The following is a 72,089-nucleotide window of genomic DNA, read 5'->3' as shown; positions in this document are numbered from 1 at the left end:
TAAGAGGAGTGACATATGTTATTTTAGAAACGAGGAATAGAAACTAAAGAAACACACTTACTGATTTGCGCACAGACTGTCAGTTCCTTAAAGAGAATCTCGGCACTTGAACAGAAAAAAAATAACAGTTCTTCTTTGCAGCTTGTGACCAAGTGCTTGCTTGACATCCGGAAACACAACTGCAGTTAGACTTTGACTGTCTGCACTTTTGACAACTGAAAATCTCACGGTTTCCCTTTGTTTTCATCAATGTCACCATCTCTTGGCTGCTAAGAAATCCTTATCATCCCTGAGCTGAGAGCTCTTCATGTTTTGTGCCTTTTTTGTCTTTTAACAGCAACAAAAAGAAAAAAAAAAGGAGAGGAGAAAGTGGAGAGGAGCTGATCTCGTCTGATTTTATTAGTGGATGCTTAGAAGCTTCTTGGGAGTGAGAGAAAAAACATACACCTCAACTCAAAACCAAAATATTTTAGGGAAGGCTGATGTTATCTGCTCTCCTTTGTGTAAACATCTTCTTTGTGTGTATTTATGTTGTGTATATATACACCTGCAGTGGTTATTTTCTTTTTTCTTTATGTTTTTTTCTTTTGCATATTTTCCTACCGTTGATTCCACGTTTTGGATTCTCTTTTCATTCCCTGTTGAGTCCTACAGTGTTTACAGCAGCAAGGACTCATCATTAAATCAGTAATCAATACATTTCAGCACCTAAACTGAAAAGCAGCATCTCAGCTACAGGCAGCAGATGAAGCACTTTTTCTGTCTGTTCCAGGACTGAGACCCCGGGGCGCGCTTCAGTGTTCCCTCCACTAGAGGGTGCCAGATGCAGCGGTTCTTCTCAGTGAGAGAAGGAGGGAGGGGGACTTCTTGCTGCACTGCCTTTCTGACTACCTGCCTGAGTGACTTACTCACTGCTTCAGCCTGACCTAATAAATCACATTACTGGGGCCAGCGGTGTAATTACTGACCAGCTGTCGCGCCTCTTTTTTAACTCTGGGCCGGACTGTGTGGACTGGACTGGACTGCAGGAGACTCAGCAGAGTGGAATGGACAGAAATCCAATGCAGTGGACTGAACATGGACTCTGGTGAGTTACACTGAAGAGAGATGTGAAGTGCCATGATCCAGAGCGGCACCATCACAGGTGCATTTCTGAGGTGAACACAGACCTCCAGCACCTTGTGTCACCTGTTACAGAGAACTAATCTTTTATAGCACTTATCATTTAATTTGATATACCATCTAAAGATTAAGATATTCTTGTTTAAGACAGCTGATGACAACTTCAAAGGTCTAGTTAAGATAAATTTGACTGTGAAACACAGTATCTGTGGGGCTTTGGCAGCTTGTTAGAGACTCCCTTTAAATTCAGGGGTTTTTTTTTTCCCGCTGGATCTTGTTAATTTAACTGTAGCTTAAAATGACTCAGCTCCCTCATATACCTACAGAGGACACTCCGGGGCCGGAAAGAGACAGAAGGCAGTAAAGTGGAGATGTAGGTGTGAGGTAAGGTCGTTCACTGGTAGGATTTATTTATGGAGATCTGACATCAGATCTCGTGTTATTCTGTATTTTATAAACCAACAACCAAAACAACAACCATCCACATCCATATACTTCCCGACTTCCCTGCCCTGTTTGTGGCACTCAGACCAAAGCTCTTTTGTTAAACTGAAGACATTCCTCTTTGAATATGTAGCTGCATCTTCTGGGCACTTCAGGTTTTAGCAGAAATTACTCAAACAGGAGGAAACGATGCATTTGTCGGAGTATTTTCAGCATCCCCAATTCATTTTTGCTCAGGTGAGTATTTTAAAACAAATATACGACAGTGTGTGTGTTCATGTTGATGAAAGAACATGCCACCCAGAGAAACAGTGTGGCTCACTTATGTTTTTTAATAGACAGTACTTGTTGTTTGTCATTATCAAACTGCCACCAGTCCATGTGTCGAGCAGGCAAACTAGTAGAGGTTAATTTCCTTGCTACATGAATAAAGGTATTTATTAAAACACCTTGAAGCTTATTTCCACTTCAAAAAAAATGAGAGTGTAGGAGGAACAGCAGGAGCTGAACCCAGAATCATGTGCCGTTCAAAGAACAACCTGTGAAGACCTTACCTTATGGACCCTGTGACTCACAGTGTTTACATAATATCACAACCCCCTGAGCTCCGTGAACTATTCAAACCAGCTGTAAAGACATACAATAAAACAGGATTCATTAGCTTCCAACTTACTCAGACACATTTCAGTGGGAAAAAGCTTCAAACAGAATATCAGCAACAACAAAGACACATGCACAACACTTTTTGAGTTTTGACATAATGGTACAGTAAAGACCAACGCTGCATTCATCCAATCACAGCAAAGAGTTTTTGGTGATGCCTCAGTTTAAGCACAGACAGCTCTCTATCATCTGTTGCTTGAAATGACATCCATTGCGAACAGATGCCCACCGGGCCTTGCAATCCCGATGAGTGAAGCATACTGGCATTGCAAGGCCTTTGTTATGGGGAGCTACTGTCATTTTGCAGCAGTTCAAACGGTTCAGACAGAAAAGTCAAACTGAGATCAGGACTCGAAGAGAGAAGGACAATAAACTTCCTTTAATCTAATTTCATGGTGTGGTAATAAAGTCTGAGCTGGCTGCCTAATATTGGCATCTGCAGGAGGGCAAGAGGGAGGGTTGGTGTGTGTGTGTGTGTGTTTGCATTTCTGTTTACTCTTTGGGATCTTGTTGGGACTAGTGGTTCTCATGGGGACCAGAACCTGGTCCTAATGAGGCAAAACACAATTTTCCTGGTTCCATATTGAATAGAAGTCAGTGCAATGTCCTAACAAGGATAGGTGCACACACTTGTGTGTTTGTGCATGTGTGCGTGTGTGTAGGTGAAGCCTTGGCTGATGACAACCAGCAGGAGATTCAGCACCCCCTCTGAGCCCGACTCCATCAGAGAGAAGAGGAGACGAACAGCAATGAGGATGACGGAGGGGGGTGAGAATGTGATTCTGTAATTGTGTGTGTGTGTATGTGTGTGTGTGTGTGTGTGTGTGTGTGTGTGTGTGTGTGTGTGTGTGTGTGTGTGTGTGTGTGTGTGTCTTGTAAGAGGAGAACAAGAAGTCCTCGAAATTAAATGTCAGAATAAATTGATATGTGCCCTCCATCATGACACATTCCATATCATATTGCATTTTCTGATCTGACCCTCAGGCTAATGTATGTTCAGGTTTAAGATCTTCGTCATGATTAAAAGAAAACCAACGTCGTCAGTACGGACGGAGGAGCAGGACGGACTCTGCCTCTTCCCTGTGTGGACTCATGACAGACGAGATCATTCCACAGCTGTTAGAGGCATTTGCCATTTGAATCTATGCACATGTCTTTTTGTGTATTTCCTGAAACATCGCCACTGTTTTGACATCTTTCCTCAAAATGTAAAAAAAGAGTGTTGAGGAAAAGAAGGAAGGAAGGAAGAAAGGAGGCACAAAAGAAAGAAATTCCGAGGTACTTCGTGTGGGAGACAATCTTTTGATCTGTTTGTCCTTGAAAATAAATGCAATCCAATGTGAGTGGGCACGGAGAGAAATACTACCACAGCAGGAATAACAACGACACGCACATACTCACAACTGGTCAAGGTGAACTGAGGCTTTATACTTTTATACGTATTGACTTCTGGGAAACAAATTCCCTTGAATTTCTTTACACTAAAGATTCCGCTGCACATTTTACTGAAATATTTCAAAATGCGAGGAAGTTAAAGCAGCGTTTAATCAACAGCAGTTTGCTACAAAGCTTTACTGCACAAAACTGCATGAGAAGACAGTGGAGAGTTTCTGCTGTGAACATGGTGGCTGGGACAAATAATTGCAATATCTTTATTCTCTTCAGTAAACACAGAGATGCCAGTTCTTAGCAACAGCAGCAGCAGCCATACCGCTGTGTGACAGAGACGACTCCTCGGCTAGCTGTCCAAAAAAAGCCCTGTGTAGCAGATTTATCTATTAAATTAATTTTATTCTGAAAATTAATAATCTCAAAGGGCAATGCTGCCTTTTAGGTGTGTGACACTGCCATACATCACTGCAGCAATTAAAACATGTTAATTAATGTACAGGTTAACAAGCTCTGAATTTCATAACAGGGTCGTTAACCAGCCTCAGTGTGGCCGGTGTGTGTGTGTGTGTGTGTGTGTGTGTGTGTGAGAAAGGCTGTAAAGGTCATTAGGGTGATAAGATGGCCACCTTGTAAACACTGCATCGCACATGATCACCCTCGCCTGGAGCAGCAGATGGTGGGAGCCGGTAGTGACACCTGACAGAAGGTAAAGTGCCGTCGGCTCTCGACACCAGGAGCCACAGTCAGACGGTGAAATGACTGCTTTGCTTTGCTTCACTCTGTTCTGTTCTGTTCAGTCAGCTGCATATTGTGAAATTTGATTGTGATTTTGTTGTTGGTATGGATGAGGTGTTTTTGTCGTCCCTTCATTGGTTTAATAGTTTTTTTATTTAATGTCAAAACAATCAGACAGAGATATCAAGAGAAATCAGCGTGGAAACATCCTGAGGCAAGTTTATAGACTCGGGAAATGAATTAAGGAGATGACATAAAATTGATGTTGCACAACAGCCAGGGGTTAGAAACACCTTTCAACGCCACTTCAAACTACAACCTCAAAATAGAGAGGGTCCTTTTAGAACCTGCTCTGGAGCTTTTGATCGTATCACATGATCTTCACAAGACGACGCACATCTGTCATGGAAGGACATTTTCATTTAAGAAGATTAAAGAATACAAAAACACGTGACTTGTCCTGTTTTTGAAGTCATTTTTAAGTAAATAATATGGGATATTAAATGATATTTATGCCTAATCATGACCAAAAATAATGTGTCACTCTTTGATCTCTGTGGTGAAACTGTCTTTTTACTTGCTTTTGTTGTAGTAAGGTCAGAGGCATGACACTAAATTACACCCGTGATTAATGATGGGCTTCTGCTGCAGCTGACAGATGTGCTTTGTCTTTCTGTGAGACAGGACACTGTACACGGTGCATGATGAACACATCAGTAGGAAAATGGTTTGCTGCCAGCTGGTGGTGACACCCTGCCACTACACCTTTATCTTCTTACAGTCTCTCAATTCGTGAGTTCTCGCGAATCTTGAATGGCAATGATCTTTTCTGATTGTATGGCTGACACAAACACACACATACACACACACACACACACACACACACACTGCCAGTCATTCAGAAAAGCAATGACATGATGTTAAAACAGAGGAAAATCCTCTTCTCTGTTAAAAAAAACATGCAAACATTTACATAAGTCACACTAGTTCACATAAGTTCATATTTTCAACACACACACACACACTCTCTCTCTCACACACACACACACACACACACACTCACACACAGACTTGAGGTCCAGCCTCCAGTCCAGCAGTCTGTCACAGATGTGCCTGAGCTGAGTGGCCGAAGGCTAAAAAACATTCAGCCACTCAGACATTCAGTCTCTCATCTGGCTGAGCAGGAGGCCCTAAATGGGTCAGAGGCATCATAAACCTGAACACACACACACACACACACACACACACACACACACACACACACACACACACACACACCAGCAAAGCAGATATATTTTAGTATTCACAGATCGCATTTAAGAATTTTTCTCTAGGAGACGTCTTTGGAGAACATCATATACAACTTATTTATCTTTAGAAAGGTTTAAATAAAAGATGTTATGAGATGTTATCGTAGCTGTTAGCATCAGATCTGACATGGAGCTCCCAGTCGGTACACACTCACTGACACTGGACTGGTGATCAAACGGGACATTTTGTGCCGCAGCCAAGGGAGGTTCTATTATTCCAGTGCCTTTCCACTGGGTCACCATTACCTGTCTACCTGTCTTACCTGTTATTTTACATTGATATTATGAAAGAGGAGGAAATTAAACAAAAAGCTGTATTTCTGTTTTGTTTTTACAAAATGGTGGTCAACACTTGGTCTGCACAGTCCGAGAGTCAGTTGTTGGAAAGGCGGGAATGTGTGTGCATTCAAGTGCATGTTCATCCACGGGAATGTGGGTAAATATTGTCAGTGTGGAGCGAAGGAGTCAGTTCAGAGCTCCAGGCCTTGGCAGCGTCTGCCAACTCAACGTGGCTCCCGGCGTTTCTCTCCCAGGAAGCGGCGAGGAAGAGGAAGCTGCTGTTTATCAGACTTCTCTTTTCATGGAAATCAAAACGCTTCCACTCATGTAAATAAAAACAAGGACATCTGTGTTTTGCTTTCATGGGACATGGGGTTCATTTATCCTTTGACCGTCACGGTGACTGACATATTTGTCCATTTGATGATAAATCTGTAGATAAAGATGCTGCTTCAGGAGTTGGCTTTGTGTTGATTAATGTCCATTGCTAATGTTAGGAACATAACCTCACAGGAAATCCCTTTTTCATTTGTTGGATGAATATAAATGCCACTTTTTCATAGTTATATCTATCTGTCCTCTCTGTCCTCTGCCCCTCCCTGCAGGTGCCTGATGAATCATCGGGGAGACTGAAACTCACCTGGTCTGGCAGCCAGAGCAAAGGTGAGATCTCAGTTTCCTTAATTGCATCCACATTTCCCTCACTACTTTCCTCTTAGTCCCTCCATAAAAACTCAAGAAGGGAAAAGATGTGGGGGCAGAAGAATCAAGGGAATATGTTTTGACCTGATGTGTTGTTACCCCGGCTGTTAGCAGGCTGTGATTGGGACCGTTACTGTTGCTGCTAATACTCCCAAGTCATTGAAAACACTTGAGGACAGGGGGCAGTGTCACGTCTTATGTAACTACGACCACATCAGTGCGCTTCATCTCAGCCCCCAGTCTGATCACTGCCATATTTCACTTCAAGTGTTCGTGAGCTCTTGGACGGAGGCAGCCTGAGGCATGTGCTGCTGTCTCTTGACAACATTTCTGCACATAAAAAGACATCGCTCCAAAGTTCAGATCAGTCATTGGTGTCTTACGTGCTTCATGCTTTGACTGGGCACGTTTGACTTCTTCATTTGCGGAATCTCACCCTTTTGGTCCCATTAACACTTCTCCTATTAATCGCTGTTCTTGCTGCCTAATCAGCGAGGCTCCAGAGTTCCATGATAAGAGCCACCGACACCATAGTGGGAATAAATTAAGAGGCTCCTCATTGTTGCTCCTGCACAGACTTTCCCTGCTGAGATACAGTACAGGGAAGTTGGAAGGATTAAGAGAAAGAGAAAAGCCTGAGCCAAGACATAATGCGTCTTTGAAATCCTCCACGCCCCCTGCAGACGTCTAATTTCGCTCTCTACTTAAATCCACTCTCCCTCTGCCTCTTCCTCCCTCTCTATCTTCCTCTTCCTCAATCTCCCTATCTCTCTTTCTCCCACGGCGGGTCCCTCTCTTTGCCTCCCTGTCTCCTTGCATCTTTCTGTGCTGCTCTTAATGTCAATGCTAAATCGTGTTGACATCATGTGTATGATGTTTGTGTTCCTGTGACTAAGCCGATCTCGCCGGCTGATTTCCTTCGTTTAAACTCCACGGAAAATTCTGCTCAGTGAATAGACGAGGAATTTGTCCCGTGACACTGGTGCACATAATGTCAGCGAAGACATCATCACGTGTCAGCACGTTTCATACAATCCTCCCTTAAACACGCTTTTTGCTTTGTGAAAAAAAACATCGTCCTGTAGTTGTTTGACACAATTAATTTAAAATCAAGAGTTTCACATCATAAATACATTCACAGGCCGACCCGCCAACGTGAGGAACTGATTTTCGGAAGGTTGAGCCTCCACCTCATCTCCGCCTTCTCTTTCCCTCTCTCTTGGCAGCCGGGCGGTCATTCTTATTGTTCTCTCTGTCCTTCACCACCTCCCTTTTCTCTCTCTCTATCTGCTCGTTCACCTTTCCCTCCTCCCTCCTCTCCTGTTGTTTCCTTTGCACAATCATAATTGGTGCAGAGACAACAGTACAGTATTGACGGCTCACACACAATAATGCACGTGCTGACGCACATTTTTCAAGGACGGCAGGGGCTCACACGCAGTGACGGTACACGGGTTACGTATGGCTGTATCCATACAGGGTCATACAGGGTCAGACCCTGTCTCCCGCCACTTCTCTCTTTCCCCCTGGCTCATGCATTTATGAGGAACTTTACAGACCTGCAATTCTCCACCTGTCCACCAGAGGCCCTTGGATTTTCTCGTTAATCCTGGTCACCTGACTTCCACACCCACCTGCTCACTCGTTCACATTCCCAAATCATCCCCACCTGCCTCTCATCAGCTCATCAGCCTTGCAGTATATATAACCAGTCGACCAGTCCGTTTTTTTTCGAGCTGTTCACATGAAAACTAATCCAGTGAATTGGTTCCTCAGTCGTACTGCCTCATATACACTCACGCCAAACAGAGCATCGATGTTTTCTGAAATCAAACATTACTGGAAAACCATGACCGCCAAACATTTGCATTTGTATTTTGACCTTCACGTCAAAGGTGTGACCCAGCTAGCATGGTTTAGCTAACAACTGTGTCTCTCTGACAAAGCTCATGGGTTCTTGCAGCACGTTCCACATTTTGTAAGACACAGTTTTAATAAAAGCATTTCAGACTAATTGTAGAGTATTCATTTGGTTCACAGGATCAAACGTCATGTACCAAATATCTCAAGATGAGTATGCACACATGAGTATGGTGTTTACAGGGATTTTGCTTATATTCTTGTACAATGCTCCTAATCACGTTACGATATGTTTGTGCACATGTCAGCATGGTCAGTCATAATCTGCATACATCCCACCGCAGCTCTCTCCTGTACCTCTGTTCTTCCCATCACCCATCTTCTCTCTATCCTCCTCCCTGTTTTTTTTTTCATTTCGTTTTTCCTGACTGTCCTTTTGAAGATGCTGACCTTCCTGTTTGAGATTGTTGAAGCAGCAAAATCATTCATCCTCCTTCAGTCAGTCTGCCTCCGTCGTCCCTCCCTCCCTTCATCGTCTTTCGCTGTCCTGCAGCTTAGCCCAGTTTGCTTTATAAAGCACAGTGGAAGAGCATATATGTTTTAGAAAGGAGGATGATGTGAAGCTTGTTTCTTACATCATTTTTGATTCATACCTGCATGTGTTTCGCGTTCAAGCTATAGTGTGCTTCAGATGATGAATCGTTGAAGCTGCACAGACCTTCACAACCATCTTCCCTCAGTTTTTTACATGGTGTTGGACTCAGTTGTACATGAGAACGGTACCAGAAGAGGAGAGACTGACAAAACCTGCCTACTTTCACACCTTCTCACACCTGGCCGGTTTTTCAGGTTCAGAAAATTACAGAAGTTATCAGACTTTGGTTTGTAACTACAAAGCAGTTTGTAAGTTATATAAATCAAAATGTTCTCAACTCCCCTTTGTTTCCTGATATAAAGACATTGTTGTCTCCTCGTCCAAATTTTTTCGGTCTGTCCTTACTGAAGAATAGTGCTTAAATTAGGTCTTCACTGGTCTGAAATCTGGCTTGATAGAAATCTGTCTCACTGTGTATCCTCCTGTTTTAGTACAAGTACATTGTTTAATGAATTAGTCCTTTGCACCCTCAGTTTAATAATTCATGAACCCAAATACTGCCTGGGTGTGCCATGCTCTCAGTTCAAGCGCTGTTCAAGGAGATAAATATATTGTAGTAATTTTTCTTCCATTAGAAGAAGAAGCTTCTAAAACCCTTTAGCTCTCTATAACAATTACAGGCTGTCATTAGTTATTTTTGATTGGTTGCGAGTCTCAAGATGGCTGATCTTTCCTAATATGAGCCCACCACAGGTCAGACGCCAGAGAAGTGACAGCAGAGGAAGAGGAGAGGAGAGGCTCTTCCCTCCTCTTCCACATTCTCTTCTTGTTTAGCATATATGTATGGCCTGGTAGTAAATGGTGCAGCCGTGAGGTTTAGCGGTAATTAATCCAATTGACAAGCCAACAAATCATTTTACTTCTGCTTTCCTCTGGTAGAACAGAAACCACCTTGTTTTGCTGTGAGAGCGACTCAGCAGATTTCCCTCTAAATTAGACCTGGTGGCAGAGAGGCTGCAGTTCATTGTGATTATTACTATGACTGGTTTAAAAAAAACTGTAGATGTTAAAGAATCTTAGCTAGAAGCTATGAAGTATGTTTTATTTTCAATAGATGTCGTCATCATCAAAAAAGACTGTTCTCTTTTTCCATTGTACATTTTTCTATCACTCACTCCCTTCTTTTCTCCCTCTCTCTCTCCGTCTCTGTCAAACATCCTGAGTCATGTCCAATAACCATAATGAATTCATCTGTTTGTATTCGACTCATGTTTTCATCTCGGTGTTTTGTTGAACATTTTTCCTTTCCCTTCCCGCTGCTCCTCTCTCCGCTCCAACTGCTCCTCATCTGCCTCCTCTTGTCCTCACATCACCCCTACTTTCTTTCATTGTTCATCTCTTCCTGATTTTGTTCCCTCTCTCCTCCTCCCCTCCCTCTTTCCTCTCCCCTCCCTCCGTTCATATTTGTCTTCCCCTCTCTCCTACCTCCTCCGGCTTGATTCCTGATTCCAGTGTTTACCCCTTGTCTTCCTTTCCACACATCACTATCCCTCCTCCTCTGCATCCCGCCATCTGCTTTCCTCCTTCTCTTTTTAATATCCTCCTACCTTCTGTCCCACCCTCCTTCCTCTCTTATTTATCTTTGTTTTTCTTCCTTCATTCCCTCGTCTCCAACCACTCCTTTTCTACATCTCTTTCTCCCCTCCTATGTTCCTCCCTCTCTTCTCCTCCCTTCCCTGATCAGATCAGCCCCTCGTTCGCTCACTGTCAGACCTCTCCTCTGATTTAAACACTTTTATAATCTCTCCCTTACTGATTCCTTCCCTTCATCCTTCACTGCTTCTACCCCGTCTTATTTTCCTGGTGGAATTTCTCTCTCTGAAATCACTGTTGTCACAGCAACCAGATAATGACATCGAAAATATTCAAAACAAGCTTTCACAGAAGCAAAAGGTGGAGGTTTCCAACCAGGTTTACCACTGTTGTACAATCCACACATATCACACATGCAGCGTCAGACACAAGTGCTAATTTTATATTTTCAATTAAATAGAAACAAGCAGCTCCAGAACAATTTAACGTATAACACGTTCCTGATAATATGTGTTATAAGCAACACCTTTTAATATACAGACAGAATATTTAAAACAGAAAAACCGTGTCCTCCCCTGTAAAAGGGAGCTTTAAAGTTTTAGAACAGCCATCGTGTATCGACAGTGTAATGGAGTTTTACCATCATTATAATGTCCTCAGGTTACGTGATGTGCTCTGCACGACTGGAACACACGATTTAAAATGTTTTTCTTTTTGTATCTCTGTGTCCGTGAAGTGTGCCCACAGAACTGGCCTGTACGCACCTGCAGCAGCCTCATCCTGCACTCCCTGCTCTCAGCAGACTTATCTTACACTCCTCCCTTTTTCACACAGACTCTGTCCGGTGTTCTGACCCATCTGCAGTCTAGATTTCAGATTTCCATTACAACAGTAAAGAATCACATGGGGAGAAATCCACGAGCCAGGGTGGGTTTCGTGTGGGGGTTTTGGCTATAGATTTCTCACGGTACTCTCTGCATTATCACATAAAACCAGCTGAACGCTGTTTTTCTGTTTCCCAGCATTCTGGGAAATGTCTGACATCTAACTGAGGTAAAACTATTCAGGGCCGTCTGGTTTAACATAAGGATACGGTGCATTTTTTCCACTTGAATACAGTCAGATCACCCAGGGTGCATGTTAGTCACGTGCAGGCAGTCAAGGCAGTCAGAGACATGCACACACAAACGTGAAAGTACACACATGCACAAACAAAAATATCATATACATGGAGAGCAGCATGTACACATATTATATTGTTGTGGAATTATTCTGCTGCCACATCTTAGTTTTGGATGTTTGTGTACATAGGACTGTGCACATAGTATTGTGGGACATTTGGGACCTGAGGCCCCAAAGTGTCAACGACGCCACGTTAAATTGTTTATAAATCCAACATGCCTTTTTGTTGTTGTGGTTTTCTCTGTGCTTTTGATCCTATGTTCCAGCCAGTTAATAATAATAATAAAAAAAAACTCATTTTATTTTGAGTTTTTGTCTTTGTTTGATCAGTGACAAGCGGTCCACTTTTCTTTGAACTTTGACAACAAAGGTTTCTGAACCAGATTAAATCAGCTCACATTTCCCAAATAAAGCTACACTGCTCTATTTACACCGATGTACTGATGCACCACGCCAATAAACTGCCGACCAAGGATCTAACTATCCCTCATTAAAACACCATCAGTGTCTGCGGCCCATTGATGTACAGATCCCTCGTTTCACTGCTATTGCTCACATGTGTAGATCAATGTACAGCCGGCTATATATAGCCTGGCTCGTGTATTGGATTTCCCCGGCAGGAAGCTAAAAATAGAGTGAGGGGCGAGGGAAGAGGGGGCGAGAGGGACCCCAAAGGAATAAGACAAACACAGAAGGATGAAAGGAGGAGGATGAGAAGGAGAAAGAGAATGTATACAAACTCTGCTTGCTGTTCTTACCATGCAGATTTTACTTGACCTCTTTCCTTTTGATTTTTACTGTTGTTCATTTCTGTTTTCAAGTTATATTGAAAGAATCTCACCATTACATTTTTTCTTTAACTCTCCGTAATTGAGGTTTTTGGGTGTAAACAAAAAAATCTTGGCAGTGCTGTATGACAGGGTTGTTAAACCCTTAAGAAAATAAAAGGACAGAGTTACATTTGAGTTTCTGTGCCCACTTATCCCTTTTGCACCTTGGTGCCAAGGGAGTTTGGCTCTTAAAAGATGCCTCAGGCAGAAGTAGTAGGTCCCTGTGTCCACTGGGAGTCTTTTTTTTTTGTGCTGTGCTAAACAGAAGCTTGTGTTCAGAGCTGCTTCTGCTGCACACAGGCTCCGAGTCTGTCAGCCGAGGCGTCACAGCCATTCAGCCTCACGTTACACATCTGAACATCAGCTTGATTGGAATTCAGCAGAGGTGCTAGTCACCCTTATATCATTTCTTTGAGATGAAGTGTTTTACTGGCGCTAACACAGTGGAAACAGATGCTGAGACTGGGGAAACTTCTACTAATTCTTTTTACTTTTTTTTTTTGCACTGAGTCTATAAAATGTCAGAAAACTGTGAAATAGTGACAAACGCCCAGCACAGTTTTCTAGAATTTTCAAGACAGCAAGAGCAAACAGACACAGAGAAGCATGCTACAGGGCCATCACACACATGTTGTGATCCACAGTTCACTGTGTAAATTGACTGTCTTGTAAATTTTGTCTCTAAAAGCAAATAAGTGCTCAGAGCAGAGACAGGTAACCCACCTCCAGCAGCTGAGCCTCAGGAAGAAAGAAAATGTTTTAGACATAACACTAACGCTGCTTCACGATGACACCAAAACGGGCTGGGTACTATATTTATATACCTTTTAAAAGCAAATTTTTTAGTATTAAGGTTTATTAAGATACTCTGGATTTAGAGCAGCTGTGAAACAGTAAAAGTGCGGCAAAGTCTGACGGCTGCATCAGTAGTTATTTTTTCCCTGATCTGTGCAGCAGCAGAAGGCAATCTGACTGAGGACCAGTTGGCCTGACTCGGGAATAACCAGTTAAATAGGCCATGTGCTCCCTCGCTATTACTATGTTTGTGATTATGAGTCACACATTACTCCATAAATGGCAGGAGGTTCCTTAACCCTCTGCTCTTCTGGGCCTCATTAGAAGTGCTTTTACTAGGCAGCCGAGTTTCACATGACATTTAAATGTGTTTGAGCTTTCCACTGCAGTGAAGCGGAAATTACCACTATGTAAAAACTGTACAGGGGGTGATTGATAAGTTTGTGGCCTAAGATAGAAGGAGTCAGTTTTGGAAAACCGCACACTTACCAGCATGGAGCATACGGATCCTTTCTTTGTAAAATTCTGTGTCGACGTGATCATCACTGTCAAAATGGCAACCACTTCTTTATCTTAGGGAAGAGGTACTAGACCAAGGGGGCAAATCAGGTCAGATCAGGCCAAAGACCTCCTTGGGTGATAAGCCCTTGAGACAGAGGTAGCGGGTGAGTGCATGTAGGCCGATTTTGTACATTTCCTTCCACAGAGCTGACTTGCAGTTTTCAGTGACTCGAAACAGAAATACCACAAAAAGTTGTTAACTTCAAACTTTCTGCAGAGTCAGTCAAAGAACTGGATGAACTGGATGTTCATGTAAAAAGAGCTGTATAACTCATCTCTTCCTACCATAGCCCACGAACCTACCAATTACCCCTTGTAATTGGTGTAGGACTGACACTGCTTCTTAATTAAGTCGGGTAAATTTTGTTTACAGAGCATTTAAAACTACAGATTTTGACCAATGTGTTGTAGAGACATGTGAAAACAGACAAAAAGGACAGCTAAACTTAAACACGTGCTAAAGAATAAAAAAATCAGTCAAATTCCCTTTGGTAGAAGACAGCTGAAGAGAAAAAAAAATTACCAGGAGGGAAAATTTTCAGACTGGTCAAAGAAAATACACTTTTACGATAAAATACACAGACTTTCCATCCAACCTGAGCTGTGCAGATGATGAAACCATCTTCCCAATAGCTCACACACTTTATTTCAGGCCTGGATTAGAAGTTTAGAGTTTTCCCCTGGGAACGGGACTTAAGGAAGCGGATTGCTCGTCCTATGTTGCTGAGGGATGAGAGCCCACCTGAAGTGGGGACGACCCATTTTGAGGCTGAAGGCAGATCCTACTGAAACGTGTGTGAGAATGTAGGCTAGAGGCTGTGAGGCGTCGACATGTACTGAGGAATGTGATTACCATCAACTCTGTACCCTATAGAGACCACATGGCACCCGTCAGATCACATCAGGCTCTCGTTGCACTTGAAAGGATGGCGATATATAGAGCCAGGCATGTACAGTGTGTTCATTTAAGATGCTATAGAGGTTGCCTCATGGTTTTTGCAGCGGGGTGTCATTGCAGAGTCCTCAAACTGCATCCGTGCTGGATTAGTCCTGCAGGAAATGTTCTTCTTAGGGCTTAAATATCAGTGTAGAGGGAGTGCACCATAATGGATGATGATAGATAGCTACATCAGTGTTTCATTTGTCTCACCCTTGCATATATCTTATTGTAGCCCAGTGGACTAATATGTATACATATTTGTTCCTAATAAATAGATAAATACATAGAGGTTAAAAACTGTTTAAAAGTGTGGTTAAAATACAATTTCTATGCCGCTTAATCCATCAGGGTCGCGGGGGAGCTGGTCGCCAGCCAATCGCAGGGCTGACACACAAAGACAGACAACCACATACTCACACTCCTATGGGCAATTTGGAGTAGCCATTTAACCTAATGTGCATGTTTTTTGTGATTGAGGAAGCCGGAGTACCCGCAGAGAACCCACGCAGGAACAGGAAGAACGTGCAAACTCCGCACAGAACAGCCCCGACCGGGGTTCGAACCTGGAACCCTCTTGCTGTGAGGCGGCAGTGCTAACTGCCGTAAAGTTAAATGCTTAAAAACTGTATAAAAATAATTATTAAAAATGCAGCAATGTCTTTCATTTTGTGTATGACGTTAAAAAGCTGTAAACTCTGGTAAGGGATATGTTTGGAGACATGTTTAGGATCACGTGGGAAGTTGACGCGTATGGAGGGGGTCACGTGATGTGCCAGGAGGCGGAAGGGGAGAACTTGACGGAGGCTTGGGCAGAGCGCTTTCCGTGTCCGCGAGGATACAAACAAAAGTGTACACAAGTTTGTGTTTCTAACGTGTTTCCGGGGATTGTTCGCAGGGTGATCCGTGTGGGGACGTGTATTGTGACTAGCTCAACGTTAGCTCAACGTTTTGACTTGTCGTGGACTGAGATAGCTGCTCGTTAGCTAAGCGAGGAGCGAGGCTAACACGACGGGCTTTGCGCTGCATCGAGCTAACACAGCTAAGGCTCGTAGCTTCGTCCGGAGCGTTTGGCCTCTGTATGGACTGTTTTCGACCGGAAAACGGGAGCCGGCAGCCGGACGTCTCCCCGAGCTTACCGGGGACACTAGCTAGCAACAGTGGACATCCTCAGGACCATCGTCGTTCTTCCTGTACGGTGCCGTTTTGTTTCCAACACCAGGGTGAGGGACCGGCAACCCGCTCTGTGGACCACGCATGTCTGAAAGGTAAGTAAACGGCTAGGTTTTTGGTTTCAACGCACGCGAGCAACGGTACCTGTAACCAGGTGTGTTATATCAGAGTATTGTGTTCTGCCGGCTTAGTGTTGTTGTTGTTGTTTTAGCAGTGTTTCTGTGAGTGGGAAAACCCGCTGCAGGACTGAGTTTGTACAGAAACTCGCTGGTGAATTTTATTTTCCTGTGAGGGAGTAACAAGGGCTAAAAGTGATAAGTGTATTTATTTATTTTGTTCATTTGTTCGTTAATATAAGCAAGTATTTCAGTTTAAGATACCGTCTATGTGTGTTTATTGCATTGTATTGGTATTACCTAGTGCTAAAAGACATTACACCTAAGTCACTGTACTCAGGTCAGACAAATTAAAGTATTTTACAAAGGTACTGTGGCTTTATGTTCCCAAAACTGATTATAATATTGACATAATCTGAATTACTCTACCAAAATTAAGACCAACTGTATTTAAAGGTAATTAAAGCTTATTTTTGCAAGTATTGGTCCAATCTCTTTATTGATGGCTCTGCTTGTGTGTGTCTTTCCAGAAAGTAGTATGACCTTCATCTAGCAAGGCACAAAGTAAGGGTATGCAGGTTGGAGTGGTGTGTGCACATGTAGCATGTTTGATTAACTGCAGTTAGCTTGTTTGTTGCCACAAACCTTATCTAACCTTAAGCATTCTGCAGTTTCCATCCACAGATACTGTAGAAATTGGGAACTTGACTCATCAACACAGGTGCAAGGTCAGAAGCTACTGACTGTGAAGAAACCAGCGATTCCACCCGGTGTCATTCACTTGTGTTTGTTTTATTAAAAATGCTTCATTTGGCTGAATTGTATTTATCGGGTGTCAGTTATTTGGTGAAAGTTTGGTCGTTGTTGGGTGTGTGTGTGCGTGTGTGTGTGTGTGTGTGTGTTTGGTAAGTGTTGGCAGGTGGGATGAATTCCTTTGTTGGCCACACATCTACCCGTGCATTTACACACACACACACACACACACACACAGAGTGAGTCACAGGGCAGCACAGCCCACTGTATCAGTCTGTGGGTCGCCAGGGGCTGATGGGGCCACTCAACCGTGAAAGAGGGTATGGAGGCATAACAGGCGCACACACAAATACACACATACACACAATATCACATGCAAAAGAACAGGGAGACACGCACGCGTTTTTTAACAAGCAAATAAGTAACATCCTGTTCTCTCTCTCTCTGTGTTTTTTGGCTGGACCTCGACAGCAGGACCAGACCCATGAACGTGGATGTCTGTCGCTGACTGACTGATGGAGTTCGGCCGGACGAGTGTTGGAGTTCCTGAGTTGACCTTTGCTCTTGAAAAATGAATCCAGACCCTTTAGCAACTTTTTTTTTTTTTCTCAAAACCTCAGAACCTATGTGTATTCACATTGTGACCAGTGTCACCTCTGTGAACACACCTGGCCCCAAACCGAACCATGTGGGTCACTGCTGTCAGTCATTTTCCCGAGTTGTTATGCAGAGGGGATGAACGCACACTCACTCCTCGGATCCGTGTTTGGATGTTTTGTTCATTAATGAATTACACGATGCTAATTGTTGCTGTATGTTTGAATCAGTCATGCTGTCTGCCTGCGTGATGTGTCCTCAATTCCTACCAGCACGCTCCTGTGCCATGCTGACTCTGTGCGCGTGTGCGTGTCTTCTTCTCCCTCTAGCCTACATCACTGTACCCCCCCCACCCCCCCCCCCCCCACACACACACACACCCACCCCTCCCCATCTCTCCACACATACACACACCAGTCCCACCTCCCTCTACCCAAACTACAGCGAAGCCCATTCAACCGATTCTCCGCAGTGCTGAAAGAGCAGAGTGAAGTAAAGAAGAAGGAAGGAAGGAGTGAGAGAGGGGGAGAAAAGAGAGGAGAAGAAGGGAGATACGGGGAAGCAGTAAGAGAGTGTGTGTGTGTGTGTGTGTGAGTGTGCGGGGAGAAGGGGGAGGGAGAGAGAGAGAGAGAGAGAGAGGAGGAAAACTGCAAATTTGGTGTCCAGGCTTCCCAGTACGCACAGCTCTGTCTTTCCCCTGCACCGTCCGACCAGCTCCGCGCTGCAGGGTGAGTAAAGCTTCTGCTGCCTTATTTTTAACTGCGCCTCACCAGAGCCTTCATCCCACCCGTGTTTCCCCTCATCTTTCCACCTCACTCCAACCTCCCTGCTCCCACATCTGTTTTAAAGCCACTCACACTATCCGGGCTCGCTGGGCTCCGCTCCTCTGGTGGCGCACGTCAGGACTTCTCTTTCGGCTGCATGGAAGAGAGATGATGCTCATGCATGTGACTGTGTGTTGACACGAAATTTTTGCCTCCACCCCCCCTAAAAAAAAAAAGCTAGGGTATGTTGCATTGGAGAGGAACCTCAAGTGTGTCTGCTCACCGCGGGCTGAGGCGAGAGGAGATGTGCGCTGTTTTGTTGACAGCCGCTGATGAGTGTGTGTGTCTGCGCGGCCGCTTCCTCGCCTGTTAGCAGAGGAATGTAGTGTACAGTGATTAGCGTGGCGCACTGGAGGGAAGGAGCGGCGTGTAACACGGTACAGTCAGGGCACGGTCCGGAGGACGGCACAGTAAAGCCGCTTCGCTCCCAGCGGCGCGTGGAGGGGAGGGAGGGAGGGTGAAGAGGGGGTGAGGCAACGTGTGTGAGGATGGAGTGATTGTGTCATTATAGAGAAGGAGTGTGTGTGTGTGTCAGAGCGAAAGAGGAAGGGAAAGGGAGGAGAGACCATGAGGCAAACGTGTGCACGTGTGTGTGTGTGTGTGTGTGCGTGCGTGCGTGTGTGCTGTAAAAACTCTTGGCTCCTTCTCGGGGAACCCATCCTGTGATACCGTTCCAGCAGACTGCAGCACTTCTTATTGGGTCCATCTCAATCTCTCTCTCTCTCTCTCTCTCTCTTTCCTTACATACATATGCATACTGTGTGTGTGTGTGTGATAACGAAGGAAAGAAAGGAGGAAGAGAAGCAGTAGTGAGAGAAAAAGGGGAGCATCTTGTTTTTCCAGCTATTTCCTCTCTGCATGCTGCTGCTAATTAAAGTAAATATACTACTGTGTTAGGGACAGAGAATCTGCAGAAGTGTTCCTCCTGAAAGAAAGAAAGAACAGTGCGGCACACAAGGATAGGAACATTTCATCGACTGCAATAACTAGATTATATCAGAATTTTTTTAAAGTTGGAGCAGATCTCAGACTGACACGTTTGTAAAAGTATTCAAGTCTCTGGTACATGAACTGTTTATCACAATGGAGTGATTTAACCTTTAGCTTGTCAGTGGAAGCTTTTGCATTTTCTGTTCTAACGCTGAATTCGTGTCATGTTGGATGGAAAATTTCCACTTTAATAAACTGCAAGAGTTCGAGCCGTCAGACATTCAAGACGGGAATTGTCGGTGTAACCAGTAATAAGTGTTTGCTGCGGTGCATTAACCAGATTCAGATGCCTTGAGTGCTGGACTGAAGCTGATTGAGGAATCCATGCTTGTTTGATTTTTAAACATGTTTGTAATCACACTCACAGGTTGACGTGTGCAGTCATTAAGGTATGCACAGGTATGATAACTTCCTTTCCTTTCAGGAAATCTTCCGGTGCACAGTGGTTTGAATAACCCTTCTCACCAGCAGTCAACCTTTTTGTTGACAAAACCATTGTTGTCCCACTCTCCATCATTACTGCTGTGACTTTCTCCTGCTGCACAGTGAGGGAATTCACATTGCACACAAGTATGTTTTGTGAAATGTAGTATACCATAAACTGAGGCCTGGGCGGATTCAGGGAAAGTGAGTTTACCTTTAAATCCCATGCTTACACTGTAGCAGAAAATACCTGGAATTAAGTGGAAGCTCCTCTTGAACATATGAGTGGGATGTTTGGGATTCATTTCCAAAATAGACTGTACAGTGAGTAAGAAGGTCGGGTGTAGTGTACAGCCATTTCACTACAGTGGAGTTTACAGACTTGTACAATGGTTGTATGAAATGTGAAGTATCATCATCATTAGCTGGCAGACTGCTCCCTGAGGTCGGGGAAAATGAATCACACGCTAACTTAAGATGTTTAAATGGTTGATTGATGGTGTGAGTCACTGACACTGGCAGGGTTAGTGCTTCATTTTCCACTGTGGTCACTCAAGGTAATGCAGAGTGCCTCTGAGACATTTGTCCAACAGAGTGATTTCAGATTTGGTGATACTCATGTTAATTCCAGCTGCAAGAGCCAGTAAACCCCTGAGTCGACATCAGCTGCTTTCACAATGAATAGATGTAATTCTGTTGAAGCAATCAGTGTCAACCAGATAACACAGAGGCGAACGTGGCTCATAATTTGTGTTTAGATAACAGTTTTAAGGAGAAGGCAACAAGAGGGGACTTGTAAAGACTAGAGGAATTCCTTGGAGTCATACAGCATGCAGAGATGGTCGATTGATCGCGTTTTACTCAAGGACATGATGCTGGAAGCAACTGCTCTGTGAGCTTTGTCGTTTGGGTCCAAGAGTCATAAATCATCCAGAACACAATGCTAATTAATGAGACAGTAAAACATAGAATAGAATAGAACTGGGCTTTCTTCAAACACTTAAAGCAACCTATGGTATTTTTACATGTTTCTGTCTGCCTGACCTTTTATGGAGTGCTTTGGGAGGGATGGTCAGATATATGAAGTGTCCGACCCAGACACCAGAGACCTTTGTTCATGTCCTTCCTCCTGCTGTCAACATCGGTTTCCTTTGATTATGATTGTTATCCTTCCCTAATCGTGATCAGGTGAGAAGTGGTAGATTATGAATGAAGGATTTTTCTCTGAAGGTTGAAGGACTTGCTGGAATTAGGGTTTCAGTATCATGAACTAGTTCATGTCATCCAACCGCGTCTAAAAACTACAGTGTTTTTTGCTGTGCATGGCCACACTTGAAAGCTGGGCAGAAAGCCTGCTCTCATTGCCTCCTTTTGCCTGCACCACACTGCCTTTCCAGTCTCTCTCCAAGTGCAGTGCCTTTTGCGTCTTTGTTGTCTCAACACAATTAATCCTACAAATGAGGATGAGGGAGGGAAGACACTTTCATACAGTCTGTCCTCCACGGGATTCACGGTGGTACAAAAACTGACAGAGGTATTTCTGTGATTTGTGGTGACGACAAAGTGCAACGACAAAACTAATGACAACAAAGAGCCTGAGAGAGGAGATCGAATCTGGCATATTTTCTCTCCTCCGCACACGTGGTCGGCCACCGCATCAGCTCTGATGTCTTCATGTAATCCTGCTGAAGACCGTCAGATTTCATAGTGGTTGACCATTTGTTAGATGGAGGCAGCAGTCAAGATGTGTCTTTGTGCAGCCCGGCCCAGATTGTGCCACTGGGTTGGATCGTAGCCGTCGACCCATCAGCAGTGATACAGCTTCAGTCACAGTTAAGGTCGATTCCCCTTCAGGATGGTCAAAGCTGAATGTGACCTCGTATTCAAATTATACAACATTCAAACCGAGTGAAGGTGAATGGAGACGTGTGTGTGTGTGTGTGTGTGTGTGTGTGTGTGTGTGTGTGTGTGTGTGACTGTGACTGTTGGGTGGTGGAATTTTTTTTTTTGTGAATGCTGCTCTGCACATGCACAGGCATGTAGGATGTGTCACACTTAACACTGCCTGCCTGCCAACCCTGGTGCATATGTGTGTGTATGTGTGACATAAAGTGTGTGTGTGTGTGTGTGTGTGTGTGTGTGTGTGTGTGTGTGTGTGTGTGTGTGTGTGTGTGGTACAAGGACTTTCCTCAGTTTTTGGGCCAAGGTCTTTCTCTGTAAGCTGCCTTTCCTTTTCTTCTCCCTCCCCTGTTATTTTCTCACTGTATCTCTGCTTATCGCTCCCTCTCCTTTATCTACCTCTCCTCAGCACATTAACAGAATATTTCTCACAGGCCTTTTCTCCTGTGTGTGTGTCTGTGTGTGTGCGTTTTCTTACCCGCTGCATAAGCTAATTATCTTTATCAGTCCAGCAGTCATTCTACAGACTACAACACGAGGGTTTGTTTCCCAAAGCTTTCATCGTCTTAAGTACCGCTTTGAGAAACGAGAGTCTTGCGGTTCGCAGAGACTTGAACGTGGCTCAGCGTCGTTCCTGGAAATGTCTCGTCCAGAGAATTCTGATGCTATTTTTAAAAGAGAAGTTGTTTTGGGCATTTTGAGGAGCAAACGTCTTTTCTTGAACAGCACTTCCTTCCTCTTCTTTCTCCAGCATCCTTTCATGTTCTTCCTTTCTTTCTCCATTTCTTACAGACTTAACTGCTTTCTGCATTAAATCCATACTTTCCATAATCCCTTTGACCATTTCTTATGTCTCAGAGCATTCACCGTTCTACCCTGTCTTTCCTTCCTTATTTCCTTTTATAGATTAATCTGGATTTTTTTTAACCCACAGATGGATCTGACCTTCTGTCCACCCCACATTTCTTCTTCTTCTTTATTTTTTCCCCTCTCTCTCTCCTTCATTCATCCCCCTCGTCTTCTTTCTCCATCTTGTCTTCCATTCTCATCTTTAAATATCCATCTCTTTTCCTGCCAGTTGGCACCAGCCTCTCACTGCTGACAGAGGGACATATTGCCTTCTCAACAGAAAACAACCCCACCCCCACCCCCCCACCCCGACGATAGCAAGCTAACCTGGGAACGCCATCTGTGGAGCCCCGCCCGGCACCATGGGACGTGTAGTTGCGTGGTGCTCAGCAGTTGCTTTGCCCTGCTCCATATTGACCCGTCGCTGCTGTAGAGTCTTTCATCTCTGTTTCATCTGATCCCCCCTTTTTTTTTATTTCTTCACCACTTTTTAATTTTGGGGGACTGCAGTCCTCTCAGGACGTCTGATAGCTGGAAGTTTCCTAGATGTCATAGAAGGTGTATGATTTATACGTCCCAGAACTGGGGAAATACGCTGTTCGTTTTAAAACACTTGTTTGTAGTAATTATAGAAGTGAGAACATAAGCAATTCTACTTAATTCATGATTCCAAATGCCCACCTAAGAAAATTTTGACTATCCACCAAAAGAAAACAAAAAACCTGTAAGTTTATCATTTAAAAATCACGTTATCAGCTGTTTTTGTTGAGCTTTTTGTGCACTGCCAGCTCTGTAACTCTGATGGAGAACACTGAATGTGATTTGATTTGGCTGTTGGTCTGCCATGGTCAAAGTTTAATAAATGTAGTCGATAATATTCAAGAAGCAGCTTTTAAAAACATATTTGTGAATTCTAATTCTTTATATCTGATAGCAAACCCTCATTACTGCTGCATTTTCATCTGATTACCAGTTTAATTCGGTCCATCCTGTCTCTGTGCCTCAGACAGCGCTGGAACTGTGACTTTGTTCATTAAGTGAGATGCACAATTACCAACACAAACACAACACAATAATCACCAATAAAGAGGCTTGTTGACAGTAGATAAAAACCATCTCTCAGACTTTACAGCGCAGTGAGCTCTTTATTAAGTAAACGGCCTATTTCCGGAAATTAATTCATATGTACAAAGCTCCTGATTAAGGGACCTTATTATCACTCCTACACTGACAACCCAGCTTTAATGCCTTAATTAGCAACGCACACTGATTCATTAAGTTGGACTTCATTGAGGATGCTTCTAAGCCTCCAATAAAATTAAACAGAATTAATAATGAATCCATGTGCTGAGGAGTGTGGTGTGGAGCCTGTTGCTCTGTGAAGAAGAAGCAAGGCTGTGGATTCAATTTCACCCTCGGCAATGTTGGTTTTCACTTTTAGAAACTGCACTGAAGGGCCACAGCTGACTGGCTGACGGTGCCTCAGGCCTGTGATTATAAAATGCTAACTGAATGACTCTACGTGGTGCAGCAGTGAAAACAGACAGATCATCAGATGCTGCTGATACAATGTGATGACAGGCAACAGCAGAAACACAGATAAATCAGACGGAATCAGAGACGCTCAGCGTTTGCCCTGTTGAAGTGTCCTTGAGCAAAAAAAAAAATCATCACTGTCTTTTCCACTACATGCTGCACTGCAGCTGACCTCTGACCTCTGTACTCTCTGAAGCCTCCCCCCTGAAGGGAAACTGTCTTTCTGGAGAAGAGCTTATCGTAGAAGTAAGTGTGTAAATAATAGATGTTTACTTCTATAAATATGTGTTGTGGACTGAAAACTGTAGCGGACAGTGGATCTATGTATGAAACACTGACAGTTGGCAGGAGACAGGATGCTAACATGCTTTCCCAGTGCAATAACAGCATCATGTTACTGTCTCCTTTTCTTATCAGAGACAACAGTCAGTATTCACATGGATACAAGAGGCGAAGACGATGTCTGGCCCTGGTGGAGAGAAAGAGAAAGGAAAACAGTGAGTGGAGAGAGAGAGTGAGATTTCAGCACCACAGTGGTGGACAGCTCCTCGGTCTGCCGAGGAAAATGCTCCTTCATTCAGTTTCAGTGAGTTTGCACATAAGAAACAAAACAACAAACAAAACAACAAAAAAGTTGGATAAACGATCAGCAGGTTCTTTACCTCTGCTCCACTGGAAAAAGACATGTAAACAGAAGAGGATCCATTGAAGTAAAGAGATGCAGAATTAGACAGCAGGCGAGAGTTGATCACACACTCTCGTAATCAAAAGATTTGCACTACAGTTACCGATGGCAACACATTTCTTCTTCAATTACTGAGAAGAAAATTCCATCTTAATGTCTGTCAGCACCTAAATAAAATATCTCATCCTCCCATTTTCTCCTCTCTCCCTGTTCCTCTCCTCCCTCCTTTGATTTTTTTCACCGTCACCCACATTATACTCTTCTCCTCCCAGTGCCACCTTCTTCTCCTTTCCTTCCATCCCTGCCTCATCTTTTCCTTCATACTTTTTTCCTACCTCCTTATTTCACTTGTTCTACTTCCATCACTTCCTTCTTTCTTTTCTGTTTCTCCTTTATTCCTCCCTCATTCACTGTCTGACTTACTTTCAATCTCTTGTCTGTCCTCCTTCACCTTCTCCTTCCCTCCTACATCCTTCCTTTCAAACATCCACCCTTTCTCCCCCTTTACTTTCTTCCTTCACCTCCCCTCACTCCTTCTTCCCCACATCATTACCTCTGACTGTTTGTTCCTAAGCACCACTGCTCCATTCATCTGTAATTCATTACATCGCCGCTGCTCCTGGCTTCTCCCTGCACACGCACAGAGTTAGTTAGCGGCTGGTGCGACCTGGGAATTGTGGTTATATTCTCAGGGCTTAGACTACAAAGAGAACCTCATCCCAGCCCATTTGTTGTCAGCTATCTCAGCAAACACAGGCCTGGCTTCATTTGTGTGTGTGTGTGTGTGTGTGTGTGTGTACAAGAACTATCTAAAATACTTGGTGCACTGACCCATCACAACAGTTCTTGTCCTCCAAACCCACATTTTCTCCAGGCTTTCTTCTCTCTGTGGTTTTAAAGCCACAGTTAAAGACTACATATACAGTATATGTAGTAGATTGTATAAATAATTTATTATTTGATTTTAATATCATTTTTTAAAGTTATATTTCTTAAACAAGCTTGTTAAAATGAGCGAGGAAGCCGAAAGAACAGATTTCGATTTTTGTTTTTGTTGCGTTCCCTGAAATGATCCGAAGGCCAACGGTTCTATCTGCATTTTTCAGGTGTTATGTGTTTTGTGGCGCTGATTTGTTTGGGTTTTAACAAAAGGCTTTAAAAGGCATAAAATGAAGACTTTACAACCTGTGTGTTCCACAGTTTACCAGCCAGCTTTAAACCCTTTTCTTCACAGTGTCTCTGCTTCTGCTTCTGTTGGATGTAGGACAGTGCAGTTTGTGCATTTCAAAGATTTACAGCAGTTGCACGAACAAACTCTCAGATCTCACAAATCACCAAACCAAACAACCACCTTCATCCATATCGGCCTCCCTGAAAGTCTGAAAGTCTTTATGTTGTGTATGTTTTCATCAGCAGAATGTGAAACAGCATGAACGAAGCAGTCTGAAGGCCCGTGGGGTGAGACAGTTGTCTGCGTCCTGCAGGTACTCAGCTGGTCTGTGTGCTTTGACTCCGCTGCAGCGCTGACCGCCCGTGTCGGGCCTGACATTCCCATCACTGAGACCGATGCGTATTTACGCGAGCCAAGCACAAATCACCTTTGTTTTAGTCAGAGGAAGTGACTTTCTGAGGCGCTGACGTCTGCTGAAGTGTTGGACAGCTTTCAGGGACGTCTTCGTGTTTGACTCTGCAGACGGGAGACAGAGAGTCACAGCACTTTCTCCCCCTTAGTAAACTTTTACACCGGCTAAGTTTTAGCGCTCCCGCCGTATTTCCTGCTGTAGTTTTGATCGACTTTGGGGATGTGTATTGAACCCTGCTTTAAAATTCATGTGTTGCCCGAACAAAAAAAAATAACAGCTGCACTGTCTGACAAACACAAACAAACAAACACATCCGTCTTACGTTTTAAAAATTTACGACTACAAGGTGAAGTATTTGAGAATTTATTTGTGGCCCTTGGCCAAAGTGGAACCTGGAAGCTCAGCGATCAAACCTCTTCTCCTCTCTCAGACCTCTGCTTTCGTACTTGTACATGTATGTGTCCTCCTTTTCATATGTGTTTTGTTTATCTTATACATTCATATGTCGCACGCGAGCACTTGCTCATACATCAGCACGCACCTTTGTGCCAGCCGCCGTCTCTGCAGGGGATTTCTGATTGGTTCACCCGAGGCGAGCGGTGTTTTACCATATCAAATATTTGTAGCGGTGACTCAGGTCTGCGTGAGCGGATCCTCTCCGCAGCGTCTCGGCTGAGTGATGAGGTCACTGCTCGCCTTTCTTTTCGCTTCTTATCCGTTCGCTTCTGATCTTGTCTGCTGAGTTCATTTTGTTCTCCGCTGCTCTCTTATCTGCTTCTCTCTTTCTCAGACTCGTAAACAGCATTTTTAGAGGCACTGAGCCGCCTTCAGCCCGTTTTGCATGTGGTTTACTGTTAGTGATACATGAAAAATAGTCAGTTTAACTGTAAACATCCTTTTCAAAGAGGTCAGTGTAAAACAAACCAAAACAAAACAAAACAAAACAATGCTTTACATATTTATTGAAAAGCAAATTTCTGAGCAAAGGGAGAAATGAAGCACCTGAAGCACTTTGGGCTTCTCCAAACTCTGTTGCTTATCTTTTTAAAAGCTTGAATGGAGCCTGGACAAATTCTAGACACAAATTTTAAGTACTTAAGTAACGGGATGTTGGACAACACACATGACCGTGGCATGTACAGAAAAACAAGGATTCATTTAATGTGTCAAACTAAAAAAAAAAATTCTTTATAAGTGTCGACAGACTCGGAGACAGCGAAGCCACATAAAACCTTTCCTGAAACCACAAAGAAATAATATTAATAATTAATATGGATCAGCTACAGCTTGAATTGCTGGTTTGCACTGAGACTGTTAATGCAGTTGTACACAGGTTCATGGAGACAGGCAGGATGTTTGACTGGGGCTTGAACTAATTTCTGTCCATATAAAAGTAGCTTACTTGGAGCCAGATGTCAGACAGTAATGTACAGAAGTGAAGGTCTGAACGGAGGGTTTGTGGATTTGAAGTGTCCCGTGTCTGTTAATGCTCAGAGTCCTCGTCTTCGTCTGCTCCTGTGTCTGAGCGGAGCACAGAAACGTTTCTGGGTCTGTGTTTAACATCGTTGGTTAACACTGGTGGAGTCCATGATGCTTCACTGGCAGAGACCACAGCATGGTGACTGTGACCTCCATTTTGACTGGATGGATGAGTCGCTGTGTGTGTGTGTGTGTGTGTGTGTGTGTGTGTGTGTGAGAATGGGTGCATGAGAGAGATGATGTTCTCAGTATGTCAACTGCTGAAATGAATCATGGCAGAGGCAACGTTTCTGCCACCTAGTGAGTGTCACACTGCACTGCATGTTACCTGCATGTTACCTGCATGTTACCTGGAGTCAACACGAGCTGGAGATGGTGAGATGATCACCAGAGACGATGTGATGGCGGCCAAAGTCTTGTTACATGTTGTAAATTTACGACACATGGAGGAAGAACACTCCTAAAGATTTAAAATATTTTATGATCATACCAGAATTAATTCATAATTTAGCCTTTTTAATTCAAAAATCTGTTTACATTATTAATGCTGGGCAATTGCTAAAGAATACCAGAGGTTTTTTCACCCGTCTGACAAAAGTTTTGTCTGTCTCACACTGGATTAACTGTAAACAAAACACCTTTGCTGTTTTCAAAGATTCAGAGGAACGAGGATTGGTTACTGATTAATGCCTGCGCCCAGATTTAGCTCTGCTCAGGCTGCAGGCATTTTTCCATATAGCAGTACATCTACCTGTGGCTGCCAGAAGGAAAATATTTGACTCATATTCCGCCATGCTTGAGCGAGCAAGACTCCAATTCAGTTGAACTTTATGGTAAATACTCATTTTTGCAGAGTTCACCGTTGCTGTCAGTATCCAAATCCTCCTCCTGCTCTTTCTCCTTCTTCCATCACGGTGTGAAAAAACTCCCGAATATTTCGTGGGCTGAATTTTTCTCCGGTCGCCCTCCTCACTGATGATAATGTGTTTGATCAGCTCGTGAAGGTCTCTCTCCTCTTGTGTCGGTGCGTCCTTTTATTGGCTTGTGGCCTCTGTCTCTGTCCTCATTACTTGATGGTTTTATTTGAGGACTTCGACGTCTTGCAGAATTTTTGACCTCGCAGATTTGAAGCTTGTGCTTGACTCAAGGCCAGTTTTTCTTCTTAAATGATTTCTCGAATTCCTTGAATTTCTTGAAAGCTTTTCAGACCATGGTCCCCTGATATGTTAACAAGATAAAACACCTTGAAACCTTGGTATGAAAAGCTGTTCAGTGCTCATACTTAAAAAATATGATGATGAGATGGTTTGTTGTGTTGATACTAAGCAGAGTTTTGACTCTTTCAGCATGAAAACAGTTCATCCAAGGTTCTTCTCCTCTTCTCTCTCTTCTCTTCTTCCATCTTCTCTCCTGTCCAATATCACATACATATTTAACAGCTGGAGTCAATGAAAGTCGGGACAGATTAGAATCAGAGACTCCCCACCCTCGTTTTTGTGTCTCCCCACTCTGCTTGTGCATATTTAAAAATTTAAAAATCAAAAAATTGAATCTTTTTCTGTCCTCTTGTCACCTCTTCTTTTTCACGTTCTTTTGTTCTTTAATTTCTCCACCTCTCTAATCTTTATATAAATAAACTGAGTGCTGTACTCTGTTCTGCCGTCCATCTCTCCCCCGTCTTTGGTTTATTTACTAAATCCAAGAAATGATCTAAATCTGCTCCCTGCTGAAATATTATTTTCTTCTTCTCCACAGATGAGTTCGTTCAGTACGAGGGCTCTGACGCTGCTCTCGTCAGTTTTCGGGGCCTGTGGTTTGCTGTTGGTGGGCGTCGCCGTGTCCACAGATTACTGGCTGCTGATGGAGGAGGGAATCGTCCTACAGCAGAACCAGACCACCGAGGTGAAGATGGCCCTGCACTCCGGCCTGTGGAGGGTGTGCTTTGTGGCAGGTCGGTTACACTTTCACGTCACCAGCTGCTCATGGTTGTTGGAAACCATGGAAAAGATGCTGCACTTTCCCAGAGTCTTTGTTCAGGGACAGTCGGCTCAGACAGAGTTTATTATATCAGAATATTTTGACGACGTGCTCTTGGAGTTGGCCTGTCAGTATAAAGGCACTGTTCATGTCAGCAGCTTTTCATTTCAGGTTGAAGCAGCAGCGACTTTCAACAGTAGATGCTGTAGAACTGTCAGAGTCACTCACATGGCAGTGACATGACACCGCCAGCAGATCTAATGTTGGCTGATTATGTTTTAAACGTGACTTTTTTACATGTTTTCATGTGTTTGTTCATGCTCTGGAACATGCACAGTGGGGCAGACGCCACAGATACAAATAACTGTCCTTGTTGCAGAAGCTGTCTCTGTGTGTCGGGTCATGATGGTGTTGCTCTGGGGAGGCAGCCATGTTTGAGTTTCCCTGTTGTCTGACGCCTGGTACAAAAGGTCAGAGGAGGAAACGCTGGTGGCATTTGGAAAGACCGTGTGTGTGTGTGCGTGCGTGTGCGTGCGTGTGTGTGTGTGTGTGTGTGTGTGTGTGTGTGTGTGTGTGTGTGTGTGTGTGTGCACCTATCCATCAGTGGACCTCACAGTCACCCCAGCGTTGCAGAGACAGAGTGCAGCAACATTAGTATATATAGTAAAATTATACTTTATACACACACACACACGTCTCTGAGAGCTGTCCTTCATGTTGCAGCCACTGTGCTTCTCTCTGTGCTTCTCAGTCTTGTGTCAAACTAACGGCCTTAAACTTTGCAAACAGCTCTCAAACTCTGTGAACTGCTTGGTTTGACATTTGACCTTTATTTCCTGGAACCTCTGAATGTTTGCTGTGTGTGCTGGATTTTCAGATTCATTGCAGATCCTGAGAATGCAACACCTGATTCTGGTTCTTAGAGATTTTGACTCTTTCATTGTATTTGAAATCTCAGTGCAGCACACAGGGATCAAGCCTTTACTCTATTTCTCATTCTCCTTGAGTCTGTCCCCTGGGCACGGGTCTTCAGAGTTCCCAGAGGATTAAACCCACAACCTCAGAGCTTCTGAATGGTCCTGTTCCTCCAGTGCCTTTCCACTTGACCACCGTGACCTGCCAGAGGTGGTTTCAACTTTCCCTTTGGACAGCACCCAAAGGAAAGAGCCCAAGGCTCAAAGAAGAAGAGGGAAACAGAAGGACAGCGTGTGAGAACTGGCCAACTGTCAAATTCATACTCCAAACAAACAGGGGGCAACATATCTAATATTATTCTTACTTATTGTTATATTATATATTGTTAATTTTTGAATGTTTTAAATTAAAACATTACATGTTGCCCCTCTAGCTAAATGTCTCAGTGAGGACTGTTTGGAACTTAATGAATTTTGATGTCCGACTTCCAAAGGACGGACACAGAAGGTCAAAGAAACACTCCTGAAACGGTCGTGACCCAGCTGTCTCCAGGAGTCTCAGTCTGTCTGTGCTTGTAGGCGTCCTTCTGCTGAGATACGTTTGTGTACATATAGATGTCTGTTTTGTGCATCGAATGTGTGTGGCTTCTCAGTTTGAGGTTAATCGCTGTGTCTGTATTCAGCTCCTCTCTCTCTCGGCTCAGACCTTGTTTTCTCCTGAACCTCCTGACCTCCATCTGTCTCTGCCTCTAAATGGCTTTTTTCTCTCACTTCCATTCTCTGCTCCCCTGTTTTTCTTTTTCATCATGTCTTTTGGGGTCTCTCTACTCTCTTTCCATTCGTTCTCTCTGAATCTCTTTGTTTGTCTCCCCTGTCTCTCAGTCTTCTCCCAGCTGTCTGCCGCCTCTCTCTGCGTTTCTTAACCTTTTTGTTTACTCTTGTTTTATTTCCACATGTAAACATTTCCTTATTGTTTTTGACCCAGAGACGACCCAGATAACTTCCACACAGTCTCACAATCATTCTTTTTCTTCCTCTGTTCATTGTTTTTCTCTCAGGACCTGAGAAGGGCAGATGTGTGGCATCAGAATATTTCACCGAGCCAGAGATAGAGATCACGACAGAAAATACAGCCAACATACTCAGTAAGTCGCATGCATCCCAAGATAAAACACACAAATACACGTCTACACGTCTGCGTTCAGTTATATTCAGCTGAAATAGTTTCCATTATTACCAGCTTTCACCTCCAACCTCCAACCTGTTTGGAAAAATTGGATTTCAGCACTGATAAAAGAGGATGATTTACTCCTCAGCGATATTTTATTTATTTCACTGAAATAAATATTGATGCTGTGCAGACGTTCCAATCAAAGACAGTGCTTTCTGATCTGGAGCCAACTACACAGACGAGATAGATAGATAGATAGATAGATAGATAGATAGATAGATAGATAGATAGATAGATAGATAGATAGATAGATAGATAGATACACTGCTTCTATTATGCTGTTTGTAGCAATTTTTATATATTACATGACATAAATATTGTGTAATATGTTTATTTGCCAGTGAAGAACCGTATTTATTTCTAAAGAACTCTGTGTATACTGATATTTATTCTGATATTTTTCAAACAGTGAATTAATGTTGAGAACATGCTCAACTTCCCCCGTGGACTTATTTTGTCTTTGAGCTGCTTTAATGATTTAAGATGTTGACACTATGAACTGGCTTCAAAGTGCTCTCCTCTCCACAGTTTGTTGTGTCTCTTTGAAGTAATCCAGACTGTTGTTGGAGACACCAGGGGGAAGACTTTTAGTCCACTTAATGCTAGACAAATGTCCTCAGGTAGACACACAAATCACAACCCTGTAGTGGCACAGTGGGAGAGATTATTGAGTAAATCAAACACCAAGGCGCTCAACATAACCCTGATGAGCTCATGCAGACGTCTGGTTTGAAGTATGCACCTGGATGATTGTATTTCTCACCACATTTTTATTTTTATTTTAATCTATATTTACTTATTCTTCAAACAATGCTGTTTTCACAGGGATGCTAAAAACACATTTGTTGTTTTGGGGAATTAAACAAGCAAAACGGTTTTAATTGTGATTTTTGTGTAAGTGCACGGCTAAGATAACACAACAACGTCAGGCTCATGTCGTCACACAAGCACACGACAAGGCTAACGCTGGGAACCGACATGCAGCTCCTCCAACATGTTTCTTTCTTCATGTTTTTTTGTGTAATACTGTGAAGCACAACAACAAATCAAACATGTCTGTAGCTGATGTGAGTCTGACTTTAAAGCTTCACTAATCAGTGTTTCCGTAGTAACAACTGGTCAAATGAAACGTGTAATTTGACTCACAGAAAACTCAGACAGCGTTTTAGTGTCTTGGATGATTTAGGTGCCAGTTTACAGCTTACAATATTCTGTCACTACTACATCATTTATTTACTCATAAACAACTTTTCCTGCTGATCTGTGCATGACTGTGTTTTTAATTATGTCTCTTATCTCCCACCGTCCTCCCTGTCCTTCAGAAATGGTCCGAACTGCCACCCCCTTCCCCATGGTGTCTCTGCTCTTCGTCTTCACCGCTTTCGTCATCAGCAACATCGGACACATCCGGCCGCAGCGCACCATACTCGCCTTCGTTTCTGGAATATTCTTCATACTGTCAGGTGACGCGTAGATGCAAGAACGTACACACTGCAAACTCATTTGTCAAAGACCGTGAGTTTGAGTCTAAAGTTTTTCATTAAAGGCAACGTCCTCAGCCCCTGCACGATAAGTCTTATTCACGAGGTTTAGTGCTTCAGCCCTTCTTGTTGTGTGTGGAAATAAGGTTTGCAAACAAATCAAAAACTTGCAGAACACTAATTTTATACTCTTGTGGAACAACCGGAGACTCCAGGCTTTTCTTGACATGGTTTGTTTCCGTTTTTTCCAATTATTCTCCTGTGTCTCGTTGTCATTGCAAAGCAGCCTGGGAGACGAACCTCAGCGCATAGCTGTCAGAAAATCTGTGGAAGGAGGGTCTGCGGAGAATAAAAACATTTCCTAACAATGCTAAATGTGATTTGAGCTGTGTGTTCATGCCAAAAGTAAAGTCCAGTGAGCTCCATCCAGGTAACAGCACAGATGCAGCTGCTCTGAGGAATATTTCTCTGCCTTTTGGTGGGACGCTCTGCAGCAGTCCTCAAAGGTTTATGATCATGTGATTAAACCTGAACATGAACTCTCCTATAGGCTGCTCTCAGGTCTGTCAGTCAGTTTGATGTGATGATGGTGAGGACTTAAAACCTGTTCAGATAAAAAGCTTTGGTGAGGCATCACATCAGAGATTTCAGATTTGAGCTCAGGCTACAGTTTCTGCGGTTACATTTTCACCCGATGCTCCTGAAACTGTTGGGATTTTGGAAGTTGGTCATGCACAGTTGTTCAGTCCTGTCTGTCTGAGTGATTGATTCTTTGTTGCCCAAACAGCTTTGATTGTGAGGACCCTGAGAAAGCCGCAGACCCTGAATTCAGCAGGAGTATAGAAAAAGTCAATAAGACGGAGGTCTAGTACGAGACTGACGTGAACGCGTCAAACTCACCTGTGGACTGAAGTAAGATATTAAAAAGCACCAGAGCAGAAGAAGAGAAGCGAATTTGTTAAAAGTCAACATTCTTCAAGGTTAATGATAAAAACGGCAGCTCGGTGGACGGGAGACTTTGCAGCTCTTCTTTCCTGTTCCCAGCTGACAGCTTGTCAGACTTTACCTTGTTCTTGCTGGTGGCTGAACAGTGAACAGGATTTAATTCCAAATAATTGCTCTCTGCTGAGGAGGCTGCAGGGCAGCCGTGATTTGATATTTCACCGCAGGCTGTTGGTAAAAAGTTTCAGCTTAAACAGACTGGAAAGCGACTTTGTTGTAGTTTGACATTTCAATCAGAGAGTCTTTAATGAGGAGGCGGGTTTACTTCAGGATGACACCTTTTTTGGTCTGAGCCCAAAATCTCCCATTACTTCACTGCAGTAAGTGAACTGGACACAAACCGTCAGTGCAGTCAGATTTTATTCCAGTGCCACGTGGAACGTTACTGGATGAAATGTTTGATCACACATATTCTTTTATAAACCCACATGGTAGTGTATTTAAAAAAAAAAAAGGAGAGACTTGCAGACTGAATTTTGTCCATACAAACATAATACTGCTTGATGGGAGGGGAATTCAGTCAGACATAAGATATCTGAAGGAAAACCCAAAACTACCAGCAGATACAGAAAACAACAATATTCTGTGCTATGAGAAATTTCTGCACATGCATGTGCAGAAGCATCATGTATTGATACTTCTACCACTGCGAAACTTGTAAAGTTTACACTGTGGAGTGAAAGAGCAAACTACAGACTGTTCACAGCCACCTGCAGCAGTGTCACTTTCACGATCAGCCTCAGAACTGGTCCATTGATTTGCTTACTGTGAGGCTGAAATCAGAGAACCCACTCAGAGCAAAGTTGTTGTCTGTTCTTCTTGTTTCAGTGATGATTAACAGTGAACAAACGAAGTCTCCTCTGTCACGTTGCTGAGCCGGAGCTGTGAAATCTTTCACTGAGCTTTGTGTCTCATTTGTTTGAGTCCTGTTGGGAAGCAGAGTCACTGCAGCCAACAGGGTGGCATCACCTCGTCACATCGCTGCGAGAGCAGCCGGGTGACGTTTCCGGACGGTTACCTCGAGTCCGGGGTCGAGCGTTCAGCTGATGAAGTAGTTGTTGGGATTTTTTTTGGACCTTGTTAGTCTGTCTCTCTCTGTCTCTGAGCAGACAGGATGACATCACCCTCCTGTTTCATCCTCTTTGGGTTTTTTTTGCATGAGGGAGCTTTACCTCACAGATGCTAGCTTAGCATGGTGGACTGCTGACTGGACATTTGGACAGTCATGACAAACATGGTGTCATAGGAATGTCACAGAGCCAAGGTGGAGATAAACACATGCATGCATTTACACAAGCCTGCACACATGTAACCCATAATATTTTATTTTTTCCTATTTCCTATTTATTTTATGTTTATTATAATTTATTTAGAGCTTCAGATTGAACAACACTTAAATGAAAACAACAGCAGACATGATGTCAGAGCATTATTCTTACTTTCACAGAGAAGACACCAGGTTTCTTTGTCTGCCATGTCTCTCACCTCCAGAAGTCATTTCAACAACTGGTAATTGTTTGGCGTCTTGTGAGAAGAATAAAAAGCTGATCTCTGTCACAGTCAGAGATTTTTTTTTTTTTTTTGTCTGATAGTTCGTAGCACAAAAGAAAGAATTGAGCCCAGAAATCGTTGGACGTCATTTTCACCTGTGAGACAGCAAAATGACAACACACAACCAAGCTGGGTGTTTGTCCCGTGTGTGTGTGTATGTGTGTGTGTGTGTGTGTGTGTGTGTGTTTTCTTGTAAAAAGAGTGTGTTTTTCAAAAGCGGCACCGCAATTATTTCACACACAGCAGGGGAGAAATCACTGCTGCTTTAAAATCACGTCACATGATTTTTTTGCTGCTTTTTTGCAGCTTGTCTCGACTTGTGTGTATTTTTGTCGTGAAAACTGCCCATCAGTCACAGAGCGCCTCGAGGCTGCAACATGGCTGTGGACCAGCTGTTTCCTCCCTTTTCTCCTGTCTGTCCTTCCTCCAGTAATTTCTCTCCTCTCGTTCTCTCTCTCTTTTTTCTCCCTCTCTGGTGTTTTTCCCCCTGTCCCTCTGTGAATGTGTGTGTGTGTGTGCACATTCATACACGTGGAGCCCACACATAAAGGCCAAGAGGCTGCTGCTGAGATTCAGTCACAACACTGCCATCTGGTGGCCAAATAAGGGAACAATATTTATCTATCTTAATTAAATTGACAGACAGAGCACACAATAAACAAATAGTTTATTTAAAACATTTGTTTAAGCGTACACGTAACATAAAATCAGTCGTAAAGGACAAATCAAATCTAAAGTAGCCTAAATGTAAACTGCATTTGTGGAGAGACTTGAACATGTCTCTTATTCCCAACAGGCCAAAAAACATCACGTCTATTTTTCCAGGAAACTTTCTCATTTTTTAAACCTGCTAAATATTGTTTTACACACTTCGCACCGCCAGGATACAGAGCAGTCAAACAGAAACGTGTCCATATGAAAACATCACATTCACTTGAGGCGTCTAAGCTCACAAGACGTGTTTGTTCCATCACTTAAATCCAGCAGATCTGCTTCCTTAAGGACTACGCGTCTCCTGCTTTGATTAGTCCCATTCTGAGCAGCTGTCACACCAAACAACCTCACTGCTGAACAGGTATTTCCAATCAGGACCAGATGGTGCTCTGCTAATCTGTTTCCAGGTAAAGCTCCTCTGTTTGCAGTCACTTGTTTTTCTGCATTTTTGTGGTGATCATGTCTGCAGGCAGGTCAGGGGGCCTTTGTGCATGTTTGTGTAAAATGTCATGTATAGCAGTTTTCGGTGGGCCCCCTCCTGATCCCCATCACAGTAAGTTTGTGGTCATTTATATGGGAATACGCACCACTTAACTCAAATACTAAAGGTTTTAAGAATGGGTTTGTGCCTTGAAAGAACCAGAAGCAGAACAGACCAATCCCAGGACGTGTTGCTTCCTTGTTGTATCTCAGACGTGTAGTTCCATTTTTAAGGAGGAGCACGTTCGCTCTGCAGAGCGACACCCCGACACCGAGGCTTAAATCCAGCCTAACACATTCTGAACACTCCATGTAGGCCAGTGTTTGTTTGTTTCACTCCTGTTATCAAAGTGTTGTATGCTCAAGTATCAGTGGTTTCCAAGAGAAAATGAGCTGTGCAGTGATTTTTTTTTAAAGGAACCATTTTCTGCTGTGTTTAGTGTGTCGGAGTTTCAGTGTTGGAGGATTTTGGAGGTCAGCTGCAGTGGTTAGTCTGTCGACAGGGGAGGAAGCACTGACACACTCCTAATGAGGATCCACTGTGTGTGTGTGTGTGTGTGTGTGTGTGTGTGTGTGTGCCTGCACAAGTCAGTGAGGACTTGTACGCTTTAGTGTGTATTTGCATTTGTGTGCTTTGTGCACTGATGTTTCTTTGTCTACAAGCATGAGTGTGTGTGTGTGTGTGTGTGACTGTGTCCTTGTTTATCTCTATACCACAGCACAGCCTGTTGTTGGGGTTTTCTCAGCCTATTTACAGTACAACCAGGACACGTTATCATTAGCTATGCCAGCTACAGAGCACACACACACATACAGACACACACACACACACACACACACACACACGGAAATACAAAGAGACTAAAGGTCCATTCAGATGGGATTAGTATTACAGGGTAATTCTCTTAGTTTTCTGGTTATTTGTGTTCGTATGGTTGTTACACACTGATTGACCTGGTCCTGCGTCGTCACTGCTCTTTAGCATTAAACCTCTTTCTCAATGGAAAATTCACTTATGACCTATGACCCTGTTCGTGTGTCGAGACCGACCCCCGACTCTTCTCTGTAAAATTTACTCACACACACTTATTTTGCTGCACACACACTGATCACAGTGAGTAAAGGAGAAACGTGCATGAAGTGGATTTAAACAGCTGGGTCTCTGACAGGAAACAGCTCAGGTCGCTCAGAACTGGATCAATAATAATACAATAAATAATAACTCAACACTGATTGCTAACAATATGATTTCTGTGTGTGTGTGTGTGTGTGTGTGTGTGTCCACAGGTCTCAGTCTGGTGGTGGGTCTGGTCTTGTATATCTCAAGTATCAATGATGAGGTGATGAACCGACCCAGAGAGCCAGAGCTGTTCTTCCACTACCACTACGGCTGGTCCTTCGCCTTCGCCGCCTCCTCCTTCCTGCTCAAAGAGGTGATCTAAGCACAATACACACATTCACACTAACAGACACACACACACACATGCAAACACACACAGCTGTAATCATGCATGATCAGGGGTTTACTGCATGTACATATGCACTGTGCAGAAATGCACATAGACAGAAGCTTGTGTGAATAAAACACAAAAGAGCAATCACACTGGATATGCATGTGGACAGAATGCACACACACACACACACACAATGCAGATGTGTTCAAGTAAACACAAAAACACACACTGAGCAGTTCACAGTGACACTAATATGTACTGATGCTTAACATTTACTGATGCTCTGTAACTGATAAAAGACTTAATGTGCACAGACACACACACACACACACACACACACACACACACACACACACAGATTGTTTGGAATCGGACTTGGACGTCGACCAACCGCCGTTTAGCTAAATACACTCAAGCATGTGTAAAAACATGGATACACACAAACTGCTTGTAGCTTGCTGAAATGTAGACTTGTTCAGCTAAACACACACACACACACACACACACACGCGCGCGCACACACACACACACACATTAAAAAGTGCCTGCGTAGGAGCCCGTCATCCTGCCTGCATCAATATTCATAAATGTTAATAGCTTGAATACTTGAGGGCAGCAGCTCTGTCGCAGCACAGCTTCATATGCATCAGAATATTCCTCGCTGGGTGAGGGGGGGGCTCCTACTCCTCCTCCTCCTCTATCTCTTCTTTCTTTTCATCGTTCTTCTCCTCTTCTTCACTGCTTTGCTGAAGTCTCCTTTCTCTCTCTATGCCCTCTTCTTTTATCTTGTCTCTTCTTTTCTTCTTTTATCTTCAGTTTTTTAATCCCCTGTTGTCCCCTCCTGTCTCCTCTCTTCTTCTCTTATCTCCTCTGCTCTCCTCCTCGCTCCTCTTGCGTTCTGTCCTTTCATCTTATCTCCTCCTTGTCTTTCCCCCTTTTCTGTTTTGTTTTCCTTTCCCTCATCTTCCACTTTGTTTTCCTCTTCTCTTTTCTTCTTTTGCCTCATTCAAATCTGTTCCCTTCTTTTCTGTACTTTATCTTCTCTCTTCCATGTCTTTCATTTTGTAATCCCACTTTCCCTCCTCCTCCTCTCTGTTCTTCTTCTGTCATCTCCTCTGTGCTACTCCCATTTTCTTTGTTCCCTTTCTCTCCTTTCTCTGTTTCTGTTCTTCTCTCTTCTGCAGCACCCACATGTCCTTTTTTGTCCTTTTTTATGTTACTTTCCCCAATCAACTGCCCCCCTTTCCCCTCTCTTTATCTTATTTCCTTCTAGTCTTCCCTTTTTCTTGTCTTCTCATGCCTGGTTTTATCTCCTTCCCTCTCTTCCTTTGCTTCTATTGTTTTCTAATCTGCACTAGAGCTGCAAAACATAGGATTTAATACTCTCTCTCTCTCTCTCTCTCTCTCTCTCTCTCTCTCTCTCTCTCTCTCTCACTCACTCTCTCTCTCTCTCACACACACACACACACACACACACACACACACACACACACACATCTACATTCTCAAGTTTCAGGGCTGTTGTAGCGATGATGTTGTGGATGAATAGCGAATGAGCTGCGAAAGCTCAGCGGATGCGCGGGTGAAAACGTGAATACATTTTTGATAACGGTTTGTTCCACCGAGGAGCTCCGAGCCTTTTTGTCAACTCCCTGCTAAATTATTATGAATTATTTTAATTTTTCGCCCTCCTGATGGCAGTGTCTTGCAGTTTACAGAGAAGGATCCTGCTGATTCTGGTGTTTCATAAAAGCTTTTTGCATCAGGGAATTTGGTGAAAGCTCATTCTGATTCTTGTGATAGTGATGATGTTGAGTTTTCATGCATAGAAATGGGAAAGGGCGTCTTCTCTCTATTTTTTTTTTCCCCAGCAGACATTCTCAGCTTTGTCTGATGTGTTTATTCATCTGTCAAAAACCTTAACCAGAGCTGTTTACAACCAGATTAATAACAAGAGCATTTGTTTGACTTTTTACAGATTTTAAGAAGTTCACATCCACCCATGCTGCTTGTTTAGAAATGTTAAAATATTTAAACTCTGTTGGATCCAGATCTGAACCAACGTACACAGAGATCATGAGATTTTTATTTCCTGGTATTGAAGTATTGAAGTAAATGCTGATACGTGTTTTATTTCTTATTCTTAAAGAGCAGCTTAAGACCCTCTGAAAATCGGATTCCGCTGACCTCCAGTGTTTAATCTTCTCACCTCGCTGCAGTGATTTATCGCTGTACCGCGGGGTGTTAGTGACGCTGGAGGCCGGACAGACATGGCTGTGCAGCTGAATGAGCAAATGGACTGAAAGTGGTCTGTTCTATCTCTATCTATCTATCTCTCTCCATCCCAGGGTGCAGGAGTGATGTCCGTCTACCTCTTTATGAAACGTTACGCTGAGGAGGAGCTGTACAGGCCTCACCCTGCGCTCTACCGCCCCCGCATGTCCGACTGCAGCGACTACAGTGGCCAGTTCCTCCATCCAGACTCCTGGCCCCCGCCGCAGCGCGGTCGCAGCGCCTCCGACGTCTCCTCCGACATCTCCATCCAGCTCAACCAGACTCCACCCTCACATCCGCCTCCCAAGGGGGGCAGCAGCTCCCACCCGACACCCTCCTCCTCTGGGCCTTCATCGGCAGCCAGCTACCAGCTCCAGCCGGCCTCTTCCTCCTCCACCTCCTCCTCCTATCCACACCCCCTTCACCCAGCCGTCACCTCCACCCTTCCCAGGGCCTCCCATGCCCACGGTCACCCTCAGCCCCACCCCCATCCAAGCGGGCCCCCGCCCCAGTCCCTGCCCATGGCGGCGCCACCCTCAGCCGTTCCCCCTCCCCGCTATCACACGCACATGCGAATGAGCGCCTCGCCATGCTAGGCTACAAACGCAGGGACGGGGAGGGAAAACACAACTTGGGGGGATTAGATTGGCTCTGTCACAGCTCTTACACACCACAACACACACACACACACAAACACACACACGCACACACACACACACACACATACACACACAAACACAAATCTTGTACCCTCTAAGTGTGTGGGAGGAGGGATGCAGCAGAGTGGATGAAGGAGGGAGGTTTAAGGAGATCAAAAAAAGAGGAGAGAGGAGGAAAGAAAAGAGGGGAGGAGGGGAGGAGAGGCAGGTGGGCGGAGGGATGACTCACCGCTGATGCCGAGCCCGAGATGAAGACAGACACTTAACAAAACTTTTAACACGCTGGGAGGGAACATGGGAGGGAAGGAGCGAGGGATACGATAATTAGTAGCATCAAGACGTTTGTAGGGTTTCAGACGGGTACATTCATCATCAGGGCCGTGATACACAGGCGACAGTGTGAAGCAGCACAGGAAACAGGAAGCTGAATCATTTCCAACGCGCTGTCCATTCACAAAAAGAACAGAAAGGTTTAAACAAACAACATATCTGATTAGAAATGTATTACCCTTTCATCGAACAAGGACTGACGATACCTGCTGTGCCAGGAAAGAACCAGATTTAAAAAGAAAACAAACAAACATTTATCATCTTTTTGTCGCTCCATGGCTGCAAAGGTTAATTCATTACTTTCTAAATAAATAAATGTTGAAACCATGAGAGGGAACCTTATAAAAATCTCAGATTACACATCAAAGGTCGACTGTTGTTACTGTGGCATTTGTTGTTGAGGGAGAATTCACAGGTGGTGGATAAAGAACAACGCCTGCTAACGTAAAAGCAGCACAATCTACAAACCAACAGCCCTGCAGCAGATGAGAGGCTCCGGTGGTGGAACAACTGCATCCTGTAGTGAGGAGATTTATCAGATTTAAAACTGTGATAGTTTTGTTTGTTTGTTTGTTTTTCCAATTTAAAAACATCTAAATTCGATTCTGCTCAAACAACAAACCTTTTCAGGACGACAGCAGCGATAACAGCCCCCAACATGTTTCATCCACGTATTAAGTTTGTGGACCGAAAACATCATTCACATGAAATCATGGAAAATCTATAAGCCTGAAAAGATTTAGGTTTTATTTCCAGATCGTGTTGCTCAGCCCTGCTCAGGACGGTTCACGTGAAGTTTAGTTTGTGCCAATAAATTTATAATTAACTGCCACATTCATTTAGTGATTTTAGTCCTGAACCCAATGACGTGTTTCATTACTTCCCTGTTCCTGAAAATCTGTGTTTCCAAAGAAATTTCTGAAATACCACGATGATAAAGACTATCAATATTAATTATCAGTATTGCTTACAGTTTTTGCCCATGTACCATGACCTAAATCCACAACTATTATGTACACACGCACAGGTAAAATGTATATGCATATAGAGATTTATACTCCTATTCTGTATAGAAATTCTTCTTCTTCCCTCTCTCCTACACTCTTCCTGAAACAAAAGTTATGAAAACTTAATCCTCTGCGTCTGTCCTGGGGTGTAAATACTACAGTATGTTTTAGGTGTTTTAGCCATTGAATTTTCTAAGCTGTTTGTATTTTGACAGGGAAGCTTTGGGATGAATGTTCAACATTTTGTGGAATGAAGCCGAGGACGTGACTGAGAGACCTTTTAAAGCTTCGAGCACAGTTTGAGAGCCTCTGTGGGAGCTTCAGGAAGTTTCTGTTACCTGACTGAACGAGGACTGTCCGTTTCCCCGGTGATCACCCATGGTACAATCGAAATGGATGCCTTGGACTTTTGGCCCTGTTGCCATGGAACTGAGAATTTGAGAGGTGTGTAGATAATAATACATGCAGATATGAGAAACCAGAGCTCTTAAAGCCAGGTTCTGGTTGCATTCCATTTGAATCCATTCAGTTCAGAAGGTTAAGCTCTACCCTGGTAGAGTGTCAGTGGAAATGGTTTCATACCACTTCCCTTCATCTCGACGTTGTTTCTGACAGCTTGGAAGTTTACTCAGAGTGATAAATTCCCAGTTCCCGAAAGTAAAGTTTACTTTTTGTTCAGCTGAATGACAGCGTGCTTCCTGAACTGACAGATTTCAGATGGAATCTAACTCATCCTGGTTTTACATTAGGAATCGAAGGTTTAAATGACTGAAGTAAAAACATGGCACCTTGACGAACACGAACTTACATGGGGAGCAATCTGAAAATCTGAGCGCACAGATGGCCTTGCATTCCAATTTACCTCTAGTTCTAATCTATTATTAATGTAATGAGCTTAGCTGACACACACAGACGTGAGATTTTACAACATTTCTGCAGACTTTCATGGCACCCAGACATTTTAGGTCTCTCAGATATTTACCTCTGACGACGAGCAGAAAATATCTGAAAGTTTAACTGATGAGTTTCAGTCAGAGTTCCAATGAAAACACAACAGGTTGCGGTATGTGGATCCTCAAACATTGCACCCATATGTGATTATGAGCGTGTCATTCCGAAACCGTGGACTCAGACATGCTGCAGTAACACCTCCCAGCCTTTTGTGAGGGTTAGGGTTAGGGAAAAAATGGCCTCAGATTAAAGCTACGGGGGCGCATACACGAGTTTTTCAGTTTGACTCCCATTGAAGTTCTCATGCTGCACAGTGACTTCAGGAGATGAAGGATTGCTTGTTTTTTAGCATAGTAATGACCGTGCCCAGCAGGGGGCATTGTTTGTAGCCATTTTTAGCTCTACAGGGGAAAAATGTTATGCTTACAACCTGTGGTACTGTTAACAAGAAAACAGTGTAGCAAATGAACTGCGGTGTTAGCATCTTTTATGAATATTTGCTATGTGAAAAATAAATAGAAAATCATTTAGCAGCTGAGTATGAGAGCTTTCGCTGATGTTTTGAGATGTTTATTTTAATTGCCAAAGCTGAGCATTCGTGCTGTGTAGTGAGCGCGCACAACCAGCACAGACACACAAACAGACACACACAATTATATTTATGTAGCTGACTTCTGAGGAGGTTGTTTCTCTGATACAAATAAATCCAACCAAGAACCAACAATGGTTTTTTGTTTTTTTTTGTTTTTTTGCAGACATCGCAGCAGAGAGGCAGTGCTCTGATGCAGTGAAACACTTTTTGAAATGTTTACTTCCTTTGTTCAACGCAGACATTTCTGCAAACTGTGATTTGGGTGTAAATATTCACACTGTACACGCTGTATGCAGTCTACCCGAGATGTGTTTACATTACAAAAAATATATATATATATATCTATATATATATAGATATATATATATATATAGAGAGAGAGAGAGAGAGAGAGAGAGATTATTCAAAAGTTTTCATGGTCATCGTTGTTTTGAGTCAAACGGCATCTGACCGATTCAATACCTGACAAAAACCGACCGACCCTGAAAATGTGCAGTTTGCAGGCCGAGGATTTTATCTGCCGCAGCGTGTTTAAGTTTAAAACCAATAAAGCTTGCCTGGTTCCAGCCTACTAGTTGTTTATTTATTTATTATACTCGCTCATTTTACACACTTATGGGAATTAAAGTGATCGGCTGATCAGAGAGCTTTGATCAGTTAAGTTTATAGCAATTTAAAAATGCCCGTCACAAAAGGCTATGTATTTATATTTGGGAAGGAAAAATAAAATAGCTTTCATTTTGCCAGTCAGGTAGTTCGTCAGCTTCCTGACTTTTCTTTTTCTCAAAAATATACATAATTTATTTAAGTTGTGTTTGTACAAAGGAGCAGCTCATTAAACAGAAAGTCTACCTGCTGCTGTTTTAAGCCTCTGAGCTTCATCTTTAACATTCATGTTTACACAGTACATTTTACAAAATGCATTGTGGGAGATATAAAGTACTTTTGACCTATTAAATGAATGCTCTTTTAATTAAATATGACTCAATTGATTCATTGAGGAATTCACATTAACTACACTGCTTAAGCACTTAGAGAAATGCATCAGGGTCATGGAGCTGCTCTCCATTCGAGATGTTCAAACACTGCTTTCATTTGTTTTATTTTTACCCACTTATTACTCAGTTTGCTCCTTCGCTGCACTGAGAGTGACCTGCACTGAGCTCAGCAAACAGAAACGGAGATATTTGATATTAGTTTGATAGTAATTGGTTGTGAATATTTTAGCGTTGCACTGTCATTTGTTTGGCTTATGGACACGGAAGGTGTTTTTAATGCAGCACGGAAAAAATACAAAATGAGTCACAAACTGATTAGTTGAAAAAACATATTTGCATGTGTTGATAGCAGCACTTATGTAACAATCGCAGGCCTGAATATAAATGCATTATTGTGCATTACTGAAGTATGAGTCAGCCTTTACATAACGCATTTGAATTTCTCTTCTAAATTTCTTTTCCTGTATTTTCATTCAAACTCAACAGCCAAACTTTGAAACGCTCATAAAATAAATGTTTTATAAAAGGTACTAAATGTATTCAAAGTGTTTCCCTGCCAGACGCACAATGCATCTGTGAGGAAATGGGAATAAAAATACTGTTTATCATCAAAGGTGTTGCAAGTGTTTTCACTTAAGCTAATTAGACCTCTGTTCAGCTTGAACCTGGGCGGGTCTTTGCTGCAGATAAGCTGAGGTCAGAGGAATCGTTTGTCCCGTCTGACGCAAGAGGTGCCGCAAATTTAACAAGGGATTCAGAGAAATGTCAATCAAGCTTGTTATTTTCACACCTAGATGTTCCTGAGAAAAAGTCTAATCAGCTCAAATAGCTGAGCGCACCTGTGTGGGTGCACTGTGGGTATTCAGGGGGTTTTAAGAGCAAACAGAGCTGTTGCTAAAATTCTCTGGTCCAATTTTATTTTGGACAACCTTATTACCCCTTTGTGATTGCAGATAACTGGCCTGACACTAATTATAAAGTTTGCAAGTTCCTCTCAAACTTGATTTTGCTTGGGAGTGAGAATGATGTAATGCTGTCTGTCTGCACCACTGAGCTCACAGCTGCACTTTTCATTTCAGCAGCAGGAACAGACTCTTCTGATCAGAGGAGGAAGTTCCAAGCATTTTGTGGAGACAGATCCGTATTTGGACAGCTGGTCTGTCCCAATTTAGGCAACTTACTCGGAGTGGCTTGAGCACCAAGGCAACTTAGCCATAACAGAAATGACTGCCTGTAAAAAAATCACGCATAAAGATAAGTTAATCTGGGTGAGCTTGCAGGGTGGGAGCAGCAGATTGTGGGGGTGATGAGTTAATAAGAATCAGGTGTGCAGGAGCACCAAACTCACCAGGGGGGCTTCCTGGGCGGGTGAGGTGATCATGAAAAAAAAAGTGTAGCTCTGTAGCTTTGCCACCTCTGTTCAACATGCTCACATAATGTTTTATTGTCATGTTGTACTTAGTTTGTGTCATAGTTTATTAAACTATGTATAAGCAACAGTGGCGAAGATTTTCATGGTTCTCTGCGGATGCATCCTCATGACTTTGCTGATCTTCTGATTTCTCTTCTAGCGCCACCAGCAGGTCCACATTTGTGGCTTTGAGTGTGAAACGTCTCAACAGCTTTTGGAACGATGATCATGACGTGGTGAAAGGTGAGTTCACTTTTTTTTAACGAGCACTGTCACCTGGTCAAAATTCTAGTTTCTCCAACACATTCCCATCAGCCTCAGCTCTGTGTTCGTGCACATGCTAAATATCAGTATGTTAGCATTGTAACTGTAAATATGTTGCAATGCTAACATTAGCAGTTAGCTCAGAGCAATGTTGTGTTGAAATAAAGCTTCAGAGTTGCTAGAATGTCGCTGGACACAAGTTTTATAATTAAAAAAAAAACAAAACCCAAAGAGTAGCTGCCTGCTGCTTTCAGCTGCGTCAGGTCAGTCTGTGCTCTGTGCTCTGTGCTCTGTGACTGGACTGTGAGTGTCAGTGGAAGTTCTGGCTGACTGGCTTTTACTGTCGCCACAGAGCAGGACTGCACTTCATTTCTAAATGTTTGTCTTTCTGTCTGGGCATTGATTTCCTCTCTGTCTGTCTTTATTACTCTGGCTCCCCTCCCGTGGATACTCGCCACCACGCGCACACACCCACACACACACACACACACACACACACACACACACACATCCATTTACACACAAACATAAACCTCTCATCTCACCCTTCCCCTGGCAGCCTTCTGATCCATATTGGCTATCCGTCGTAGTTGAGCTCCCTCGTTGTTCCTTATTAAACCTGTAAAGGGTGTCTTGTTCTACCTGTCTGTTCTCCTTTCCACACTCATTCTTCTCTCCTTCCTGTCGTCTTTCCTCGTCTCCTTTCTTCTTTCTTCTACCTCTGTCTTCTTTGCTACAAAGCACCAGAGAAACAGATAGAGCATCATAACAGTACGCAGACTTTCATTTTTATTATGGTACGTCACACCTCATCCTGATCATTTAATGTTTAGTGCCGGCTGAGTCCGATCCCATAGTTATTTTTATGATACTTTTATCTGTTCCTACATCATGTCAATATGCAACGAGACATTTCTCTTACAGCTTTTGAAACAAAGAGTCAGAAACGAATCAGGCCTGACACCAAGCCATAAACAACACTGCATCACAACAACTTTAATATACTTAATAGTGTGCTATTTAATTATTACTAATAAAAAGGTGTAACCAGGATGAAACCAGCACTCAGCAGCATTATTTTCAGTTGGCGTTTGGTGTGAATATCCATTCAGAAGAACTAAACTGACTTTGATGAATGTGGATTTCAGAACATTGGCACAGTGTTGATTTTTGCACTCAGTCAGACACTGACTACCTTGCTGTGTCGGAGCACTCATTGATTTTTCATTATATATTGCCATCCGGTTCACTTAATGAATGAGAGCTAGATTTTTTTTTTGTAGCAGAGAGAAAGAGATGAATGCAGGCTGGAAAAAAATTTCTGACAAATATTTGCATAAAATGTCTTAAAATCCAAATCACGTTTGTGGCAAAAAAAAAAAAAAAAAAAAACGGGTTTGTTTGTTTGTTCTTTTGATCTTTTTGAAATTCAAACTCCCGGCACCTGCTTCAGCAGTCACTCACAGATCATCAACCCCCTGCAGACACACTTAAAATTTTAGTCACTCTTACCTGTTTTTGAGTTGCACCCCACTGTGCTTAATCCATATGTTGATTGTCAAGAGGAGTTTAAAAGAAAAAATTAACCCAGACCTTCATCTTCATCATCTCCCCCTCACAACGGAAGTGGTGAAAATGGGAGGAATGACAGTGCAGTTTGCCTGAAGAGTCATTCCTCCTCATGTTTTCTTTGCCAAACATTCAGGCAGTTTTTTCTGGGGTCAGTTTGCATAGTTCAAACATGAGGCCTTTAATTTGCCAAAAGGTTCTAAGTAAAGAAAAAAGTTATTAGAGGTAAAGTGCTGCAGCGAGTGTGGGCTGTACTGTGCGGTTCAGAGCCACAGCTCTAACGCTTTTTGCGGGTGTGTTGTGTGTTTATAGCCGTTTATTTTGGGACCCCGGGTGAGCTGTTTTCAGGGGCCCCAGAATTTACAACAGCCCCCTCTTGCTGTTGTGTTCTGGCTTGACCTGATTTTCCCCAGTTAGACCTATAGGTCACATTTCGACATGGACTAGTCAGGATTGTGTGACTTTTGTCTGTAGACATTAAAAAGATTTGCTGGCACATCTCTGCCAGCAGTTCATGATCCAGCCACATCACATCTTCACAGGTACAGAGGATTAAAAAAAAAGATGAACAGAGCTACAACGTTTACAAAAGCTGTTAAAGACATTTAGGAAAAACTCCTAAGAAGACAGATGAGGTGTCCCGTTAGAGCTTCCCTGCACACAAACACACACACATGCACAAAAAGCACAAACATCCGGTCCTCACGTCCTGCTCCGTCCACCTCTCTCTCTCTCTCTCTCTCTCTCTCTCTCTCTCTCTCTCTCTCCCACCAATCACGCAAATCGCCGCCACCTGCATCAGCACCGGCTGCAAAAGTTGCTCGTGCAAAGGTAAGCATATGACTGATCAATCTGATTATCCAACCGATCGCCAATATCTCATCACTGCGATTTATGCTTTAAACGACATGACAGCACGTCGGTCCGACCGGCGCACGCACGTTCGGGGCTGTGGAGGCGCGCGCCACATGTACATGTACACATTGTCCTCTTTATAAAAATCATCTGGGAGCGACCGCGCGCCGCTCCGCGTCTGCGTTCGTTTCTGGAGATTCTGAAACTGCTTTTGTCGAGCAAAGCTTCAGATTACAGGGAAAAGTGAAGAAGATCCGTGTGAAGACGTTTTACAAGGTAAGACAGAAAAAAACAAACAAATAAACAAAAAGAAAAAACAAAAAACAAATATGTGAGAAATGAAAGGATCCGGTTTCATAGAAAGAGTGGCTGCGGAGATGCCACAACAGGAGGCAAGAACATCACAGGGTCATTTGGTGACTGTAAACTTGTTACCTCAGACCCTCAGTGTATCAATGATTGATTTACAGTGATCTTCCCTTGAGGAAATGTTTAATTAATATTAATTACAGCGGAAATCACACTGTCAACTTCAGGGATATTTTTCACTTCTCGTGTTCTTTGTTTGAGCACAGTCTGTGTTATAGTAGGATCTGCTGTGAAGGCGGGATGTACAGAGTGTGGGCTCCAGCAGGAGTCTGGATTTAGATTTCTCTGTCTGAGTATTGAATATTAGTGAAGAAAGCAAACTGATCCTGTTTCCTGCCTATTGAGTTTCACTGTGGTTCCAGCTGGAGTCAGTGCACAATATCAATATCTATGACTGAAAAAAACAAAAACAGAAAAGTAATTACAAAGTTTAACTTCTCTCTCTGCATCCATTTTACTTTAATACTCCTGCAAACAAAGCCATAGCACAATATTATGTAACTTTATCGAATAATAAGTTGGGTCATTGCTCTGCTGTGTTATGTCGTTTTAAGGTTACACAAGGCAAACAGAAAATCTTTATGATGTTTGCATAACACGTCTGCAGGAATGTCTGCGTCTGAGAAACTCAACACTCCACTGAAATATCTCTACAGAACCCTATGGTCCCTGGAGATCCTTTGATATTTCAGTCATAAACACAGTGTGGCACTGTATATCCTGAAAACAACCACACAAACACAGACACACAAACACAGACACACAGAGCCAAAGGTAGAAAAATTCTCCATATTTAAAACCATAAAATGTTTCTATACACAGGCATGTTTGACAGTATTTACTGTGCTATAGAATTCTAACATGTAAACCATTGCACCTTTTGACACACTGAACACAGTACCATCCTTCCCATCATGCCTCTGTGGACTTGGTTTTTGATGGCAGCTCCCCATTATGTTGCTATCATGATCATACTGCTCCAGCAGGCTCCTGCACTACGTTCATGTTCTGCTGCTGCTCTGTATTCATGGCAGGATTCATACTGTCGCTGCATTCATGATGCAGAGCGTAGCTGATTTGTCCTTGAACTTTCATCCTCTGCATTGTGTGTTTGTGCCGCCGCCGGCGAGCCCTTACAGCGTGTGTTTGTTCCATGTCGTGCTGCAGGAGCCTTCCTCTTAATCCACGCTGTCACTCTGAATAGCAGGTTTATTTTAGCGGTTTTGAGCACAAAATAACAACGTCTGAGTTCCTGCTTTTTGTTTTGTTTGCTGCCACTGATTACAGGCCCTCCCAGGGGTCCTGCAGGGCTTTCAAGGTGCCTGGAAAAGCAGCAATCATACGAATGCTGTGTGCTATACTGAGCTGTTTTCAGCTGCAGGTCCTCCAATGACCACTAGATGGGCCATTCAGTAAAAAGCAGACTGTATAGTTGCACTGATTAAACTCTGAAATTTTGTTTTTGAATGACAAAACCAGAAATAATTGTCCTAACTCCATGTAGGCACAGCTTTTACTGTCAGATAGAAGTTTGCATTATGCAGTGCAGTTGTTCTCAGTCTTTACTCAATTCTGCAAAATGTGAAAGGATTTTTTTTCTGTAGGTTCGACATCAACACGAGTCTGCTTCCTATGACTTCAGTCTTTTAGAATAGGATTCAGATATTTTTCACAAATCAAGGCTGCTACCAACCTGTGAGCTTCCAGCATCAAGCTGACACGGTTAGCTGTGCTGTATCAGCAGGTAGATGCTGATTTTCACATCTTGAAATAGTTTGTAAATGTGGGAGGAATCATCAGTCAGAGAACGCTGCAGTTACACAAAGATCTCAGAATTTACGCTTATCATTGAGTATGAGATGGAATCAATATTCAAACATCAATAGTCAGTCTGCTTCTCCCCAGAAAGTTAAGCTTCTACTTATTTTGTTTTATAAAAATGATATGGCTTCCAGAGATGTCTTGGCTGTTAATGAGCATGTTTGCTCAATTAACAAGAGTCTCAGCCTATCGCACCATGTTGATTGCTGCTTACTCATCCCTCATTTGCTCCACACAAGCTCATCTCTGTGCAGGAAACCCATATTCAAGCCTCAGAGTTTCCCTTTAGAAACCTGAGAGCCACATCACAGATGGTACATCAGTGCTTCTTCTCTGTCTGTTGGTGCCTAACAAAGGATATGGTTAAATTCTGCATGAGCAAACTTCGCGCTTTGGCACTTTCAGAAGGACGTTTTGAACGTTTTAAGGATTTCACCGGCCAAAAACCATTCAAGGCAACATTAAATTTTGTCTTCTCGTTGGAGGGGGTGGAGGTGTTGAAGACTTTCAGCCAGCGTCAGTGTGTGCACTTTTCTCTGGATAGATTCCTTGCTCACTTGCTGCCATAAAAAGCTCTAAGGCCTGCCTGTAATTTTGATTCATTACTTTCTGTTCACTGAGAACAGTTCCTGTTTGTGACGACGAGACAGCAGCAGATTCTGCACGGTCTCGTGTAGGTGAGAGTCTTATCTGTTTCAGCCCTCAGTTTGTGGTTTAGACAAATAAACTGAGGATGCTTTTACATAAAACTTAGAGAAATGTGAGGTTTCCAGAATGAGAACACAAATGACGCCCCTGCAGTCCGTCATTAGTGATTTATTTTTCTGATTATAAATGATTTTTTAAGTCTGACCGTGTTTTTGAAGGATCATCTTTCACTGTGAAAAACAGACTCTCATGCATCCTCAGCTTTTTTTGGCTGAAACTATTCACATTCTGCCCACAGTGTTAATATTTCATCAAAGGGGAAACAGCTGCACAGGAAGATGTATCCAGATGTTACACCTTTCTTGCTGTTCATCCTTCACCAGCAGTGCAGGCTACAGGTCTTCATGGGTCCATTGTTTCCCATTCTTTTGCCATGGGTGTCAGTATGTCTAATATCCATGTGTCTATCAGCTCTTACCATGTAAACTGGTCTAACTATCCTCAAGGTCTAATTCAGACAGGTTCTGATTGTCCTCGGGCGTCTTTTGGGTAAAGTTTGAATTGACTCATGTCATGTTGGGACCGGTTTTCCACAGATTTTGGACCTGTGAAGACTTCTGGTACAGACCAACTTTGGGGAACACGAGTTTACCAAATGGGAAATAAGTCCTGCAAATTAAACAGCAAAGCGCTTTGATGGTGACTGCCTTCCTGAGCAGCCAATATTAGCATTTTGTGATGATGTGCTGGTGCTGTTTTTTTTTTTCTCCCCGGAGTCTCGAAGTGCGGGTTTGTGATCAGATTTGCTGTTGATGCAGAACAACTCGGGATCCCCCGCTGTGTTGCTGCTGGTGCCTCTCATGTGGATTTTGGATGTCCTGCAGTTTTGGCAACAGCTTGCAAAATAAATAAATAAATAAACAAACAAACAAGCAAAACCTGACCCTGTGTTGGTGCCGATGGGGCTTTTCTCTTCAGGAACACTCTGCTTGTTGAAATGCAGGATGTGAGTTCCAGCAGAAATGCCTTTGAGCAAAGCATCAGCTTCCTTCCTTGCTCTGGATCTTTCAGCTTTTTGAAATGTGCACTGTGCATTTCAGAGCATGAAACGGCGCTAAATGCTTGTGATTAAGCCATCGCACCAACAGGAAGAAAGTTTGACGGATGAAACATGCCGAGACACTGTGACCACAGTGCTAATGACTCACAAGTCTGTCATCTCTCTTGTGAATGTTCATTCCTCATGTACTATTTGCAACCGTGTATATCTAGTACATGAACATGTGTGTGTGTGTGTACGTGTATGTTTGCGTTCGTCATGTATGATCTCCAGGTTCATCTGCACACCGATGGAAGTCACACACTTTTTTTTTTTTTTTAATCTCAGCAAAATCCTCTCAGCTGTTACATCCACCCCTCTACTCCCCCAACACACACACACACACACACACGTATACATGCACACACACAAACACATTTACACACATACACACTCGCTAGCTCCACCATAGACTTTGGAATTCACTGTTGCCATGGCAATGGAATAGAGCACGCTCTCTCGCATCGCCTGTTCTTTTCTATTGCTTTATCTCTCTCTCTCTCTCTCTCTCTCTCTCTCTCTCTCTCTCTCTCTCTCTCTCTCTCTTTCCCGCTCTGTGGAGGCAAACCAGCTTCTCTTGTTTGACAGGGGGCTCGTTTTTTTTGCCGTCGGCATCAGGTTTTAGATGTTTGTTTGTTTGTGTGTTTGCTTGTTTGTTTTTTCAATGACATATCATCATCCTCATATAGAGAACATGTTTGTATGGGAGATGCTTCTGTACAGGAGCATCCCCTGGTTTCAAGACTCATGTCACGTTCGTTAATCGAATCCATCCTCCTCCCTCCCAACTCTATCTCCTCTTCTCATCTTCTCTCACTCTTTCCTTTCTCTCCCTCATCTTCTCATTTTTCTACTATCCCTCTCTTTCTGGCTTTCCTCTCACTCTCTCTCATCTGGTCTTTACTCCCCCCCCCCCCCCCCCCCCCCCCCCCGCCTCTTTCTTCCTTCTCTCAGTAGCTAAGATGCCTGCCATGACAATTCAATGAGAGGAGAGGAAACCAAGTGAAGTATCCCCTGCTCGCTGAAAAGGAGAGGAGGAGTGCTCAAGGTAAAGAGAGGAGAGCGAGAAGTAGAAGAAGAGGAAGAAAGAAGGGATAAGAAGAGAGGGAGAAGCAGAGGAGGGAAGGGTAAGGGGTGAGAAAGCGAAGGATAAACGGTGGATGGAGGCAGCTCGGACCAGGACTACGGAGCGCTCTTCACCGACGAAGAAGAACAGCAGCAGCGGGGGGGAGAGGAGATGGAGGCGAAAGGCAGAAACATGCCCCCAGGTAACACACACACACACACACACACACACGCACGCACACAATCACACACACAGAGGCAGATGTGGATGTGTTCTTACATACACAAGAAACAACCAGATGCACATGTGGATGTGTGTATGCATGCATATACATATATTCACACATGGCACACACATGCATGTACATTAAAGCGTAAGCATTCAAACACACAAACAAGCACGGACAGATACAATCACGCAGGAAACCACCCGAATGCACCCTAACACACACACACACACACACACACACACACACACACACACACACGCACACCAGAGTGCAGATGTGTACAGAGGTCTGGATTCAGAGGGCAAGTGGCGTTGATTAATCTGTGCTGGCATTTGTGTAACCAAGCTAAACGTTTGTTCGTATTTAGATCAGAGACGACTGAGTTGAGAAAATTCAGGGAACATGTTACAAAACATGAATCTGATGAATCGCAGCACTGAACTGATCTGACACTGGAAACGTCACTTCATTTTCAGTATGCTATCTTTGCAAGCACCGTGGCTCTGGACGGCAGAGTTTATTTTTCTTAATGTAGGAAGCAGCCGTAGTTGGCTGGATCCCATTAATTCTTTTATGAGACTAGCCAATCAGGATCAAGTACAGCAAGCATACGTGGGGTTGTGTCACCTCTTGTTGTCTACACTGGATGCAAGTTGCATGTTTAAACGTCAGAAATTCTTTTATGAAATCAGCAGTGAAGCTTTGATTCTCTCTGCAGCTGTGCAGTTTACTACAAGTAGACTTCAGTAAAAATTTAACTGACTAGCGTTAGTATTTGGAAGCAGTTCACCACATCCATGTTACAGCTTCTTTTAATGCACCAGAAGACTGAGACCACCTGTAACAGTAAAGATTTGTGGGAACCAGTCTTTGCCAAAGCAGCGTGAACATGGAGGAGGCCTGTTGCTGCCATGTTGCCATGTCAAGGTGCCGCTCAGGTGACGGGTTTATACTCGACTGCAGAATTAAATAGTGTGGAAGCAAGTTTTATTTTGAAAAACGTGGCACATTTTCATTTACGGGGACAGACGTGAGACTAATGCACATGAGAAACTTTGTTAAACCATATGCTATTTAAGCAGATTCATTGGATTCATTAAACAACACTGTGACTGTGGATATCAGCATCGTTTAGACAGGTTTTGGGTTTCAGGTTCAGAGTGCTCCTTTTCACTAAATTATGAAGAAATATGAAAAGATACAAGCAGAAACAGATTTTTGTAAGTGAGAAACAAAAGTTTAAATCTGTAATTGTCACGTCATATTCAAAATGAAACAGTCCGTAAACTTATAGCAATAATTGCTGAGGTGGAACTGAACGGCTACGCTGTGATCCACAGTCCCTCTCCACCCGATGCAGTGGCGCCTTCCATCAGTCTTTTTGGGACTTACCTTGTGCATATTTTAGCAGGCAGGTCACTTTGAGGGTCAGAGTACCAGTGGTCTCTGTTATTTTGGGATTTGTGTTGCCATGGAAACACACCGCGGGCCCACTGAATTAGCCAAATACTTTCAAAGCTCACACTGGGATTGATATTCTCTGAGCGATCGATCCTTTACACTAACCTCCCATTTGGCTGCGACTTGTGATCACATAAAGACAAGTCGTAGCCGAGGCTTTCCGGAGCATTAAATGAGTTTGCTTGCCAGCACTTGTCCGCCATTTTTATCCAAAAGGCTGAAATCTTACTGAGTGACTAAATGGTTAAATGGAAATCCATGTAGATCCCCCGCCCCCTCCCTTCCATGCTCGTTGGATGTTTCATTTATGTTTCCTGAAGCACAACAGATGTGTTGTATCTCAGTTTTCCTCGTCGTCCTTCTCACTGTTCACCTCTCAGCTCCGGTTTATGTCTCCTCTCTCCTCTTTCCTTTCCTGTCCTCTCCACTCGTCTCCTCTGGTCTCATCATCCACTTTTCTCTTCTACCCTCCTGTTTTTACTAATGTGTACAGAAACCTCTTTCCCTCTTTCTTACCCCTCAGTTGGCCTTCTGTGTCTTCTGCACTTTAAGCTTTACAGTTATTTCCTGAGCTGCCAAAGATTTGATCATTGACCTCTAAAGAAATGTTCTTGCCATACCTGCAAATTCTGCTGATTAATGCCTCTTAATGTGAATCTCTCTGAAATCCTGGTTTGGACAGGAAGGTCAGAATTTAAATCTACCAGCTGAGAAAATCCACTGATATATAAAATAATGCCTTTTCCAACTTAAATTTAATTTAAATTTTTTTGGGGGGGAAACACACTGACAGACTTACACAGGAAGATGTTTCCTTCGCCGTCTCCCAGTAGTCCGTCTTCCACCCTCCACGGTTCAGTGTTGTGTATTTGTTGTTTTATATTTTTGTTGATGCAGTGGGGTCGGCATTTTGTTCTTCTGCTGGCTGCGTGCTGCCAACATTTCTTTACTGCTCCAGGCTGTGTACGTTTTGTTTTTGTTTTTTTTTTAAATCACTCCAGTGTGTTCACCCAGAATGCAATGGATAGACTCAACCCCACGAGCAGCCCTCACCAGTCACCTACAGGGGCCCGTGGGGGACAGTAGTTCTATTAATGCATAAATATTTGACAGTTCAATGCATAAATTGTGCACAGGATGGGATGCAAAAGTGATTACGTGTCTTTTTTAGCTTCTCATTTTTAATTTCATGGGTGCTCAACCTTCCAGAACCATGAGGTTCATGGAGGTGCCCTCTATACACGCTGTCATAGAAATAAATGGTTTAAACAAGAGTCTGTTAGTTTCACTTTAGCCTGAATATCCAAATTAATTCTTTGGCTGTGTTAGCAAAAGTTTGAATATCAATCAGTAACCTGTAGACAAACACAGTAATTGTGAGTATAAGGCGACCGTGACCTTTGTATAGGTTAAAGAATCCGGCTTGTGAGAGGATCACTCACTCACACGTCACAGAACACACACAGGTCTCACACATAGTGCTGGGATCAGCACAATTTACTCTTTCCAGTGGATTATTTGATGTCAAACAAGAATAAAAGGCCAGTTTATCCAATCAAGATCCAAAAAAATTGGATTTCATGTGACTATGCCCCAGGATGTGCACACAGCGCGCTCTAATGCGCACCCTGAATGACAGGCACAGAGAGAGGGTCGGTAAAGAGACAGACGGGGCCTGTAAAAGCTTTTTTGATGGTCTGCTGGCCCCGATTATTATGCATGAAACTGCCAATCAGATTTATACACTTTTTAATCGAAGGTGCCGGATTGTGCCGGATCGCTCTGACCCACTTTATCCCCTGACCATAATGTAAAAAACATACAAACCTTGCTTCATTAAAGGATGATTCTAATTCCAGTCACCTACGGTCACTTGGCAAAGTTTGAACGAGAGCATTATTATGTGCAGTGGACGGACTCGTCCTCTGACGACAAATGATTTTGGTGTGTGTTTTCTTCATAGATATTAGTTTCCTTCCCCGCCCAGCGATGGTGTGGTGTGAGCGGGGCATCCAGGTGCTGCTGACCACCATGGGGGCGTTTGCAGCCTTTGCCCTGATGACAGTGGCTATTGGTACAGACTACTGGCTGTACGCCCGGGCTTTCATCTGCAACAGCACGGCCAACTCGTCCCAGGAGGATTCCAACAACAAGGACAAGAAGGACCCTGGGGCTCTCACCCACTCTGGTCTCTGGAGGATCTGCTGCCTGGAAGGTACAGCCGGTTGTACGTGTGCATGCGTCTGGTCGAGGCTGCGGAAACCTTTGGATGTGCTGGGGGTTGAATGTGTGTGTATTTTGTCACGGGCCGGTCATTGGAGGGTCTTGTTGGGGTCAGTGTGCTCATCAGTGTAATCAGAACAGACATAAATAGGTGTTCTCTTACTCACAAACACAGTCACTCACACACACACACACACACACACACACACACACACACACACACACACACACACACACACACACCCACACACACCCAAACACTGTCTTTGCACATTAGTTGTAAATAATGTAATTTCCAGGAGACAGGTCTGAGCATTTGAATTATACTGTACGCCTCTTCAGTGTTAGTGATCTTATCAAATGTATCTATAAAATAAATAAGTCAAAATACTAAACATCGCTTTTATTTGATCCACAGCCCGCTCTGTGGAGCTACATGATGAGATGAGAGCGGGTTGATAACAGCAGCCTGGATCCTGTGGCACAGGTTGTACCAGTACACCCTGCTGCCGCTGCCCATTCAAACACAGAGCACCAGTGTTGCCGAGCAGCAGACGCCGCAGTAGCAGGCTTCTGTCTGAAAGCACCTTAAACGCAGATCTAAAACATCAGCTGATATGTATAGTTCATATACTGTACACTGTCCGCAGCACTGGCTGTTCCCATGATGCATTATGATATCATCATGACAAGCTGTAAACATGATAATGAGATGTTGTGAAAGCTAATGTGGCCCCTTGTGTTCACTGTTTTAGAGCCTCACAATTCGGATAAGAGGATTTCAAGATGAGCCCGAGACCGAAGCCTCGTTTTTCTCCTGCTGCTCTCGCTCTTTTGCTTTCATGCACAGGCAAACACAAACGCTTACATACACAGTACACACACATACTATACTGTCAACATAAAGCTCATCATAATGCCCCAGTGCTCAGATATGAGTGGTGACTAATTCAGTGAGTAGTTTCCCTGTGATGCTGCAGCTGCCAGACGAACAAACATACATATGAAGTATTAACGCTCTCACACATACACCAGGCATGGTCTGCAGACCACGGCTGTTCATTAGAAAGTTTCTCGTCTTTCAGTTACAGGTGTGATGTTGTGGCATTTTAACCTCGGTAAATTAACACATTCATTTTGAGGCATTTTTAAAAAATTATCGTGAACAAGAGAGGTGCATGAAGAACCCCTCCGGCTTTTCCCCTGCGTTTTCAACTGTGTGTGATCACAACCGACACGGCAGGAACCTTGTTGGACTTTTTTTGCGAGCTTCACATTTTGTGAGATTCACATGGAAAGACCTGTTTTTGTGTAGACAGTTCCAGCAGTGGTTTGACATGGACTGCCAGATGGTCATACTCCTGTCTCGTCAGATGTGGCAAAACATTGAGTTTTGTTGTTGCCTGGCAGCTCTTTTAGAAATCATCCAAGGTGTTGGACAGATGATCTGCCCTTTTCATTCCGACCTGCTGTCCACTGGGCCCATTGGTGGATAACTATTCTTTATTTAATGCAGTTCCTCCATTCCCAGCTCTCGATGTTTGTGATGCTCTGTCTGATTTTGCTTCAGATCTTTCTTGGCTGACGTGTGATTCTTTGTTTGTGTCCAAAGTGTCCAAAGTGTCCTTTTCACATTCTTTTTAACGTTATTCTGACTTTAGTGTTTTGGGGTTTTTTTTGTGATGCAAGAATCCTTTTAGCCCCGTGGTTCCTTTGGCTGCACTGTAAAGAGATCAACCGCGGTCTCTTCTTCTACTGCTGCGTTTCTCAGCTGATCACGTATTTGCTGCCTCTGGTGGTCGAAAAGTGGAATTTCCCAGGGATCTCTTGGACTAGTCTTATTAAACCACAGTTACTGTGATCACCAGTAACCATAGGTGTCACCAAACCGACTGGGACTGAAATATTTAGGATTATAATTCAAAGGTTTGGCTCATGGTGACTATGTCAAAGTAACATAATGAGCTCGACAGTTGTTTTGTCAGTTCCTTTCAGACGCAGAGAGCTCAGGTCTTTCATCACTCTCTTCCTCCTCTTTTTGTTTTCTGTTGTTTCTGTCTGGTCATCATCAATTTGTCAGTCTTCTCCATCCATCTGTCACCCTGTTTACTTCTCTGTCTCTTCCACTTCTTCATCTTTCTCTTAATGTCTTTGTCTCTGCCTCTGTCAGTTTCCCCCTCGATCCCTCAGTCACACTGTACTGTACACCCCCTCGTTTATTTTTCTGTTGTTTCCTGCTCTTCCCTCCATCATTTCTGCCATTCTGCTCTTTTCCTGTCTTCTTCTCTTCAATGTGATCTCCGCTTTTTTTCAGCTATCCTCCTCACTCTCTCCCCCCTTCTTCCCCCACTGTCTTCTCTCAGGCTTGAAGCGAGGTGTGTGTTCCCAGATCAATCATTTCCCAGAGGACGCAGACTACGACCAAGATGCTGCAGAGTATTTGCTGCGTGAGTGACACACACACACACACACACATTTAACAAATGAACAACAAATGCACACAGGCATGTATAGTAACATTAGGTTAGCGTACACTGGCATACACACACATTTAGCGCGCACACATGCACACATCTCAGCAGAAAATACACATACACACACACACACACTACAGTCTCCATCACACACGGATACAGAAAGGACAGAAGGCGATGGTGGGCGGACATCAATGCACGGATGTCAGATTCAAGCAAAGCTTTCCTGGAGGGGTGTGTGTGTGTGTGTGTGTGTGCGTGTGTGTGTCTGCACACTGTGTTTCTGTGTTTCCGTGTGTGTAAATGCCCAGGTGCATGGGGTTGGGAGTCTGGGGGTGTACAGAAAGCTTTTTTTTTTTTTTTTTTTCCGCAGATGGATTGAACGAACAGCCTTCACTAATGGATTATTTTCAGCTCAGGACTGAGGTTTCACATCCTGCCTCCATTGTGGCAGCAGATTCTGTTCGTACAGCCCTGAACCTTTTGGTTTACAAAGTGTATGTTCCATCCATATATTATATAAAAGTGTCTATTTCTGTGAAGGAGGCCGTGATGCTATCTTAAATTCTCCCGTCGGCCTTGCTGTGTAACACTGACTGAACCAGTCAGCGTTCACCTCTCCAAATACTCCACAGTCCTCACGACTTGTTTTAATAATAGAAAATGTCCAGAGTTTAGAGTACAGCATTACCTCAAATAAAAAAAATAAAAAAACTGGTAGTCAGTTTAAAAGCTAGGTCTCTGATAATGGCCAGGTGCGTGGTCGACACAAGCAAATAAAGGCTGGCCCACAAACACAGTGTGGATAAACTCCCGGTGCTTCTCACATTATGCACATGCCAGTGAAGCATAATGTGGATTTCTACCGCTTTAATTTAATAAATTCAGCAGCATAATCCTGCTATTTTCAACACTTTGTTGTTCTGGATTACTCACCTAAAGTATTATTGTCCTATTTCAGTCACTGTGGGCGTATGTGTCTTAATGGCTCAGCCAACTGTAGCTTGTAGTAACATACAACCCACAATGCTTCAAAATAAAAGCCCTATTAAAAAAATGAAGAGTTTCTGTCCACTGAAATGCTGGAGGGCTTTTAATCTGAAACAGTTACAGGAAGTATTGAGTTTGTAATAACAGCATAATGGAGAAACATAATGGAGAAATGGTGTTGACCAACTGAGGTGCCACACAGGAGGAATTTGTCACCTGACAACGCCAGAGGTTTAGAAAATCGCTGCAAACGCCTACTTACAGTCAGCTCAACATCTTTCTTATCAGCTGCTTATTAGATAATAAATAGTGCTGAAGAGCCGAACACCACCCACACAGTCCCACTTCCAGTTTAAAAACAATTTCAGGGAATCATCTGCAGCAGCTGTTTGACATGTCTGACAGACGCTTCCATGAAAAAAAGCTTATCACGGCATCATCTTTTCCCTTCAGAGGCAAACAAAGGCTAAAACACTGCTTGAAGAGTCACCTTCAAAACCTGAAGGCTTTGCTGTTCTGCGTGCTCTTGCCTGAGATGGAGCTTCTCGGCATTTTAATCCTCTGTAATGTCACTGTGCTGTATGTTATCACAGCTGCTTTTAATCGCGAGGTGTCTGCAGAGGGAAGAGTTTTAGGTGATGTAATGCTCCTGCTGTTGGGCAGCAGTCGCTGTGAAGTGATCATTTTTCCAGTCTTTAATAGACTGTAGATCTAGAAAACACATTATTACATGGGCCTGAAGACTCAGCCTCCATTTTGGCACGTACTTCTCCTCCTTGGAAAGAACTTTGGTATGATAGCATGATCCCGCGCTGTCAAGCGTGTGACTGAAATATTCAGGTTCATGGGTGCCCACGGGGACTTTCTTTTTGCCAGTTGGACTCAGGTGACGTTACGCGACTGATTTTCTCTGATCTGACAAAGCTCCTCCAGAGCCAGAAAAGACATTATGTACATATTATGTAGAAAACCTATATAAATAGATGGCTGCTGTACCAGAGCCAAGTTGTAGTGTCAGCTATAGCAAGTCCTGGCAACACTTTTTCTCCCAGGAGTGTCACGAGGCTGTTAACTTTGCACCTTCAAATGGTGTTGAACCTCAAACAAAAAAATAAATAAATAAAAAATAACTAATTGTACTACATTAGAAAAGCACAGAATTAGTCATACCAATCAGACACAACAGAGTCCACAAACTGACGTGTCTGTACTGATGTCGTAATCTGCAGGCGTGGTGCGAGCCTCCAGCATCTTCCCCATCCTCAGCGCCATACTGCTCCTGCTGGGGGGAGTGTGTGTTGCTTCCAGCACCTTCTACAAGAGCAAAAGGAACATTATACTCGGTGGAGGAATTCTCTTTGTAGCTGCAGGTAAGACTATGCTTTGCTGTGGTTTGGGCAGAGACGTCTGTCTTTCTACTCATATTTTGGAGACAGAGCTTCTTCTGGGTATTCATACCACTGAGAACAAATATGGGTCCGGGTTTTATTAAAACCCAAACCAAAATGGTTCTGAAAATTGTGTCTGCTGGCTTTGCCACCTGTAATGGACGGCTTTGTCCTTCCAATCAGTCTTATTCTTCTCTAAACTGTTGTATTTGACATGTGGATGTTTCGGAGTTATCAGTCACATATTAAGATGTTGTGGTGTTTGATACGCTGATGGATTTCCACATTGAGCCTGTCTCCTCTCTGTGTAATTGAAACAGCTCCTGCATCCCTGCCTGCAAAACAGTTTAATGAAGCTGCAGGTTAATTTGTCTCAGGGGAGCACTTAGAAGTCTTGTATATTTCCTCAGGGCTCAGCAACATCATTGGAGTGATCGTGTACATCTCAGCAGCGCTGAGTGACATTTCCCCCAAGAAGGACGAGGACAAGAAGTGGCACTACTCTTACGGCTGGTCCTTCTACTTCGGCGGCCTGTCCTTCATCCTCGCCGAGATGGTAGGTGTCCTCGCCGTCAACATCTACATTGAGAAGAACAAGGAGCTGCGTTGCCGCTCTCGCACCGACCTCTTCAAGAGCACCACGCACGCCATGCTGCGGCTGCCCAGCTACCGTTTCAGACGGCGCTCTCGCTCCAGCTCACGTTCCACCGACCCGCCGCGCTCCCAGGAGACCTCGCCCATCGGCACCTCCAAAACCTTCAGCCTGCCGCCCTCTGCTCCGCCGTTCTCTGTGGCCACTCTGCCCAACCCGCACCACACCAGCAGTGGTGGAAGCGGAGGAGGAGGCGACATCTCCATGTACACCCTGTCGAGGGACTCCAAGCTGGGCAGCCTGGGAGGCGGTGCCCCACCTCTCTACGGCACGGTGGACCGCGCCACGCTCTACCAGCTCCACAACTACTTTCCAAAAGATTCCAGTGGAGGCGGCAGCGGCGGTGGAGGAGGAGCAGTGATAAGCAGCGGTACCCTGCCATCTCACTCCAAGTCCAACTTGGCAGCGGCGGCAGCTGTGGCCCAGAATGCAGCACCGCTGAATACATCCACATCAGCTGCCACTCCAGCCCAGCCGGCCCCTATATCTACAGCCACCATGGAGAGGGACAGGGGTAACGTGGGAACCCTGGACCGACTGACAGCCAAAAGGGACAGGGATAGCAACTCAGATACGCTTAACAGGAAAACTACGCCAGTTTAAAAGTAAAGCTCGGAGAGGAGGCAGAGAGGGTACAGGGAGGGGGAGCGTTGACACAAAAGAAGAGAGATGGTATTGAATTTATACAGATGTTAGAGATATCTGAGTAGAAAGAGAAGATGAGAGATGAGTAAGGCTGAAAATGTGTAGGTGACACGTCAGCGGTAATGTTTCTGTCCTTGAGCCTGAGGTATAGCTGCCATAATTACTCACCAGTGTCATAAACAGTCATAAAGCGTCTGACATTATGTGCAAGTTTAAGACATCTGCCTTAAAACGGTCAATGACTTTTACTCCAAAAGCTCATTTGTTAATTGTACAGCAATGGTTCAATGGAGGCTTCAGGGAATTTTTCTTTTTCCTGTTTTTATGTTTAATTTCAGCGTCACTCTGTTTCACATGTCAGACAGAATCGTACACATGCACAAACAACTGGGAGATGCCCAGTGAAACCAGTCTCCCAGTGCAGCAGTTGGAGGTTAAGTGCCTTGCTGGGGAGGCAGAGGAGCTCTGTAGTTATTCAGTTTCCCCGTCTTAAACTGGGCTGAATCTGGTTTGAAAACTGATCATTTTTTTGCACATGTAGACATTCAGTTTGAATTTAGACGTCGAGGCATCTTTTCACCTGTAAACCAGTTTTTCTAAACCATACAGTACGTTATCACGCTACACCACGCTTCTGTTTGAAGCAGAACAGGAAGCCACAGACGGGTACATCCAGCCAAGTAACAAGCTGCTCAGTGACGAGTTGACTGCCAGTTCCAGGTCAACAGTAGCTACTTAACCTCTGGTCCCAAAAGAGTGACCTCAGCCATACCTAACGCCACTGACGCACATTCACACCACACTCCAGAGGAGGCTGACACACTGTGAGCCTGTTTATTTTTCATTGTGTGTCAAAGGTTATTACAGTGACAGATGGGCATTCTCAACAGTCCTACAGAAAGGAGCAGCCACAGACTTTAAGCTTCACCCTGAACGTCTCCATTACACCACTGCCGGTCGTCACAGTTTGATTAAACACCGTAAGAAATGTCCATCTGAACAAGTGATGCTAAAGTCCCCAGAATCTTCCTGCAAGTGTGTGAAATATTTGCTGAAATGTGACCAAGTGGACATAGACTGTTACTCTTGTTTCAAGATCACACTTGTTTTTTGTTGCCTTAACAATAGGAATAAAAAATGTCCAGTGTTTTCGACGTGCAGGCAGACAGACAGGCAGACTCACTATCTGCAGCTTTGCTGTGATTGGCAGGTTCAGTTAGTTCAAGTTAGTGGTTACTGCCGATAAACCCAATAAACTATGGACGCCAGTTTCTCATAAATATCACCAATCTCTATATGTAATCAGCTTTCTGGGAAAAAGTAAATGGTTAAAAAACCCCAAAATGTCAGTATTTTTTCATTGCTGGTATTACTCAACCACACGTTCAACTCCCTGCTAATGAATTATGGTGGTTGTCTGTGTCATCAGGCAGAAGAAATATTGCTAAATGCACCTTCACAGTTGATGGAAGCACTTGTAAAGATGGACATTTTGCTCCCTACATGATGTGTAATTACCTAAAAAGGATTTCAGGGTTTGTGTGACTGTTTATGGTGATGATTGAATACCGAAGGCTACAAGGCAGCATCCGCTGAGTGCTCCTGCAAAGGGCTGCAACCACAGGCAACAGGATGGGGGTCAATTCAGTTCACACTCAGGGGGTGGAGATTTAGTTAGAACGTAGATTTAAAAGCTGTTAAAAAGTTAAAATCATCTGTTACTCTAATATGACTCTAATATCGACAGTGTTATCAAGCCAAGTACATCACTTATTCTTAAAAAGAACACAAAATAAAGCACATTATGGATCATTAGAGAAATGATAAATTATCTTATAAATCTCCAACAAATTAAAATCTGAATTAGATCGTAATATATTTTTTAGGCTGCGTTTGAAATGTCAGATCATTCAAAGGTGGAGAAAAAAAATCCATGTACACACGGACGTACTTCATAACATTTTGGACCTGAAACCTCAGTAGGATCATTAGACTAATACACTGAACTCTCAAAGCACTTCTGAATCAGCTGCATTTGAAAACGAATTCAACCCGACCCCGACTGACAAGTTGGAGGAGGAGGGAAAGAGAAAAGAGCACAACAGCCAACTTCTGTTCCCCTTCCCTCCATCTCTCTTTTAGCTATAACTATATACTATTTCACAAACTAGAATAATAAATGTGTTATTGAGTATATTATCAATCTGTTCACTTAAGCAAAAGCACATAATGTCTGTAAATGGTAAACTTTGGGTTGTCTTTTCATTCTGAGTGATTGATTATCATCTCTTGGTTACATGAGACTGTAACTCCTTGAGTATTAATATCATGTTGCTGGTGTTTCTATGATCGTAATGGTTATTGCAGGGTATTTATACACTTTGAAATCTTTTTTTTTCTTTTTGTAATTTTTTTATATTCCTTTCAAGGACTTTTTAATTTCTTTCTCTTGCTTATGTACACTAAATTCAGTGGTGTCACGTGGAAAGCATGTGAAAAAAAGTGAGAGGGTAATAATGTGTAAATTCATCTTTAGATCATTACCATCTTCGTTTATTTGTCAGGGACAGTTGACTGAGCGTGCATGCTCTCTTTCAGCAACGCCCTGTTTAACCTTCACACACACACACACATTGACACTGGCAGCAGCCCAGTAAAACCAGTTTGCCGCTGGTTACTGAGCAGCTTCCCTGGAACAGTCAGTGTTACGAATGAGGCGCGGTGATCGTTGCTAAAGGACGTGAGATTGTTCCTCATTTCATTTCCTCCGTCAGGTTTGTTCCAGGTATTAAACACTGATGGGCAACCTTCTGGTTCATCCTCTCAGTGAATTTCATGGTGTACATTTATTTTTCCTGTAAAAGTTGTTTTTGAGCTGTTTTTCTTTTCTGTTTTTATGTAATCTTTCTCTTAACCTTTTTTTTTCTCTTGTTGTTTCTCATTATTGATTCTGTAATCTTCTGTTTGTTTTCGTTTCAGACTTTTGGATCATATACCTCCACTGTCACTCTTCCTTTATCATTGTCCTCATTTTCTTGAAGGATATTTCTGTTTTATTTTCTAAACATAACCAACGTAGCCTAATAATCAGTGTTTTTTAATGTTCTGACTAGTGTCTAACTGTAGGAAATAGACTTTATATTAATCTATTTATTTTCGTGGTGGTATGTATAGATATTCTTAATGTTATATTGTTTCAGAGTTCCTACACTTGTATCTTTGGGCTATAAAGGCTTCATGCCTGCCTGTGAAATTGTCAGTAGCCTAAGTGCTGGAAAAGTCAGCTAAATGTAGTCTGTGTTGTCAGTGTTTTTTTTTTTATATGGCAAACAATAAGTGCAACAAAATACGTCAGCCTCATGCTTCTGAAAACGTGAGAATTGTTTCAGGATCGCTAACTAAACACTGGCTCGTGTCCTGAACTCGTACGAACATGGTCTAAAAGCAGACAGTGCGTTCCTTTGTTTCAGTTCGTATCCTGACCTGAAAGCCATTTAAAAGCCAGCATGAATCACGGGCTGCTTTTCCAAACACTTAGGCTACTGACATTTGATTCTCTTCAAATGGAAAACTGGTATATTTCCTCTCAGCAGACAGATACATGTAAAGGACAATAAGGAAAAGGGAAGCAATGCAATATACTGATCCTCACCGGAAAAGACAAAAAATAAAAGGTATATATACATATATATATAGATATATAGATATATTCAATAAAGTTCTATATGAAAATTGTTTGTGTTCTGCTTTATTGAGAAAACACAGCATTATAACATGCGTTTGGTGTTTGTCAACAACCTAGATTGTTGACAAGAGTAGTGTAGTAGTATCTGTGGCTTCAAATGTTCACTTTGTTTCTCAACCATTGAGCTACCTCCCCTTTAAAGGGCAGCACCCTCCGGGGCCATACTGTAAAACACCACTGCCTTCTCCACCTAACCCCACACAGCAGCCGCATCCTGTTGTGTTAAAGGGTGGATGCACGAAATGTGGTGTGAGAAAGAGAAGGATTGGTCCGTTCATTTTCTATGAGATGAGAGTAATCCATGAGTCATTCATGAGTGAGTCAAAGTGCTGTAGGACATCAACCTATGTGGAGTTGACCAACTGAGAAAAGAGAAGAAGTTTAAAGTTGAATAAATGTTACAACTTTTTGCTCATTAGGGTGAAATTTGTGTGGAAAAAACAGAAAGCAGAGGGAAGTTTATATTTACACTCATTTGGCAGATGTGACAGAGACAGACAGACAGACAGACAGACAGACAGATAGACAGATAGATAGATAGATAGATAGATAGATAGATAGATAGATAAAGTAATTTCACAAATCTGACCTAAAAAAGGAAACAGTACAGATCGTGACAGGCAGTAATTAAGACAGCGCCGTCCCTTAATAACGCTGAGACTTCCTCTCTGGAGAACAACGCAGGGAGGGACTGTCAGCCCAGGGGAAATGTGACAGTTTTTAATCCCGCTGACAATAGATCTGCTGGCAGAGCACACTGGAGACTGAGATGTGTTTGGTTGAAGCAGCGAGGAATGTGATTTGGTGTCAAAGTTTTAATTAGCTGGCCTCTCTGTCTAGAATCCTCCTGACGCTTCGGCGCCGTCTTCATGTCTTTGTGCAGCAGGAACAGGCACAGCAGCTCTGCACCACTGCGCCGCTACATCTGCAGCTCCTACAAAGTGAGGAGCTGTCTCTGTATTTCATGGGAAGCAAAGCGTACGTGAGGCTCGCTGCGCTCAATCACTTTACAACTGTTTTTGCTCACAGGGAAGGTTGGTGGAGCACACCTGTTCTTTCTTCTCAATCAGTGCAACAGTACGGTTTCACCCTGATTGTATGTGACGGCTGCCGGTGGTGGGAAAATAACTGAGTACATTTTGTCAAGTACTGAACTTAAGCAGTTTTAAGGTGCTTGTACTTGAGTATTTCCACTTTCTGCTTCTGCTTTATGCTTTTACTTCACTGGGAGATGTTGTACTTATTACTCACCTACATTAAAGTAATGTTTTCTTTACTTTCTGATTCAGATTGGTAATACAAAATACAAATCAACAAATAAATTATGTTTATATAGATAAGACTTTATTGATCTTGGGGGGGAATTAATGAGAATAAATATATATACTGCAAAACGAAAATTAATGTGTTTAAATGATTAAACACATTACTGCCACTTTTTGCTTCAGTGAAAAATCTGAGTATTTCTAAAACATTTTTGACTTGAATAATTTCTTTAGGACTCTTTAGTAACTATGCTGCTGGTCTGGGGGTGTCTGGCCTCCAGCATCTTACTAACCGGTGATGAAGAGTTAATTGCCTACACCTGGTACCTGGACTATACCAAACTCCAGCCACAGCAAGGGGGAGTTTGGGGGGAGAGACTAATGTTTTTTAATCATTTTTTACTTAATTTTGTAAGTTTAATTTAGAGTTATTTATATACTTATATATGTTTTGCTTAGATAATACTGAGCAAGAGGAAAACTATCTATTTAGTGTTTATATGTACTCAGCTTAGTTATTGTGTACTAAGTGGTTTGAGCAGCCAGTATAAGTGTTCCCCTCCTCTCATTAGTTAGGTCGCTTCTGTCGTTGCTCAGTTTGCCGCTCGGCTCGAAGCACAGTACAAACGAGTAGTTTGCAGACTGCCTTCCACTGTCACAGCTCAGTGTGCTTACAGAGCTGCAAGTGTGCGTCTCAGTTTAGATATAATTCACTTCATTTCTGTGTGCACATAATCAATGTGCTGATCATCAGCCATGGGTGGAACATCTGGGGTTTTTGATTAGGAGAACCAGCATGAGGGTTTGGGGAATTTTAAATGGCTTTCATGGCTCTTGAGGCTTTGTCAACTCATCAGTTTGGATCCAGAGTCAAAGGCTCATTGACCCAAGATGAAAGGTCCCATCTTAGTAATGCAAGATAATTAGAGGAAAGCTTGAGTTGGTTGAGGTCGGGCTGACCTGTAGGTCCCGTGGCTCGGGTTGGAGCTGGGATTAGTGACCTTCAGCTGTGCTCCCATTAAAAAGCCAATTTAGCTAGCTTGAGAAACAGTCACGTGTGTGAAAATGTTAACACAGGTCGGGGCAAGGCAAAACAGTCTTGACCAAAGTGGTGTCTGTTTTAGATGCCTTCAGATCGCTGGACTTACCAACTCTCACAGAAAGCTTAGTAAACAGGCATCAGCTACATCATCATCATCATCATTATATATATTTTTTGTTGTATTGTATTGTTGTTTTTTTGTTGTTGTGTTATATTGTTGCGTTGAGTAGGGATTTATTAAGAGAACTAGACTCGACTCTGTGCAGCCCTGCTGCCAAATTTGTCCCTGTGGCCAAATACAGAACTGCAAAAACAGATCGTGGCTGTCTGTAAAATTGTTGAGCTTTAGATAATTGCATCCAATTTTTATTTCTGTGATATAATTTTAAAGGCAGTGCGATGAGCAGGCAGGCTGATGGAAAAATGAGGATATCTGGTATGTGTATATATAGTGGGTGAGATACTTTGATGGATTAACAGGCCCCATCTTCTCATAATCCATGTCCCACAGCCCTGACACAGAATGTGTTGGTGGACACGCGGGGGGGAAAAAAAACATATAATTACAGACAGGAAACTCCACATCACCACTGTGTGGCCCAGCGTCCAACATTCAATAACCCCGCCCCAGCAAACCCGTGTCTAAACTGGGGTTCTCCCCTGGTTCACCTGGCTCTCCTGTGTTATTATGTCTGTAGCTAGCTGCAGAGTTGTCTTACATACAGTACAGAATGATAATAGCTACCGCCTTGTGTCAGCTTTCATGAGTCAACAGGAGTCTGCCACCTGTGAAGACATTCAGCATTTAAATTTCCTCTCTTCATTCAGCCTGAAGCTCCCTGTCCAGCTGTCTCTTCTTGCAGGGCTCTGTGGTGCTGAGGAGTGCACGCCTGCAGTCACTGATAACGGCTCCAGGCTAGCTGACAGACGTCCATATGCCGGTGGGAAGTTCTGTCACTCAAGATTACACTCTCATTTTCTCTCGTCCTCAAATCCTTCCTCACTCCCACAGAGGGAGATCCCAAGATAGGAAACCTGGGCTTCCGGAGCAGCAGTGTCTCTTATGAAAACTCAAGCACGCACAATACTGCACAGACAAGGTTCATAAGCTATTTTTGTAATGAAAGGTGTGATACACACACACACACACACACACACACAAATTTGTATGCCCATATTAGGATTCAAATTACCAACATTCAGCCGCGCAGAGAGTCAGGTGTCCAGAGACTAAAGTTCACGTTACAGTTTTTAGGTAGATCAGGAGACGTGTGTGAAACAAAGTGAAGGACTTTCTCAGATTTGATTAAAAGGAATAACGTAAACTAATCATGCAGTAAGCAATATAAGT

General features: G+C 43.3%; 2 protein-coding genes and 1 long non-coding RNA gene across 6 annotated transcripts; all 3 read left to right on the top strand.

The window, feature by feature from the left end:
* Positions 1-15,797: 15,797 nt before the first annotated feature.
* Positions 15,798-17,056, top strand: LOC121192274. Its single transcript, XR_005895181.1, has 3 exons — positions 15,798-16,268; positions 16,820-16,853; positions 16,961-17,056. It is a non-coding gene; the product is annotated as an uncharacterized LOC121192274 (long non-coding RNA).
* Positions 17,057-29,662: 12,606 nt separating this feature from the next.
* Positions 29,663-41,581, top strand: cacng7a (calcium channel, voltage-dependent, gamma subunit 7a). Of its 3 annotated transcripts, none has more exons than XM_041053705.1 (6): positions 29,663-29,858; positions 31,857-31,943; positions 33,352-33,492; positions 38,545-38,690; positions 41,060-41,297; positions 41,526-41,581. In XM_041053705.1, exons 1-6 carry the CDS (start codon positions 29,663-29,665, stop codon positions 41,579-41,581), a joined length of 864 nt encoding a protein of 287 aa, XP_040909639.1. The 3 variants fall into 3 exon arrangements, with proteins under 3 accessions (XP_040909639.1, XP_040909638.1, XP_040909637.1); XM_041053704.1 differs by having other exon boundaries at positions 41,060-41,416; positions 41,465-41,581; XM_041053703.1 differs by having other exon boundaries at positions 41,060-41,581.
* A 13,214-nt stretch (positions 41,582-54,795) lies between these two features.
* cacng8a (calcium channel, voltage-dependent, gamma subunit 8a) lies at positions 54,796-64,644 on the top strand. 2 transcript variants are annotated; one of them, XM_041053394.1, is made up of 5 exons: positions 54,796-54,826; positions 58,302-58,529; positions 60,901-60,984; positions 63,231-63,371; positions 63,800-64,644. In XM_041053394.1, the coding sequence occupies exons 1-5, from the start codon at positions 54,796-54,798 to the stop codon at positions 64,642-64,644; spliced, it is 1,329 nt and encodes a 442-aa protein (XP_040909328.1). The 2 variants fall into 2 exon arrangements, with proteins under 2 accessions (XP_040909328.1, XP_040909327.1); XM_041053393.1 differs by having other exon boundaries at positions 58,278-58,529.
* The last annotated feature ends 7,445 nt before the right edge of the window (positions 64,645-72,089 follow it).

The sequence above is a fragment of the Toxotes jaculatrix genome, chromosome 13 (genome assembly GCF_017976425.1).
Source record: "Toxotes jaculatrix isolate fToxJac2 chromosome 13, fToxJac2.pri, whole genome shotgun sequence".
Taxonomy (NCBI): Eukaryota; Metazoa; Chordata; class Actinopteri; family Toxotidae; genus Toxotes; species Toxotes jaculatrix.
Note: the sequence above shows the minus strand (reverse complement) of the source record. Positions and strands in the feature narration are given on the sequence as shown.

Excerpts from the sequence above, each read along its gene's own strand:
- cacng7a (XM_041053703.1), top strand. The coding sequence starts at position 29,663 with ATGAGTTCGTTCAGTACGAGGGCTCTGACGCTGCTCTCGTCAGTTTTC. Across the intron at positions 31,944-33,351 it reads AAATACAGCCAACATACTCA|AAATGGTCCGAACTGCCACC; the intron begins GTAAGTCGCATG and ends CCTGTCCTTCAG. Across the intron at positions 38,691-41,059 it reads CCTCCTTCCTGCTCAAAGAG|GGTGCAGGAGTGATGTCCGT; the intron begins GTGATCTAAGCA and ends TCTCCATCCCAG.
- cacng8a (XM_041053393.1), top strand. The coding sequence starts at position 54,796 with ATGGAGGCGAAAGGCAGAAACATGCCCCCAG. Across the intron at positions 54,827-58,277 it reads AGGCAGAAACATGCCCCCAG|ATATTAGTTTCCTTCCCCGC; the intron begins GTAACACACACA and ends TTTTCTTCATAG. Across the intron at positions 63,372-63,799 it reads AATTCTCTTTGTAGCTGCAG|GGCTCAGCAACATCATTGGA; the intron begins GTAAGACTATGC and ends ATATTTCCTCAG.